The sequence below is a fragment of the Hypomesus nipponensis genome, chromosome 25, assembly GCF_054491055.1.
Source record: "Hypomesus nipponensis isolate SF chromosome 25, ASM5449105v1, whole genome shotgun sequence".
Taxonomy (NCBI): Eukaryota; Metazoa; Chordata; class Actinopteri; order Osmeriformes; family Osmeridae; genus Hypomesus; species Hypomesus nipponensis.
In genome coordinates this window covers 4559906-4628613 of record NC_140385.1, presented here as the reverse complement: position 1 = coordinate 4628613, position 68708 = coordinate 4559906, and the positions used below count along the sequence as shown (strand labels likewise).

Below are 68708 nucleotides of genomic sequence, written 5' to 3'. Positions count from 1 at the left end.
ACCTGCATGTGTGTGTGTGTGTGATTTGATCAGTCTAGACTGACTACTGTACGTCACTCTGTATCAACCCTGTCCGTATGACCTCTATGTGGTGTGTGTGAGTGTGTGTGTGTGATGGCTACAGCAGTCAGAGAACTTACAGGCAAACTGTGTGTGTGTGTGCGTGTGTGTGTGTGTGTGTGTGTGAGTGTGTGTGTGTGTGTGTGTGTGAGTGTGTGTGTGTGTGTGTGTGTGTGAGTGTGTGACCAACAGAAGTGTTTCATGGGAGAAATCTAATGAAGTTCTAATGATGTTGTGAGGCTCCACACAGCTCCCCAGGAGATCCGATAATATGGTGTGTGTGTGTGTGTGTATTGGTGTATGTGTGTGTGTGTGTGGGGGGATGCTTCAGGTTGATTATGTTTTCATCTCTCCTGACCTTTGACCCCCGTGATCGTTTAGTCCCATAGTCCCATGATGGATCCCCATGAAGTCATTATAAGAGCACCTTTGCCCCCCCCACCCCCAGCCCCACCCCCAGCCCCACCCCCAGCCCCAGCTTCTGCCATATGGTTTCTGAGAAATTGTAGTTCAAGTTCATACAAAATATACATCACAGCTGTAAAGATAAAGGGTAAACAACAATAATAATGTGTGTGTGTTGTGTTGTGTGTGTATGCTTCCCTTCTCCTGACTGTTATGAAATCTGACTGGCTCAGGGCACAGATGCCTTTGGCAGGGGGGTCAATCTCCCCCCCCCCCCCCCCCCCCTTCACAACACACACACACACTCGCGACTCGTTCAGATAACCCCTCTCACACGCCAGGCTCCAGCTGTTGCGCTTGGTTCAGCCTGGAACATTACGGACCCTGCGGCATTCAGGCCTAGGGCGACCATCGCCCCCGGCAACCGAAGCCAGGAGACAAACTGTCCCTGACATTCCGGAACAGCCTTCCGACGCTCTCTCTGTCCTTCACAGACTCCCGTTTCAAGACTATTTACGTGTAGGAGGTCATAAGGGTCTCAGTGTACACGCACACATACAGGTGTGTATGACTCACACACACACACAGAATTCAGCTGAAAGCCTATAAAGCTAAAGCCTACTAGTTACTTCAGCAGCCACATAGATGACCCTTCTGAACAAAAGCTGGAAATGAGCAGAAGAAGATGACAGCCACCATCTTGTTGCCCATCCTCTTCAAACCAGAACCCTGTTTCTCGGCAACTAACCAATCAAAAGATTTGTCTGAGGGCTGCCTCTCATTCTTGAAGAAAAAGCAATTTAGACTTCCAATCTGATGCATGGGTTAGACTCCACAGACAGCATGCAGGGTAAGATATTGAATTTGAAGAGAGATGAACCGAGCAATCCAAACGTGTGTCATTCTTAGACTCTTCAGCGTGTCACAAACCAGCAGAAGCTCGACAGTCTATTCACTTCAGTTAAAAGTAATTTTGTGGAAATTTTCCAGAAATTCTCTTTTTCTTGTTCTCCTCGTGTCTGTGCAGATTGTTGGAGTCTGACTCATTATCTTGAAAATCCAACCCCCCACTCCCCCCACCTTCCAAATCATTCTTGCGATACACGGCTTGAAATTGTTTGTCATGCTGGCTCTGTGTTTTCCTGCTCTCTTCTCCACCCACTGTGATCTTGACTGTGATTCATTTAAATAATATCATGTTAATATAGCACTAGGTTTTACATTGTCCTCTATGCCTGCCAGTCTCTCTGTCTGTTTATGCCTGCCCGCCTGCCTGCCCGCCCGCCCGCCCGCCCGCCCGTCTGTCTGTTTGCCTGTCTGCCTGTTTGCCTGTCTGTCTGTCTGCCTGTCTGCCTGTCTGCTTGACTTACAGCCAGTGAGTGGACTGGTGATCAGGGACCTGAGGGTCCATTTCTCAGGCTCATTACTAGTCTGACTGCAGCATCTCTATGAACCCTGCAATACAGCACAACTACTCCAAATGACCCTCAAGAGAGCCATTAGGCGAAGACAGTGACAGAGAGACAGAGGGAGAGAGAGACAGGGGAGAGAGAGACAAAGAGAGGGAGAGAGACAGACAGAGAGAGGGAGAGACAGAGAGAGACAGAGGGAGAGAGAGCGGTCCCCAGCAGCCCTCACCTACCTCTTTCCTCTTCCTCTCTTTATACTCTGTCTGGTTGTCCCCTCCCTCTCTCTCTCTCTCTCTCTCTCCCTCTCTCTCTCTCTCTCTCTCTCTTTCACACACACACTCTCTCTCATTTGCTCTCTCTCCTTCCCTCTCTCTCTCCTTTTGGCGTTCTCCTATTCTCTCTCGGTTATATCTTATCTAATTTTCCATCGTATTGATGTCTGTTTGTTGTAAATACAAACTATTCCTGTCAGTAACTGTTTAGTAGGCTACTATCTCGTGGCGATGGACAATGATTAATAATGTTCCAAAGCAAATACTTAAATAATGTATCTCTGGTGAGTTCGGTTGTTCTAATCTTATTGTGCACTGCCGAAATTGTTTTGGGATGTGCGCTAAACTAATAATAATAACAATGTCAAAGCACTCAAAGTTTTTGTAGGCGTTGTGTTTCGGAGAGAGAACACCCGTAGGTCTTATCTGTGGGGTTTCGCCAGAGACCCAAGTCAGCTGTTTGTTCGGTTATTTACGTAAGACACGTGCCCTCTGCCAAATTAATTGGATGCTCTGGGTCCTTCTGAAAAAAAAAACGGTCTAATCGCTCTCTCATGTCAAGCCCTTGTGCGATCTACCGCGACCAGGGAGGCCACTAACGGCAGTTTCGGACCGTTATAAAACCGCATTATCGTTCTCTCTCTAACACCGCCCCGAACACGTCCTCCCTCACAGAAAAAACAACAGCACCAATTAACTTGTGCGTGAGGCCAAGGGCCTAATTCATTTGGAACGCAGCCTATTTCGCCTGCCTGCTTTATTAAAGCAAATAGAGCACCCTATATTCTGCCGCAGTGCTGCTTGCTGATAGGGGAAAAAAAGGAAGTGCGCCAACGATGATTCTTGTTTATTATTCTAAACACGCATCTCTTACAGTATATTTTCAGGATTATCTTTCCCCCCGGAGAAACAGAACCGGCCGAGCTTAGATTTTATTTTTCAGTTAGCGTCGAGAAATCAAAAGAACCTTGCTGCAATTAGAGATGGCTGATTTAGACACACGGACATGAAAGCGGTGACACAGCAAGCCTGCGTGTGTGAGTTCGTGTGGGTTTGTGTGTCAGAGAGAGAGGTATGAAAGGAGCCTTTTATCATTGAACCATGAGAAGGTAGGCTATGTAACATCCCATTAACGTCTGTTTAACAGTGGTCTGTGGCGGCAGGTGATGTTAGAACTATACACTCCACACCTGTATAGTCAGGATGACTCGTCAAAAGCTGAGCCTTTTTAATCAGACCACGTGGTCAATGGGGAACTCTGTTTTAGTCTGTTCTACTTAAGATGATTGAAGCTAACCTCAAAACAATGTCCCAACAGTGATTATCCCAAAATTGTTTAAATGGTAGGCTACAGTATCTGTATAATGGATTCATTATAGCAGCTTTACTTTTATCCAAAGCAACAGACTACCAGAGGGGAAGGGGGTATTTGAACCTGCAACCTCTTGTTCTACAGTCAGATACTCTACCACCAAGCCATACTTGTCACAACGAAGCCATATCAGACAGTTGTTGTCCTGGTCAGACAAACAGTACAAAACCACAAAGCGCTGCGTTAGCAACTTTTTCTCCTCCTACCCAATAATACTTCAGTAAACAACAAGCTGGCATCCTCAAAGACATCCGTACGAAGCTCCTTGGACGACTGGAGATCATGTGCTATTTGAGGAAACTCCATTCTAGTCTAAACACAGCTAATTGGACAGGCTGCCTCTTAATTAGTGTCACAGAACACTGATCTCATTCGCCAAATCAATAGGCAGGCCTTGTTCATTCGTGTCACACCTGGGGGAGATGATTGGACGTTTAGAAAAGCAGATAAACGATCAGATTGGAGTCTGTGACTTATGGTGCTCACCGATGATCAGGTTCAGACCAGTAGGAAGCTGTTCAGGATCCAGCTGATGAAAGGATCCCAGTTTACATTCAGTCATTTAGCAGACGCTCTTATCCAGAGCGACTTTCAAGGACACAACATCATTTTGCAAGGCCGGGAATCAAACCGGCAACCTTCTGATTAGTAGCCCGATTCCCTAACCGCTCAGCCATCTGACCCCCCCAGGACAGGAATCGTCTCTCTAATTGAATCGCGAGGGACCCCCTGAGATAGACTCGGAGAGCCTACCTCGTCCGACCGTACGAAGACGTCCCATTCAGACGTGTTTTAAACTGACAATGGCGCACAAGATTGGATCGGGCGAGAGATCGGATTCCCGCCTCATTTCAATGTGAAAGCTCCTGTCGTTAATATCTCATTCAGAGTCTCCTTCCGCAGCCCCCTCCGCGCACCTCGCGCCCCTGTCTGGGGCCTCTCGATACAGGCCGCAGAGGTCACAGGGTGAAAGCTCAAAGGTCACACGGATGACCCCCCCCCCCCCCCCGGGCCACTATAGGCGCTGCTTGTGTGAATGTCTGGTTGCCAGGGCTACAGGATGTGTGCCGTGTTGGCACCGCCCCAGGACTTTCCAGTCTGGGAGAGACAGGCCGAGTGACAAAGCGTTGTGTAACAGTAAATGTGCTGTTCTCTCAAGATCTGCTCATTTTTAGAATGAGCATATCTTGGCAGATGGCATGGCGCCTCTGTTTTTGAAAACAGGGATGGAGGGAGGGAGGGAGGGAGGGATGGATGGAGGGAGGGAGGGAGGGAGGGAGGGATGGATGGATGGAGGGAGGGAGGGAGGGAGGGAGGGAGGGAGGGAGGGAGGGAGGGAGGGAGGGAGGGAGGGAGGGAGGGAGGGAGGGAGGGAGGGAGGGAGGGAGGGAGGGAGGGAGGGAGGGAGGGAGGGAGGGAGGGAGGGATGGAGGGAGGGAGTAAAAGAAAGGGTGGAATGGAGGGATGGACAGACGGTAAGAGAGTAGGGGAGGGTGGGACCAAGGAAAGAGAGAGAGGGGTAGAGAGGGATAGCAAAAAGGGGGAATGGGGACCAGGAAAGGGAGGGAGAGAGCGATGAACACTGAGAGAGCGGGCACTCAAAAGAAGAGGAGGAGGAGGAGGAAGAGGAGGAGGAGGGAAGGAGGCGAGGGAGGGATGAAAGAATGGAGGCTGGAGGCTGGGTTTCCCCAGCAGGGCAGGGGGCAGCAGGAATGGCGGGATCTGGTCGCCGTGGCGAGAAGCTGTGTAAGACTGTAATCAGATTTCACACGCCACTCGAGCGCAGTAGGAATGGAGGGGGGTCGGGGGGGGGGAGTAAAATGGAAAGAAGAGAGGAGCAAAGAGGGGATGCAAGGAGACAGGAGTAGAGGGAGGGAGATAGAAAATGCTGTGAGAATGTGGTCGTAACCCCCCCTCCCTCTGCTTGAGCCCTTCAGCAAGCCTGCGTGTGTGAGTTCGTGTGGGTTTGTGTGTCAGAGAGAGAGGTATGAAAGGAGCCTTTTATCATTGAACCATGAGAAGGTAGGCTATGTAACATCCCATTAACGTCTGTTTAACAGTGGTCTGTGGCGGCAGGTGATGTTAGAACTATACACTCCACACCTGTATAGTCAGGATGACTCGTCAAAAGCTGAGCCTTTTTAATCAGACCACGTGGTCAATGGGGAACTCTGTTTTAGTCTGTTCTACTTAAGATGATTGAAGCTAACCTCAAAACAATGTCCCAACAGTGATTATCCCAAAATTGTTTAAATGGTAGGCTACAGTATCTGTATAATGGATTCATTATAGCAGCTTTACTTTTATCCAAAGCAACAGACTACCAGAGGGGAAGGGGGTATTTGAACCTGCAACCTCTTGTTCTACAGTCAGATACTCTACCACCAAGCCATACTTGTCACAACGAAGCCATATCAGACAGTTGTTGTTGTCACACACACACACGTTAATGAATGTCCCAGAGCAGACAGCTCCAGGGAGGAAGAGAGTGGCCCAGCCAGCCCTACACTCCCCTGTAGGCAGAGCATCAAAACAGGGTGAGGGGGTGATGGGCTCCAGGGGTAAGCTGGGGATGGGGATGGGGGGAGGGCTGGGGATGGGGATGGGGATGGGGGGGAGGGCTGGGGATGGGGCTGGGGATGGGGGGGCGTGGGCTGGGCCTGGGGGGGAGGGATGGGGGGGGGGGGGCATTAACACCCCCCCCCCTCCCCAGCAAAGACACAATAGGACAGATAAAAACAATCTTTGAGGCTGTGAGGCTGTGTAGTGTACATTCTGGAGACTTCCATCTGTATGAAGATTGATGATGCTGTGATGCTTGATGTTGAAGTTTAGGAAATCTATTTCCATGCAAGTCAAGGGCCTGATTATGTCTGGTTTATTGGATACTTGACTTTCTTTTGAACTTCAGACTGCTCCTGCTTGAGCAGTAAAAGAAAACATTTTAGGGAAAACCTTTGGTGGGGGCCTGCCGCCTTTGTCGAAATTGAGTCATCCAACATGGTTTATTTACACAATGGATCTCCAGAAGCCCGATGTGTTCTCACTGAGCAGTGAGACTCAGCCTCGTGGTGCGATGTTTAGTTACAACACCAGGCACCGAACGGGCAGCGGACACAGCCGGCACAGAGGGGGAAGACTGACACGTCGTTGTTAGGCGATCTTTTGTGCCGGATGGTGGTTTTAGAGCCCTGGAGAGTTCATGGGAAAGCCGGCGAGCGAGGGAAAGCCACCCCCTCTTCACCTTCACCTGGGTAGAAACCACACCATCCCCCAAGTGCCAACCCAACCACACTACTCACGTCTAACACAGCTGTTCCCTTACTTTCTGAGCCAAGCTGAGAGTAAAAAACAAGGGTAAAGGAGGCTAGAAGTCATGCCAGCTTAAACACACCTGTGACCCCCTAATGGATGTCACCTCAGAGAGGCCGAGTGGTCCTGCATATGAACCTGATCTGAAGGTTTCAGATCGTGTCAACCCAAATAGACCAACCATTCTTATATCCCTGTGCAAGGTGTGTGTTCAGTCAGGGCAAGAGAAGAGTCCTACATTTGATGAAATATGGAGTTGAGATTGACAAATGTGGCGGATCTGGATTAGCTAGAAGAGTTTCTTATCCGGTTCCTTAGGGAACCCGTTGGAATGAAAGGGGTTCCTCTACAGTGACAGCCACTTGGAACTCCATGGTTCCATAGAAGGAACGTGCGTGCCTCGGGAGGAGAGGAGAGGGGGTCTAAAAGTGGCTGGTTCCCTCTGGCACTGCTGCACAGGCAGTGTTTATGTCTCATGTCTTTAGAGGGGGTCTGAAGGGATACATCTGGTGCGGTGGAACAATTAGATGTATTTACATCCGATCGAAGTCCCTCATCCGAAGTATTGTATCAGACAGGGCGGGGGTCTGATCCGTTTGTGTCTATATAATGAGATGTCCAAGGAAATGTGAGTGCCTTCTGCCTTTTGAACCTTCCGTGTATGCTGAATCTGCCTTCATAAACCACCAAGCCATCTTGACTTTTGAAAGATATTCTGTCTCAGACTCTATTTTTGATCATCCTTCTGGAAGACGTCTCGTTCTTCAACACTACCGTAATGCCCCCTCCACCCTCCCCCTCCACTTCCCTCACCCCTCCCCAACCTAACCCCGGTAGACTTAATCCAGGGCCAGTGAAATCTGGCCCTCGGACATCTACAAGTAGATGAACATGTTTGTACTGAGCGCGGCCGCTGGACCGTCGCCCGCTCACCTCTGCAGCCCCCATCTGGACATCTGTTTGACTGGCCGCGGAGAACCCTCTCCTCTCATCTAGGCAATGATCACAACTAAAACCCTCTCATCCTCATGAGGTATGGAAATACACCTGGTTTCCCCTGATCTCTCTCTCTCCCTCCCTCTCTCTCTCTCTCTCTCTCTCTCTCTCTCTCTCTCTCTCTCGACTCACTCCATTTCCTTTCAATCTCTCTCTCTTTCACATGTCCTCTTTCTGTCTCTCACTATTTTCTCTTTCTCCTCTCTACCTTCTTCTGCCTCTCCTGCTGTGTGATCCCCCCCCCCCTCCCTCTCTCTTATTCCGTCTCCATCTCGCTTTCTCCCGAGGTGTAAGCACTGTGGATTCAGTGCATCCTATTCTAAGCCTATCAGAGAGTAATAGAGCAAGTTCCCTTCATTATATTTAGCCAATCTCTATCAAGATCTTCCCCAAGTATCTGGGGAACTGGTTAGGGGCCAGGTACTGTAGGAGGTGTCTCTGTACTGGAGCTCTGTATGGGTTTAGAGACATTGCCAGAGACAGTGTGTGTATGTGTGCGAGACAGTTTGTTCGTGTGTGTGTGTGTGTGTGTGTGTGGTGGGAGGGTTGCAGGGCCAGAATTATCATGATGGGGGATCAAATGAAGGGTGTATAAAGCAAGCCAGGGTCAGACTAGGGGAGCTGTTAACATGAAGCATTAAATCTAGCTTGGGCTGACGTCCACACACACACACACACACACTCACTCACACGCACCCTCTTTCGCTCTCTCTCTCTCTCTCTCTGTGTCTCTCTGTCTCTCTGTCTCTCGCTCTAGCTGTCTCTCAAACACAACACACACAACATGATTGCTTTTCATGATTTATCTCTTTTATTCTTTTGTCTCCCCCCTCTTCCCCCCACTTCTCTTTTCTCCCCCTGTCTCCCCTACCCTCTCTGTCCACCCCTTCTGCCGGTAAACACACACACACCTCTCTGCGGCTGCCAAGATGCCCACGACTAAATATTTAATCAGAAGCGCTTTAATCAGGCTGACGTTACGTCTTTAATGTTTGGTTCAGATGTAGAAAGTGAAACTGAAATCCTCTGTGAGGGAAAGCGCACTCAAGAGAGAGAAAGTGTGTGTGTCTCGTTCGATCTTGCATTGTTACCTCTAAACAGAATGCACATTCATCGCCGTTTTTTTCCCACAAGTACTGATGTTTCAGTCTCGATAACAGTTTAGTACAGAAACAGGGCTTCTAACCCCGGTAACGGTGTGTGTGTGTGTTTGTGTGTGTGTGAGTGACGGACAGATAGATGTGAATGATATGAAGGTTTGTTTCAGCAAGAAAGAGAGAGAGGGGGAGGAGGGGATGAACGGATGGAAATGAAGAGGTCGAGAGGGAAACAGGAGGAAGACAAAGAGAGGATGAGAAAGAGATGGAAAGAGGAAGAGAGAGAAGGAAAGAGAGAGAGACAGAGAGAGAGAGAGAGAGAGAGAGAGAGAGAGAGAGAGAGAGAGAGAGAGAGGACCAAAATCAAGCAGTATGCAAGCAAAACAGAATGTCCAACTGTCATCTACATTTTACACCAACTTCTGTTGGCAGATACATCATTTGTTCTCCTCATCACTTCTGCTGGAGGGGTACAACTTTGAAAACATTCAGCTACAATCATTTAATTTTAGCTTTATTTGATTTGTGCAGGCTGTAACTCTATATAAATGTAACAAGTATTTTAGTCGTATTCACTCCTTGAATATAAAAAATAAATAATAATAATAATATTCATGTATGGCCATAAGCTTTTGAATTGCACAACTGAGTATAATATTTAAAATAATATGTATGTATATGAACACTTATTGTTTCACAAATTGTGTTGTCACAAATTAATTATTTTAATCTGAATTAATGGGAGAATCAATCATCCAGCTCTCAATTCTCGAATCCCTCAAGGAATGAATCTAGAAAGTTCTATTGGCTAATTGTCTGAAATATATTGTCAGATAAGATCTATGAGCAATGTTTACTCTCAGCCAACAATAAACGTAGATAATGCTTTGTGATGTTATCATAAAATTATAATTCTCTAAAAGGGCATATAGGCTAGTGACAGCGGTGCAATGACGGATGACAACTGCCTGTCACAACAGCCCGGAGTACGACACTGTCCGCGCATCAGTCACTGACACTGCAGCTTCTATCAACAACTATTAACCCGGGGAGAACCGGTGACGTTACAAAAAAATTGCAAAGAAAAAAATTAATAACATGAACGCCACGCAAAAAAATGCTCCCTTGTTGAACGCTTTAAAATGTGTCCTCCATCAAATATCGCTGAAGATGCAGGTCTGAAACTCAGCTGTGACAGCTGAACAAAGACAGTGATGATTTTTTTGCACCCACCTTTGTCATCTCACGACAGACGCTGCCTGGGATGGTTGCGGTGGTTCTCCGGTAGATGCTGTACCCCCTTCTCTCACACCGGCTGCTCGCTATTGGAAACAACCGGTTTTGCTTTGCCCAGTCTTATCGGTCATAGCAACAGAAAAATAAGATTCAAGCTGATCCCAAAACGTTGCAAGGTGTATTCGGTCGGTTTACATATTTCTTCATCACTGCATGCTCTGCTCTGTCGCAGTCGGCAGGTCACCAATGCTTTGAGACTCCTCGTGCACCGACGAGACGGTCATGTCTTTCGAGACCGCTTTTCCACAACAGCCAATGCGCGCGCGCCGTAGTGAGCTGACGAACGAACAAACGCACACATTGCTGAATGTATACGACACTAAAACTATAGCTAACTTTAACACAAAAATGTGTTTACCACAACAACAAAAACAACAGTTTGAACACTCCAAAACTAATATTGAAAGGTTTTAGGCCAAATTAATTCTCCAGCCAGTGGTCCATCAGCACAAAATACATGTACAGGTTATGTCCCACCCAACAGACACCTTTCTACCGCTTTTAGTCAAATCCCGTTATGTTCACAGATAGGCTACAATAGCCTACCTACGCACTACCTCAACGTCATCCCCCAAGCGAACACTCGCTTCTTATTTATGCATACCATGCTGAAGTATGCAGAATAAGAAATTGGCTAGTTTGCTTTCAGCAAGCGCAAATAACAAGTAGGCTACCATGTAACAGCAATCATTTAATATCTCCCTGGTTTTATTAAGCCCATAATAGACTCGTGAATAATGTAATCTTTGTCATGTTTAATATGTGGCATTTAGTGACAGGGTGTGCCCATATGGACCAAACTAGTTGACCGTTGGTCTGAACAATAGACGGCCCGGACGCTTCATTGAACAAAGTTGCCACGTCTCCTCGTAGAGTTATGCTTGACTTCTTTTAAACGTCTCTGTCATTGACCTTTGACATTTGTTAGACAGAATTCAGCTGAATTTTTTTAGTAATGTTGTTTTATCCATATCTCTTGAAAACTGCATGTGCTGGAACGGATGGGTTTGAATAATTTGCAATTTATCTTTATTAACCCGCGGAGGCTTTATGAAGCTATCTCGGTCGATATTCTCATTTTCATAATGGCTGCAGCAGTATCTTAAATACGATGACAATAAACCAAGTTGTGGATTCAGTTTCAGCAACGTAGTTAAACATTATCTCGCAACCATCACATTATTTGTGAAAACTCACAGGTTTCCTCCTCTTTATTTGGTCAATTCCTTCACACATTTCTGGGACGAAATACATCAACCAGAGCAACAGCAATAAAACTTGAGGTTCGAAACATGCATTCAAACAGATGCAGTTGCCCGAACATAATTGCCCTACCCAGTTGCCCGAACGGAATCAATAATAACTGGTTTGCTGAACCCAATGCTAGTTTCCTCAAGGATCACAATGACTCTTGCTTAGACTGTTGCTCTTGTTGGTTAGTGGTAGCTGATTTAAACTGTTGTATTCCATTTTAGTTAATCCTATTTTTTTATTTTATTTTACTGTTGCTTGCTTTCCTACAGGTACACTTGCACTTAGAGATTCATGTTGTTTAATTGTAACTTGCTTAACTACATGCTCTTATGGTTCTTCCCTTTGGCACTTATTTTTTGGTTGTTCACAATGTGTGCTTCTTGTTGTTATTATCAGTGCATTATCACCTATGCACTTTGTAAAGCTCTCCCTTGGAAGTTGCTTTGGATAAAAGCGTCTGTTAAATGAATAAATGTAAATGTAAATAACGGGCCTACAGGTCATAACCGACTGTTGTAAAAGAGAGAGTGCATGTGTGTCAGATGTTTACATGCGAACTCTAGCTGCAACTATAGCCTCTAACCTGGCCCACTGCAGGTGGGGAGGAGCGGTCCTCTGTGTCATTGTTCTGACCTCACAAGGGGCCCCTCTGGCTTCCAAGAGCCCCCATTTATCTGTAGTGGCGGAGGACTGAATAATTCACTTTACGGCTGTAGATACTTCACCTAGCCAGGGCTGATGAGCCCCATTTAGTGTGCAGCGGAGGCTTGTCATCGCCATCGCTCACCACAAACTCTCTCTGTCTCTCTCTCTCCCCTCCACCCAGCTCCTATGGGTTACCCACATCCCCTCGTCCCTCGCCCAATCCTACTGTCCCTCAGTTGCTCTTGTGGTTCGGTCCAGGGTGGGTGGGCTGCTTGGGTTTCAGCTTCAAAGAGAGAGAGGGAGAGAGAGAGAGAGAGAGAGAGAGAGAGAGAGAGAGAGAAAGAGAGAGAGGGAGAGAAGGAGAGAGGGAGAGAGAGGGAGAGAGACAGAGAATGAGAGAGAGAGACAGAGACATTGTGCCCCTTGAAAGAGAGGGAATCTGAACAAGCGCGTCTCTGAGAGAAAAAAGAAAGAAGTGAAGTGAAAAAGGACGACAGAGAGTGTGTGTTTGTTAGAGCAGGAGAGTAGGCGCGTGCGTGTGTGGGTGTCATTGTGTGTGTATTGTTGTGCGTGTGAGTTTGGGTCATAGTATGCAGGTGTGTGTGTGTGTTATTGTGGGCGTGTGTGTTACTGTGAGCATGAATGTGTATTATTGTGTGTGTGTGTGTTCCTCTCAGAGAAACCCCACTCCTGTAGGATCAGATGTCTGTGCAGGCTTCTATCAGAGCGCTTCTGTGCTTAGGGAGATCGACACACTGTAGGAGAACAGGCTACACAGTCAACACATTGCATTAACTGCTTAGCTGTGTGTGTGGGTGTGTGCTTGTGTGTGTGAGCACAACAATAAACCTAAGTATGCACATCACAAGTCATCATGTGAGTTGGTGTGGGTTGACCTTAGTGCGTGTGCATGCACAATAACATGCTTTTACACACCGTCGTTTACAAAACGAAGCATAATTGCATCATCCCATATTTCTCCAATGTCAGTGTGTGTGTGTCTGTGTGTGTGTGCATCTGGGACTGAGACACAATAACTGGAGCAGGTCACCACTGCTGAGGGAAGGATGCACAGATGAAAAAGAGAAAAAGGGAGCGAAAGAGGGGCAAAGCGAATGAGTGGACGGCAGGGAAAGCAAGTGAGGAAGCAGGGAGTGGAGAATGGAGAGGGAGAAAAACAGCGAGAGTAAGGGATGGAGAGAGCGGAGATGGAGTGAGAGAGAGAGGGAGGGATGAGAGGGAGAGACCAGAAAAGAGAGAGAGAGTAGCACGGCAGTCAGCTGGTGTCACAGGCTGCACCTGTCACATCACCAACAAGCCAACGTGGAATGAGGGTTTGGGTTGGCCCGTCATCAGTGACAGGCAGACAGACAGAGACAGGCAGGCAGGCAGGCAGGCAGGCAGGCAGGCAGGCAGGCAGGCAGGCAGGCAGGCAGGCAGGCAGGCAGGCAGGCAGGCAGGCAGGCAGGCAGGCAGGCAGGCAGGCAGGCAGGCAGGCAGGCAGGCAGGCAGGCAGGCAGGCAGGCAGGCAGGCAGGCAGGCAGGCAGGCAGGCAGGCAGGCAGGCAGGCAGGCAGGCAGGCAGGCAGGCAGGCAGGCAGGCAGGCAGGCAGGCAGGCAGGCAGGCAGGCAGGCAGGCAGGCAGGCAGGCAGGCAGGCAGGCAGGCAGGCAGGCAGGCAGGCAGGCAGGCAGGCAGGCAGGCAGGCAGGCAGGCAGGCAGGCAGGCAGGCAGGCAGGCAGGCAGGCAGGCAGGCAGGCAGGCAGGCAGGCATTATAGCTTTACAGCCTTGTTCTTCCACATGAGGATTGAGAAATGAAATGTGAGGGGAATGAGGACGGCAGTGTAACTAAAGGAAATGTATCATGAATAATACAAATGTATAATAAATAAAATAATCACATCATTTATTATGATTGTGATTATAAAGACGATTAGACGTCCAACCCACATCTCTGTGTCCGACACACATCAATCACAGTGAGCACATTGGAAAGTAGACACACTTGCAGGGAGATACACACATCTCTACATATAGGCACAAACACGCGTACACACACACAAACACACACACACACACACACACACACAGATACACTCTAAAAATCCAATCTCAATATTGCGGAGCACTGAAACCAGCAGTCAACAATCTATAATCATAATCTATATATACGGTACAACAGATGACCTACGGTTTTATATGGATTTGAACCTTGATTGGAAACTGCTCTGCTGTAGTCTCCGTCTGACCTACATTTGTTATTTGGACGGTACGGAGCTTGTATCACATAGAATGTTTGTATGATAGGGTACAGTTTGGTTCAATTACCAGCTCCACGGTCCATCAGACATATTAATGGAGCCTTCAAGTTTCCGAACTAAACCGCTTGCAAAGTTGCTACAAGGAGGTGATTGTTGGACACCAGGCGGCGCTGATGGTCAAAATGCAATTTTATGACCTCACAAAGATGGCGTCTACCGTCTCCCGGTTTGTTTCCGCTTCTAGAAAAGTGGGAAGTTATCTTATAAATGCTGTTATCATAGGTCAGACAGCGTCGTGTGGAATTACAATGGAGACTAAGACAACAACAAAGGTTTGAACAGTTTATTTTCAGATTTTTCGCAAGTGACTGTCTGTCTTTGCTGTCGTTTTGGCTCAATGTTTCAAGTCCTAGTACATCAATACACTTGTTTTGCTCTAAGTCAATTGATCATTGGCAGCTAGCATACTTTCTGCACAAGCGGACTATTCCAATCGACTACAAGACTATTTTAGATTTGCGTGGCTCAGTTTATAAAGTGTGCTCACGTCTTAATTCTCGAGACATAAAGTTACTTGTGGACCGATCTGTAAGACTACGAATACGTTATTATTACAGCCATTCTTTCTAACTTCACTTTTTCCACAGCTGGAATTTGCTGTACAGATGACATGTGACAGCTGTGCAACTAAAATAAGAACTGCATTGGAAGGTACACCAGGTGAGTTTAGGGTGGGTTGTATTTAGTTGCCTGGTAACAGCAGGTGCACTCTTTAATCCTTTCTCTGATACTGGCACCGTGTTCTTTACAGGTCATTTATCTTCAAAGAAATATAAAATAACGAACTGGTCAAATAAACGTTGTGCGCCAACACACTAATTGAACGCATTATCAAAATCTAATGCCTCAAAAACCCAGAAAGTGGAGTGTACAAGCTGTGTCAGTTGATATCGATTTGTCCCGCATTCCAGTCCATTTTCCTCTCATAATTATTGAACATCATGCGTGTTCACTCTCCTGCTAGCTGTGTTAGTCACGGACAGCTTAGCCAGATAGGCGCCACCATCTTCTGGTTTAATACTCTATTTTCCCAAAGACCTTTAACCCCCCCACCCCGCCCCATCCTCTTCCCTTTACTCTTTCTACGTCTCCCCTCCCCATGTCTTGCCGTGCAGGGGTGGAGAGGGTGAGCGTGGACCTGTCCAAGGAGGAGGTGCTGGTGGAGGCAGCCCTCACCGCCCATCAGGTCCAGAGGCTAATAGAGAGCACGGGGCGCAGGGCCGTGCTGAAGGGCATCGGGGGCCCTGAGCAAGGTGAGTGTCTGGGGGTGTGTGTGTGTGTGTGTGGGGGTGTGGGGGGGGGTCTGCGTGTGTCCACTGCTACTGCAAGCTCTGTGTATCCTCACGGTGTGTGTGTGTGTGCTGGTCTCGGCTTCCCCGTGTGGTGTGACAGACCTGGGGACGGCGGTGGCGATGATGAGCGGCGCGGGGCCCGTCCAGGGCGTGGTCCGCTTCCTGCAGCTGTCCGAGGAGCGCTGCCTGATCGACGGCACCATCGACGGGCTGGAGCCGGGGCCCCACGGCCTCCACGTCCATGCCCTGGGAGACCTCACCCTGGACTGTCTCAGGTGGCTCCTCACTCCCCGCTGACCCCATCCAGGCACCCGCTGAAGGGCGGCCGGCAGAGGCTTGTCTTGGCCCCTGTCTCATTTGTGTATGGAGCCACGTTTTCGTTGGAAGCGAGCGCTTTTTTTTTTTTTTTTCGTCCTTCCTTCCGTCCATTCGATTTGTTCATATTCGGTTTTAGGTTGAATGTGTGATTTTGAAGCATATGTTTGAGTTTTTATCTCTCTCTCTCTCTCTCTCTCTTATTGTGTTTGTACAGTTGTGGAGAACACTATAACCCCCATGGGAGACAACATGGCGGCCCACAGGACTCTGAGAGGGTACAGTTTCATTCTCGATCCTTTGATATCCATAGTCCTCAATGCAACTGTCCAAAGGAATTTTCTGACTCCCTAGAATTTTTTTTTTTGTAGCTTTCTGTGGTTGAATAGGGTTTGGGTTAATCTCAAAGGTGACGTGTGTGTGTGTGTGTGTGCGTGTGTGAATTTCTCCAGCATGTAGGCGATCTGGGGAATGTTTTGGCTGGGCCCGATGGCAGAGCATCATTCAGACTGGAGGACTCGCAGCTGAAGGTAACACACACACACACACAGACCCACACACACAGACACACACACACACACACACAGACCCACACACACAGACACACACACACACACACAGACCCACACACACAGACCCACACACACAGACCCACACACACAGACACACACAAACACCCGCACCCCTGCTTGAACAGACTGCTCATCTTCCCTCCTTCTGTCCAGGTCTGGGATGTGATTGGTCGGTCCCTTGTGGTGGATGCCGGGGAGGACGACCTGGGCAGGGGAGGCCACACCCTCTCCAGCCTGACGGGGAACTCGGGCGAGAGGTGAGGCCAGGGGGTGGGGGTCGAGACGGAGTCAGCGGGGAGAAGTCTACTTTGATCGTTTGGTACTTTTGACTTCTGATTTGCAAGTTTTCTCTCTCTCTCTTGAAGAAGAATCCAGGCTTCAAAAGGATTTCCTCAAAAAGTAGTCAGACAGAATATCTCTCAAAATCAAGGGAGCTGGATGGGTTTATTCTGTCATGTGCCAACAGTACAACAAGACAGAACAAACATTCACATATCTTGGACATCCTCCAATATAGTTTAATTTGAGGAAAATCCCCCACCCTGCATGCTGTGATTTCATAACCTTCTAGAAGGTTTCTTCCCGTGTTTTGGTTCAAGCCATCCTGTCCTAGGTAATTCCAACATGCCTCCCTACTAACTATCTCTAATGTTCCCTTAAAACTTCCTCTCCTATGGTTCCACTTTCCCTACATTTACTTTACATTTAGTCATTTAGCAGACACTCTTATCCAGAGTGACTTACAGTAAGTACAGGGACATTCCCCCCGAGGCAAGTAGGTTGAGGTGCCTTGCCCATGGACACAACGTCATTATGCACGGTCAGGAATCTAACCGTCAACCTTCTGATATGTTACCCGATTCCCTCACCGCTCAGCCATCTGACCCCCATCCTTCTTTCATGGCCAGGTCGGCTTGACCTGTCACTCTCGCCTCCTGTTCCTCCTCATGAGCTTCATTGATCCCAGACTTAAAAGGCTAACCCTTCATTTTCCCTTCAAACTAAAGTCTCTCTCCCTCTGTCTCTCCCTCTCTCTCTGTCTCTGTCTCTCCCTCTCCCTCTCTCTCTCTCCCTCTCTCTCTGTCTCTGTCTCTGTCTCTCTCCCTCTCTCTCTGTCTCTGTCTCTCTCTCCCCTCTCTCCCTTCTGTGTCTCTGTGCTCCTTTGGTTCAGGCTGGCCTGCGGCATCATCGCTCGCTCTGCCGGCCTGTTCCAGAACTCGAAGCAGATCTGTGCGTGTGACGGCGTGACCCTGTGGGAGGAGAGGGACCGGCCCATCGCAGGGACGGGGAGGAGCAAGACGTCAGAGACCCCTCCTGCTGCCCACCTGTAGCCCCCACTGGAGAGAGGGAGAGAGGGAGGGGGGCGGGGAACAAGAGAGGTGTAGACAAAGAGAGAGAGAGAGAGAGAGAGAGAGGTGGAGAGAAGAGAGGTGGAGACAAAGAGAGAGAGAGAGAGAGAGGTGTAGAGGTAGAGAGGTGTAGAGAGAGAGAGAGGGAGGGGGAGGGGGAGAGGTGTAGATAAGAGAGAAGTGGAGAGAGAGAGGTAGAGAGGGAGAGAGAGAGAGGTCTGCTGTGTCCTTCCTGCTGCTAATGTCAGTGAAGCTAATTGTGTGTGAAGTGTAGGAGTGGTGGGGAGTCTCCAGGCTGATTACCTACACCGGGCTGGTTTAGGTACCACTCCTCTGCTTGTTCTGTCCATGAGGGGAGAGAAGAGCCTGGACCAGAGGACTCCCAACCCCGAGGAGAGAGTCCACTAGGGGGAAGGTGTGTGTGTGTGTGTGTGTGTGTGTGTGTGTGTGTGTGTGTGTGTGTGTGTGTGTGTGTGTGTGTGTGTGTGTGTGTGTGTGTGTGTGTGTGTGTGTGTGTGTGTGTGTGTGTGTGTGTGTGTGTGTGTACCGGACAGAGAGAGAGCAGGGGAGAGAGACCACCAGTGTATGTTTCTGTTCAGCTGTCATTTACAACCGTCCACATGGAAGTCCAGTTGCTATGTTGAGGTACCATATGACATCCCGGTGTACATTCTGAAAGTACAGCTGATTATTTCAGAACAGTCATTTCCACAATTTGAATAATTTAACCTCTTATTGTTCAAGAAAATATGCCTTATTGTTATATTTTATTATGTAAAGAGATTGATATGGCTAAAAACATTTGATGTGGTGAGATGACCAAATAAAATGTTTCTTCAGCTTTTAGAAAATACAACCATTCCTCTGTGATAGTGTCTTGTGGTTATTTGCCTCAAATATTTGACTTTTTATAGTCCATTGTAGTTGTAAAACATGTTGTTCACGTTGAAAACTGTTCTTCGTTAAACTGTCGTATTCCATTATAAACGGATCACATATTCTATAGTGAAGAATCAGCATTCTCTGCGTGTGGTAGTCCAAACTCTTACGGCTTCTCATTGGTGTTGAATGCCCGTCATTCTTCAGAACGGAAGCAGGCGCTACCATTTTGAAGCACAGCAACGCCTAGGTAAGATGGGAGATATTTGTCCCTTTCTTCTATTCTATCTCTATTTAAACAATGAAAACTATTGTGAGCAAATTTGTGTTTTGGTAGATGTGTTCGCTGTTAATCAAATGTTTAACAATTCAGACGTTTTGTCGTAGCGACGTACGACATGGGAAACTCGTCGCGGCTCCATTAAAATGAGTCGCGATGTTGCAATGTATCCATTGTGCGGAATAAATATATTGACTGTAGTCTTAACACTGTAATCGGAGTTTTCAATCGAACTATTTGCCACAAATTGATGCCGTGCTCTACATTGAATGGTATAATTGTTTATTTGTCTCTTGAAGAAACAATGAACGCTTTTTGTATATTTTTTGCTTTTGGTAGAACAGTGGATCACATTTCGGTCGCAAAGCAGACAAAAAAACAATCGTTATGTCTATCGAGGTGTTGAGTAAACAGCACGTATAGGTCGATTATTCCGCATATATGTAGACCAATCGTTCAAAGTTTTGGTTGGATATATTTTTTTTAAATTGCTGCATCTTTTGTGACGCCCCGGAGAGTTTAACCAAACGTGTTTACGAAGCCTCGTGCTGCGTCATCAGAAAACGCTGCTTTTCCTGGTGCCTTGGTTTGAACCCCGTTTTCAAAAGCAACAGGACCCATCATTGAAGCCTGACAGATGGACACCACATATTCTATCTATAGCATTTACAGGATTCTACGCATGTTGAGCCATCTATTATAGCTCTACACGGAAAATAGACCCTCATTCTTGGGTGTCGTGTTCCTGTTCGCCCTTTGATTTAGTGCTCAGGTCAGCAACGAGATGAGAAAGTGCCGCCGAACATGTAGAGAATTGTTGCCTTTGGCCGAGGCAAACTAGTTATAGCTTTATTGCAAAACCTTTCTTAAGTGAAACCATAGCAGGTTACGACTTGCTGATTGCTGTCAGTAAGCAACGTCGTGTATGCTTTGTTCCAACCTTTCATCAAGACCATTAGACGTTTGTTGAAATACATAAAACATGGACAGGTGTGAGGAACATGACGACAGTAACTGTAACCTGTCCTGAATGTTGTTACATCTTCACCAGAGTTTGGATTGGGCATGCGTAATAGTCCCAGATTAAGCCTCAAAACCTTACAGGATCTAGTTAGATACTACTTTTGAGATGTAACATCTCTCCCATATCTTCCTCTCTCCTTACCTTCTCTTTTTTCTTCTCTCTCCACCCCTCCCTCCCGTAGCCCCAGCGCCATGGACAAGAGCAACACGGTAAAGCTCTTTGTGGGGAACCTGGCGTTGGATACCACCCAGGAAGAGCTGTCGGCCATCTTTGAGGCGTACGGCCAGGTGGTGAGCTGCAGCGTGCTGCGGCAGTTCGCCTTCGTCCACCTTCAGGGCGAGGGCGCCGCCGAGCGCGCCATCCGCGAACTCAACGGACGCGAGTTCCGCGGGCGCAACCTGGTGGTGGAGGAGTCCCGGGGACGGCCTCTCCACTCCACCAAGGTGTTTGTGGGAAACCTCAGCGGCATGTGCACAACCGAGGACCTCCAGGAACTGTTTCAGACCTTCGGGAAAGTTCTGGAGTGTGACAAGGTCAAAGGTGAGCCACAAAACTTTCAAAACCAGTTTTGGGGGGTGTTTGTTTGTCGTAAAGAGCAGAGCTGTATGTTGTGGAGGAGAGTATATCATTAACTCCCCCTTAGACTTAGAGAATGTGTTTACCGAGCTAAATGGAAGGAACTTTGAACCTAAATGCATGTTGACACAGCTGGAAACACACTTGTGTGTCTAGCTGTGTAAACTCTGTGTTTGTGAGGGGGGGGGGGGAAGCGAGAGCGTGAGTTTGTAGTCTTCAGAGTATCTCTCTATACACAGCGCGTCAGCGTAGATGTGCTCGACTGTTGACATAGAACAGTAGCGTGTGTGCGCGGCATGCCTCGTGGTTCTAACTGCTGTCCCTGCGCTCAATGACAGCCAGGCTCTCGTCTTCCGCAGGCTACGCCTTCGTGCACATGGAGAACAAGGAAGAGGCCCTCCAGGCCATCGAGGCCCTGCACGGCACCTCCTTCAAGGGACGCCCGCTCTCCGTGGAGCTCTCCAAGGTCCAGCCCTCCAAGCAGACGCCCACGGGCAAGATCCCCTGCGTGAGCTGCGGCAAGCAGGGCCACTACGCCGGCGAGTGCCCCGCGGGCAAGCCCTCCCTGGAGCAGTACCAGAGCCAGGCGGCCGTGCTGGCAGCGGCGGCGGCGGCGGCGGCAGGCCTGCCCCTCCAGGTGCAGCAGAGCGTCCACAACTCTGTGTACAACACGTCCACCTTCGACCCCACCTACGCCGCGCTGACGGGCCTGGGCGGCGGCGGCGGCGGGTCGCGCGGCGACGGCGCCTCCGTCAACCAGGCCGTGTACGGCGCCCTGGCCACGCAGGTGTACGGCCAGTCGGTGGCCAGTCAGCTGTACGGGACGGTGGCCGCGGCCAATCAGGCGGCGGCGTTGAGCCAGGGCGCCTCCCAGGTGTACGGCTCCATGACCCCGGGCATCTACGGCCAGATGACCTCGCCCGCCGCCGCCGCCGCCTACTCCACGCCGGTGTACGCCCCCGCCATGGCCAACCACCCGGTGTACCTGACCGCCTCTGGCATGGAGATGCAGGCCGCCGTCAACCCCGCCTACACCATGGCGCCCGCCCTCTACGGAGCCGCCGCGCCTGCCTACGGACACATGGGGGCCATGGGGGCCATGGGCGCCAGCGCAGACCCCGCGGCGCTGTTCGAGGCGGCCCGGGCGCACTACTTCGCTCAGGGCCAGCAGGTCCTGGCCGAGCAGCAGACGGTCGCGGCGGCCAAGTCCGGGGAGCGCGACCGCAGCCCCCTGCGGAGGTCGGCGCCGCTCCTGCCCGACCCCGTCATGAAGCCCTTCATGTACCAGAGGGCCAAGAGGAGGCCCCTGCTGCCCACGCCCGCCGGGAGGGCCGCCGAGGAGGCTGCCGAGGCTGCAGAGGACCCCATGGCCAGGTACCACTGCTGCCCCCCACAGGGACACCGCTCTCTCTCTCTCTCTCTCTCTCTCTCTCTCTCTGTGTCCTCTAGACTCTCTGACTCACTCTCTCTCTGACTCTCTCTCTCTGACTCTCTCTCTCCTCTCCGACCCATTCTCTGTCTCTCCCTCTCTCTTTCGGACTCTCTGATTCACTCTTTGTCTCTCCCTTTTGGATTCTCTCTGATTCACTCTCTGGCTCTCCCTCTCTCTTTTGGACTCTCACTGATTCACTCTCTGGCTCTCCCTCTCTCTTTCGGACTCTCTGATTCACTCTCTGGCTCTCTCTATCCTTTTCCAATTCACTCTTTTGCCTTCTCTCTTTCGGACTCTCTCTGATTCACTCTCTGACTTTCTGACTCTCTCTGATTCACTCTCTGACTCTCTCTGATCTCTCTTGACTCTTACACACCAATTGTCTTGTTCTCTGTCTTTCTGATTGCTACTTTGCAGTTTGCTGTAATGAACATCCCTGGGTGCAGTAGAACTGAAGCTCATGGTGACCTCCCACACCTCTCCCCCTCTCCTCCCCCATCTCTCTCTCCTCCCCATGCCTCTGGCCCCTTCATCCCTCTCTCTCCATCTCCTCCTCTTTCCCCCCTCTCCCACCTCTCCCCCTCTCTCCATCTCCTCCTGCTTCCCCTCTCTCCCACCTCTCCCTCCCTCTCTCCTCCCAGGTACTACGCGGAGTACTACCAGCAGTACCAGCAATACCAGCAGTACCAGCAGTACCAGCAGCTCCAGCAGCTGCAGCAGCTGCAGCAGTACCCCCAGTTCCAGTACGCCTACCCGCCCCCCAGCTCGGTGGCCGCCCTCTCCGGCATGCAGGGCCAGCAGGTGGCCACGCTGGACGCCCTCAGGCCAGTGGTGCCGGCCGCGGCCGTAGCCGCCGCCATGGCGACCCCCCGAGTGTATGAGCCGCCGTTGCCGCCGCCGCGCAAGGAGGCCATCCTCCGCCGCCCCGAACTCTCCCTTCACACACCCGAGCCCCCCTTCCGATAGTCACCTCCTCTTGTCTGACCCTCTCCCCCCCCCCGCCCCCCCCCCCGTGACCCGCCACCCTCCTCCTCCTCCTCCCACCCCTCTTTGGCGGCTGTGTGTGTGTGTGGTTTTGACCGTGTGTGTGTGTGTGTTTGGGTTGGGGTGGGTTTTGATACCAAGGCTTGGTTAACATACAGCAAGGACATGAGCCCCTCAACCATGGTCCTACTGACACCCACTGTCTAGGGAGGGGAGGCTGGGGAGGGAAGGCTAGGAAGGCGAGGCCGGGGAGGCGAGGCTGGGGAGGCCGGGGAGGGGAGGCTGGGGAGAGAAGGCTAGGAAGGCGATGCCGGGGAGGCGAGGCTGGGGAGGCGAGGCTGGGGAGGGGAGGCCGGGGAGGCGAGGCTGGGGAGGCGAGGTTGGGGAGGGGAGGGCGCTTCTTGTCTTGACGATGGGCATTTCTTTACACCTGGTGCTTTTTGCTTTGTATGGTGGCAGTCCGGTCAGTCACGCTAGTGCCAGTACAAGTCTAACCCAGGTTCTGACTGTCTCAATGCCTTTTTATCTCGACAGACCAGCTATGGTTTAAGGCCAAAAAATAGCAGGTTGACTGACGGACTTAAGCCTCGTTTTCATAAACAAAATAAAAAACAATGTTCCCGTCTTAAGTGACCCAAGGCAGCTTGGATATTTTAGTTTGCCTTATTTTTTTTATATGACTTGATTTAGACGTTGATCATGGAAACGGATAACAGGAAAAGACGAGGATGTATTTCCTACACAGAGGTGTCTCCATAGCTCCAGGGTTGATGGCTCTGGACGTCTTGTATGCGTAAGGGTGTGTGTGTGTGTGTGTAAGGACGAGAGAATGATATTGGCTTTGAAGTTGTGACTGTCATGCCCGCACACACACACACATACACACACGGGCTGGCTACAGCTCACAACCTTGGGAGGTTTGAAAGCACACAAGCACATGACAATGTATCATTGTATGGTATTTTCTATCCTGCCCTCCTCCTCCTCCATCCCTCCCTCTCTGTCTGTCTCCGCACTATAACTTGACCACTGAAAGGCACTGCTGTATTTCTCTCTCTCTCTCTATTCCACACCTAGCTACCTCTGACGTTGAGATAGACAATTGGAGACAAAGAGGCGGCCATTTTGTCTGCATTGTGAACCGTCGAGGTACCAGTGTTGGTAGCCTAGGAAAGGGAATGCCACATTTTAGTGACAGTTGATTGATATCTACCTACCTTATAGTCTTACTATTGTACAGAGAGGCCTTTATACAACTTGTTTGCTGTTTTGGTTTTTACTTTTAGTTTTTTTTTGTCTGTAGGACCATGACCAGCACCATAAACCCTGCCCCCCCCCTCTGTTTACTAGCGGGATGAGTCTTTTGAAGTGGTCCACTTCTTACTATCACTTGTTTTAATTGTAACTTTAATTTTTTTCTGGGAATTGTGACAGTTCGATGAGCTTATCGTTGTGCCTAAGCTTTGCGTGAAGTGCATTAACTGGAGGGACCTCCATTTTTGTCAAGTGCTTTTTTATTTTTTATTATACTGTGATTCAGTATTTGAATGAGATGTTTTACTGGGAGAGGAAAGCTAACTAATGACGTTAGCCTCGACTCTGGAGAGGTGAAGCGGTGTCTTTCAGTCCCTCTGCCCTGACTGTCCTCGCACTCTCTCCCCCCCCACACCTCCCTCGCCCCCTTCTTCCTCTCCTCCTATTCTCCTTCTGTGGTTTTAGTGATGTAGTGAGTTTTGCATCCCATATTATACTCTCTGTGTCTTATACACACACACACACACACACAGTTGCATCAATTGTAGAGCGGTTTGCGAAATGTCCTGTTTGTTTGCCATGTCTTGACACCGTGTTTTTTAGATTCTGATTTCTTTGCCTTTTTTAAAGAAAAGAAAAAAAAAACATACCGGCATGCTTTAAAAAAAATATGTACGTATATAAATATATATACCCACCATGAAAATAAAGAATGTTTATGACTACTGTGGTGTAGACAAACTTGAGGGCCTTTTGAAGCTCCCCCCCCCCCCCATTTCTTCCTGTTTTGACCTCACTTCCTGTTTCTCCCTGTCACATGATCACCAGAGCCATTTGATTGACAGCCGGGGGGAAGAAAGGTGTAAAGCCCCACCCCCTCCCTCTGCCCCCCCCCCCCCCCCCGCCTCGGTGGACGGGGTAAGTCAGGTGATCTGCCGGCGCTCCCTCTCTCTCTCCAGCCTCTCAGAAGCAGCTTCACACATACACACACACACACGTGCTTACAGTAGTTGGGAACGACGCACATTCGGCTGATTCTATCCTGATGTTGGCGCCACATATCAGGCTGCAGGGTGCTATTGTGAGGGATTCCACACGCACACATTCATGCACACCTGCGGAGGGAGAGCTGGGGATGCACACAGATGGAATGGCTGCTGTGTTGTGATCTGTGTGGCAGCTTCAGGTCGGGGGGTGGGGGGGGTCGTGTGTGTGTGTGTGGTCCGGTTCTTCCCCAAACACCAGCACCACCCTGTGTGTCCACTCTCCCTTTAGACCTGCATGTGTCTGTTCTTCGCCCCCGCCTCACGGCCAGTCCCCCTGGGCTGCCTGACTAACTGTCTGAACTGAATTAGGTTCCCGGCCCCGTCTGGACGCCACGCCCCAGTGAGAGGGGGGGGGAAGACATAAAGCGTCGCGCAGCGGAACTCTCTCTCGTTTTCGGGGTGTCTCTCCACCAAGGTAATGAACAAGCCCCCTCGACCCCCCTCCGCCCCTCCCCCCCGTCCCAACACTGTGACTGTGCCTTGACCGAACACACCCCCTCTCCTCCCCCTCCCTCGTCGCCCTCCTCCTTCCTCTTCCTCCTCTGCCACCCCCCCTCACCGCCCAGCTGCGTGGCCCCCCCTGGCCTGGCTGCTGGAGCACCGGGCTCCGCCCCCTCTCTGCAGACCGCCCGCCACTTCCTGTCCCGCCTCCTCGCCAGCACGACAGACTCTGCGTCGGCCACCCTGTTCCCTCCCCCATCCCCCTCTCCCCGCCCAGCCCTTAGCTTCATGCTGTTGTGAGAGAGTGAGTGTGTGACCAACCCCCCCTCCCCCCCGCTAGACAACTCCGCCGTTCTCGCCGCCCACGCCCCTCCCCACGCCCCGCCCACCCCTACCCACGCCCCGCCCCCTTGCGCCTTTCTCCGCCGTACACAACGCTTGCCGCCGCCATCGCCGCCGCCATCTTGGATTCTGGTGCTGGCACCCGGCTGCGACCTCTGCCCGCCCCTCCCCCTCCTCCTCACATCCCCTGTGACCATAGTAACCTACAGTAGAGTGATGGCGGATGGACTACTATGTGTGGTGCCGTGGTGGGTCACTGAACAAGGAACCCCTCCCCCACCCCACCTTAGGAACATGCTGCAGGTCTTTGGGTTGCTATGACTGTGGAGGGGGGTGGGTGGGTGGGAGAGGGGGGGGGGGCACCCTTTTCTACCACCCTCCCCTCTCGTGCCCTCCCTGGGCTCCATGTAGTCTAGTGAGGCCGCTGACCTCGTTCTGGAGGGTAACAATGGTGTGGGTGTGTGTGCTTAACCGAGCTGGGTCTGTGGCTCCTTCTGTGGCCGGTCAAAAACGTCCTATAAGACAAAGGGGGCTGGACGTTATCTACCTGGATACTGCCCCAGCGGCCTTCCAGGGTAGGACTCCTATAGGACGCTTTTGATGTGACCCCCCCCCCCCCCCCCTATTGGACGCTTTTGATGTGACCCCCCCCACCCCTCCCGGCACCGACGACCAATCCCATCTTCAGTCAACGTCGACGCTCCCCTTTTGACCCCGCCCCCCACCCCCCCGGCTTGACTTGTGGGATTGTGTGTGCACATCTGTGACGTCCTGCTGCTGTAAAGATAGCTTAACTCGCACACGCACACACTTGTGACTTGAGTTGTCCGACATGTGTCCTGAACAGCTGAGAGGAGGAGCCTCTGTAAAGGGGGCGGAGTCTCGACAGGCGGGCGCAGTATGTCCTTCCGCTTCAGTCTGCCTCTCCACTGAAGCACAAGGAGGGATGGATGGATGGAAGGTGAGTTGCTATCGTAAGGGCTCCATCCCTGTGTCCAGAGCCCAGTCATCCTGATCCAGGGAGGATTCGAGCTAGCAGGCTAGTGACCCCCGGTGGTGGTGGTGGTGGTGACGGCCTAGGCCAGGGGTGCCTGGAGACCTCAGAGAGGGGTAAGGGCTGGGTTGGGGGGTGTTTGCACTGGGCTGTGTGCACCCTTTGGCATGCTCCACCACACGTCAATTGGTTCTCAGTTGATATTACCTGGATAAATAAAGGTCAAATACAAATTTAAAATAAACCTGCATTTGTGCCGGGTGATTAGCAGCTGGTTTGACACCAAATATCCCAATTTAATGTCCATCAAATCTTAATTTCAAGACTGAACATTGTTTACACTTTAAATGTGGAAATGTGTGGGTTTACATTGTGGAATCTCCCTGGTCAGGATTGGGTTAGTGGGTTCCACCCAACCCGGGCTGCAGCAGTCTGTACCCCTCTACTGCCTGACGGCGTGGGCGTGGGCTGGGGGTAAACGCCAGCCTCGCATTCCCACACATCGCTGCTCGCTTTCTCAACCGACCATGCTGCTGCAGCCCCACACTAGCCCCACCCCTTCCCCACCAACCCCTGTCTGTTTCCTGGCTGCACAGGACAACCAAAGCTGCTACATTCCTTATCCAACCATCTGGGTTTCCAAGGATCTTTCCAAAAAGATCCATGCCTGGTACAGGAAGTAGGTAGTGTTTTTCAGTGAGGAATTTCTGGAAACCTTTTTTGGGGGGGATGTGTTTAGCAGATCTGTGATGATTGGATGGGTCCAAGTGTCACGGTGGCTCCCATTTGCACTGTGTTACCTGTCCCCCATCCAGGTAAACCAGATCTGATAACTGGAGCAGTAGAGGGCTTTGGAAGTTGTTTTGGTGCCTCGCTTCTCTTACTTGCCCCCTCCAAACCCTTTCTGCCCCCTAGGGTCGGTTGAGGGTAGTTTCCCAGAAACCACCACCGTGTATTTTTGTCAGTTACTTTAAATATGAATCAATGTTGCCCACGTCACCAAATTAACTTGAGATATTCATGTCAGAAGTTTTTTTTTTTCTTTTCTAAAAATGTTTAATTAAACAGTGAATTCGTTTTCCTTAATTAGGTAAGTGGAACACGTCATGTGTGGTTACATGATGAGAAGCCAGGTCACTTAATTAGACACTACATCTTAAAGCTGCTAAGGAGAACCCCCCCCCCCCCCCGCCCCTCCCTCTCCCTCATACAAGGGCTACTAAATGTCAAAGGTTAAGCTTTGTATACCATTCATCTTCTACGTGCTTGACAATCCTCGGTGAAAGGATTCTCCTTGTGGAGGAACCACGCAGAGAGATCAGTTGGACGAACCATCCCAAGAACCTTCATTTCACCCGACTTCTAGGGTCTTTTAGCGATAATCTTTTTTTTTTATTGAAGTATAAAGTCGTTTGGGTGCATACATCCCTTTTTTGTTGAGAAGAGCCTGAAATGAGCATGCTGTGTGTCAATTAAATGAGTTTAAGTTAATAGATTTCACTGTACAATCAGCATGGTAGTCAAATTTAATAAATTGGATTTTGAACATTTCAACGTCTTTCTCCTTATTCTTATATAACATGTATACTTTCATCTTCAAAACATTCATGCTAAAATCTGTCTTGACTGGGAAAATAGATGTCTTGCAATTACCTTCAGTCATCTGTTTTCATGAGAAACATCAGTGCAGGTTAGGATCATTTAAGATATGACTAATTCAGGGGAACAAGTGTCCCCGTGCTTGTGGTTCACCACGCAGACAGTCACTAACAGCAACAGGTGCGCTCCAGAAACCATAAAACTCTCGTGCCTCTGAGATAGGCGTGATTGACATGCCCTCTCTCCACTTACAAATCGTCATACCCACTGTGGCCCTGCCTTGGGCCGAGTGCCCTGCCCCCCTCGCGCCTTTATAGGGTTAGAACCTGATACCCACGCGCCCAGGTCCCCATACTTATTGGCGCGCGGTCACGTGTGTCACTTTTGACCACGAAAGGAGCACCGGCTAACAGGGTCTTCTGGTAGTGGGAGCAGCACCTCCGCACAGGCACCTCGCATCCGTGGAGTTTCTCCCCTCTCTCATTTCTCCTGATACCCTCGGACCGCGAGTCCTGTATTCCCTAGGAGGGTTTCCGTACGCACGGCCCAATCCCATTATCTACCGCAGACTAAAGTGCTGAAAGGCCCCCCCGTTTCTTTCTATAATCCGAGGGGACGCAGAGAAACCCTGACAGAGGAGTCATGATGCAAGTCGAGACCCAAGTTCAATACAACAGCTCCTACATGGAAGAGGACCATGTTTACATGACGCAAGAGGATGACTGGGACAGAGACCTGCTTCTGGACCCCGCGTGGGAGAAGCAGCAGAGGAAGGTAGGTTCAACTCGGTGAACCGTGAGGCTCCTGGGGCCGCTCGTGCGCTGCATTCGGGTGCACAACTTGGAACGAGTTGCAGGCTAGAGTTGTTGTTTTTTTCTGTGGTTGTGGCTTGCGTATCGGTATGACGTGCTAACGGTCAGAATGAGATGGATGTCACTTGTCCCATTGTTTTTGTTTTAAGTAGGATACTAAGGCCTATGTCAAGTGTTGATGCGCAAATATGGTGGAAGATGAGTTTTTTTGGCCAATAAAGAGGTTTAAAAGGAGATGGCACCGGCGCACGTGGCCTTTCGAGTCAGGGAGCTGTGTGAGCAGTTAGATATTTCGGTCGTGGAACTTTCTCAGTGTTGTCTTTCAGTTACCCCCGACAGCCTCACGAAGACTGTGTCTATATATACCTACAGCTTCATCCCCGAATCACATTGAAAGGGAGCCATAAAAAAACGATGGACTTGTGCGCTTTTACGCACGCTCTCCTCGCACTCTTATCATTACAAACATCCCAACCACCCCATATTTAACTCCCACATCAAAATACACGTGGTAGTAGCTCCGAAACTGTTTATTTTTCGCTGCGGGAGTTCCCAGTGGACTTAGTCGGTGGTATTAAAGTCCCGCCCGTTGTCTTGGTGATCAGCTGGCCTGGCCACGGGGACGAGTGTGACAGGTGCGTTTTAATGAGCTGTCAAGCCTAAAAGTCAATGGGCCGAGGTGACGGTTGAGGTTGACGTCTGCGCGACCTAAACTTGGACAACCACAATGCCACAATAGTGAAGCAAAGCATATGACCACATGCCCAGGCAACGGAAGCACGTGTGTCACTTCTCAGGGTTCACTTTATGACTTTTTGCTGTTATTGGTCACTGTGATAAAGTACATATTGATTTGAACACCAACTGCACCTGACAACACTGAACATCCATGTAGTACATGCTATCCATGAAACTGAAATATGTGACTGCAATCCTTATAATCTAGAACTTCCTCTGTTTATTTGAGAATAGATGATAAGAGCCTGATATTGCAGTCTTGACTTATGGTGACATCCACATGCAGTACATCTAAACATTTCCCTTCACTAATGCTCTTCTGCTGGAGTTTAGAACAGCATGTAGCGGCCAACAGGGATTGATTGCGTTGAATCTGCATAGATCTGCATAAAAGAGTCCCTCAAGCAGTGACACTAAGGCTCTCTGTCTGACAAGCATGAGAGAACTCAACAGATGTCCAGAATGAGAGGGAGAGGGAGATGGCAGGGCTTGTAGATGTACACCCCGGGGTTAGTTTCACGGACCCGCAAATAAACACGCACCTAAAAATACTCCTGAACTCTTTCTGTTCCTTCTCCAATCCCTTCCCCCTCCCTCCCATCTTCCCTAATGATCAAACCTCCTCTTGGCCTCTCTCTCTCTCTCTCTCTCCTCTCAGACATCCCTCATCACACCTTCTCTATTTCTCGACAAGTTGTCGAGATAGCACAATGTAACTTTTCCTCCTGTCCACCAGAGTCTAAATGCAGTTGTGTAACGCGGGATAAGTGTGTGTGTGTGTGAGGGGTGGGGGTGGGGTGGGGTGAGTGGGTCGACAGAGGGCTGTGTCGTTCCAACCTTCCCGACCTCCCCAGGGAGGTAGGTCACTTCTCCTGGCGCTCGTCGTGGCCCGACGGGAAAACAGCCCAAGAAGCTGATATCACCTCATATATATATATAGACGTAGCATCATTTTGCAGTGAAACAAATCTGAAAGAAGACCCCCTGAAAGTAACCCCCTCCACCACCACCTGTTCTCTCCTCATCCTTGAAATTTCAATGGAAAAATAAAGAGCTAGCAACCACTGACGAATGCAAAGAAGTGTTTGTCAACATGGCGCTAGATCGGTCACAGATATAGAAAGGGTAGACACACAGGCTTCTTTTGGACGGCGCGTTTCTCAAGCAATGGCTGCTCTTTGGGGGCTTTAGGCCTGATGGGGTGTGGGGGGTGGGTGGGAGGAAGTGGTTGGGTGGGGGGGGGAGTGATGGGGAGAGATTTCCTGCTGTGACACCATGCTGTCTCTGTCCTCTGAGGGGGGCTTGTCTGTCTTCTCTCCAGGTGAAGAAGGTTTTTTTGGGGTTCAGTCTGACGGTTTAGCTATTGTATGTTTTATTGAATGTGTAGCCTAGTATATAATGTGAGTAAAAGTGTCATGTTGCTGTGCAAGTTTCTTTTTTTAAGCTGCTGGAGATGGGAACATAAAGTTTTCCATAGAGAGCAAGGAGAAATTTGAGAATAATCAAGGTGCTGTGTAGTATTTTTTCTACATGCAAAAATGGAGGATCCTAGTCAAATGAATCCATAGTTTCTGAAAGTTATACTGTGTAAAATACAATAATCCACACATTCTCCTAGAGCATCTTTACTTAGAGTAGGCCTTACATATGTTCAATTAAGGTGCAATGAAACTTACAAAAACCAGTCACTTCATACGCTATACAGGCCAATTTGTACAGCTTACAGGCATTTTACAGTTGATAATTTATATTCTGATATTTCTAGATCATAACGTCCCCCAAAGCAAGTATGTAGGCCAGTGAGGGCATCGTAACTATTTGTGGCTGGCCAGGTAAGGGCACACACAGAGTGAATCACACATTTCATTTTCCGATGGTAAGTAGCTAAACTGAACTACAGTCTGGAAATGGTGGGCCTAAACTGGTGCTTGAGACTATAAATACCCATTACAGACACGAACAGGCTGACGTCTGTTAGCTAGCGTTAGCCTTCAGCTAGCGTTAGCCTTCAGATAGCGTTAGCCTTCAGCTAGCGTTAGCCTTCAGTAAGCGTTAGCCTTCAGCTAGCGTTAGCCTTCTAGCTCTCGCTAGGGAAAGTGAATTGGAATGTGCTGTATGGAGCCCATACACAGGGGAACGGTCAACCCCCGATCAGATTAGGGCAACGTATGCAAGTTTTAGCATCACCACTTTCTCCCTCACCACTGTACATCATACACAGTGGTGTACATATTTATGTTACGTGAAATGTCTTAACTGTAAAAGTATTTTTTAGCACAGGCCAAGGTAATCATTTCTATTTCGTTTTAGACCATTTTTTGGACGTCAGCAAAATACCTCTTGATTGTTATGGGGCTGTTGTTTGGATTTCCTTAGGCTTGCTTGAATGTCAATAAAATCTGTTCGGATTTTGGGTCAAAATCTGGTTAAAGAATTTGGGCTACGATTTCATACGGTTGTGTTGTAATCTGATGAGTGCCAGTCTACATGGTTGGAGGATGAACTCCTTAGATAACGGGGATGTCATGTTTTATGAAGCTCCATCACTGTATCTAATCTGCTATAATCTTCATCATGACCCCTACTGAGGAACTTCACGACTCAAAGCTTTGTTTCCTGGAGAAAAAAAAAGAAATCCAGGAAGTGCTGTCTCAGATACAGGGAATGGGATTAGGAATGACTACTCCCATAATCTCAAAAATCCCTCCTCTTACTTTCCAATAATTAATCTCATGTTTCTATTACTCTTGATTTATGGGAGATTACATTTTTAGGAGACTATGTGTATGATTTGTGTCAATTGCTTTAGGATTTTGGAAATAAAGAAATAATAGACAAAGGGTTTTCACTCGTGAGTAATCCACCGTAAATGTAATCTAGGATGGGATTTGTCAACCAAAAATGTCTCCATTCACCTTATTATCAACCCTGTGTTAAGTCAGTGACCGAACTATGCCAGGTGACACAGAGTTTCATCACTTTCTGTTGGGCTAAACTTGGTATCTCCATCCCTTATTTGAGCCTGGAAAAAAATGTTTGCCCTAGGAACTCCGCTCTCAATAATGTGGATTTACTAATGACATTGATAATGTAGATTCTGCCATATTGCTTTGACCCGTCCTCACCCTTTCAAATCAGTGAAGGAGAGGTAAGGAGAGGAGTGGAGATAAAAGGGGGTGCACCGTTGACCTAGCTAATCCCTAGACGTAACTGGTGGACATCTTAGATTTGCACCCGCTCAGTCTAGGTCATGTGACGCCCGTGGCAGGAACACAGTCACTCTACATGCACCTGATCTCTGACCCCAGCAGAGATTCTAGAACCTTCCCGCAACTCTCACTGACCACTGTACTCTCTTAGATGTAGTCAAGTGTTTGTCCTTTGTCTTTATCCTGATGAATGTGTTATGAAACGATGTTACGTTTTCATCAAGGACGACGATAGATGATGGGGTCACTGTCAAACGTTGGAATTGATCCGAACTGGCAAACAGCCATTACCCTGACAGTTGCCCATTGAAAGAGAAAGATTGTTTTGAGATTCGATGATGATAAGGTACATGCAGTGTAAATAGTCCAAAATAATTTGATTCGCGAGTACACAATATACTGTATGTCATAAATATGGAAAGAGAGAGCGAGGAGAGAACGGAGAAGCAGTAAGGAGAGAGGTGAGAGAGCCAGTAGATCAGATGGCAGTTTCTATTCCAGAAGCTGTGTCCATGTAGGGTTGGCTTCTATAAACTGCTTTACTGAAGCCAGGGGAGACCTGGGGGGCCAGAGGAAATGCTAGGTGTGTGTGTGTGTGTGTGTGTGTGTGGGAGTGAGAATACAAGTGTGTACATTTATGTGTGAGAATGTTTGTGTGTGCGATTGAACGATTGTGTGTACACGCCCCCCCGTGCATTGTAATTTTATTTCATGTGTGACGGGATTAATGTATTACATAGGCCATCCAGAAGATTTGTTGTTGGTTAATCTTGTGGGATGAGGGGTTATGAGGAGAGATTAGCCAGGTGTTTGAAGGTGTCTCGTAATGGGAAAAACATACACCTGACACTCTAAGTGTTAGAATCCAGAGGGCATAAAACCTAAACCATGATTGATGGGTTGAGGAGATGGTCGGCCATCTTGGATTCAGGTCCCGGGGTTGTAGCCTAAACTATCTTCCCTACGAAGCAAAAAAATAAACAAACATAATAATTATTTCCGAGGTGCAATTGAATCTGCCAGCATGACGAAGATAGATTACAAATTTGAGTCCCATCTCCCTAAAGATGAAATAGATCCTGCAATGGTACTGTACCCAGCTAGCTACACAGCTAGCTAGCTAGCTAGCTGCTGGTGGAATGGAGTAACAGTTTTATGAGGCTGGCAGAAGGAATGGTTTTCGGTGTCTTATTCAGTCCTTGGAACAGCTCGACATGGTGGGGGGCATTTAAACACCAATGTCAAGGTCAATGCTATATGTTTCAATATTTGGGGAACTTAAGAAGTTAGGACAGGATATTTTAATCCGATAAATGTATAACTTATTTACGATTTCTTGTATGGCGAAACCGCTGTCATTCCTTCAATTCAGATTTGTTTGTCATCTTCGGTTTTTCTCGATTTGTTCTTGGCTTATTGACTGGTGGTTTGTCGGAAGATTTCATTTCATGAAGTATTCATTTATTTTGTAATTTTCTTTTTGGGGGGGGGTCTTTTTGAAACTTTATTTATTTGGAGAGAGACAGAGAGAGACAGAGAGAGACAGAGAGAGACAGAGAGAGACAGAGAGAGACAGAGAGAGACAGAGAGAGACAGAGAGAGAGAGAGAGAGAGAAAGAAAGCAGGAGAAAGGGAGGGAAGGACATGCAGGACCGATGGATGTCAAAGTCCAATCCGAGTCTTACTTATTGATGCCATAATGAATGCCACCACTATCTAGGTCCACTAAAACTATATACAGGAAGGTAACAGGTATATACCTTAGCCTTCTGTGGCACGCGCTCTATCCAGGTAGCTAAAGTGGTGCCTCCAACGATCAGGAATTTTGATTGGCATAGTTTTAACGGACCTAGGGAGTGGCGACATTCACGACGACGTGTCAATAAGAAGAGCTCTGATTGGACGTTGACGGCCCATGAGCGTGCCTCGGGAGCTACAGTGTTTAATGTAGCCATTACCCAGCTGACCTGGGATCAGTTTGAAATATACCTCCTTAACGCCTCGATAATCATTGACCTGGAGCACACAGGTCTTGGACCAGCCTGAAGCCGTTTTACCTGCCTCTCAACGAAGGACACTCCTGGTGAAACCAGACCCCCCACCCTCACCCCCCACCCTCACTCCCCACCCTCACCCCCCACCCTCTACCCCCGCCTCCTGGACCAGGCGGACAGTCGTAAATCCTTCCAGCCTCTTTAACCAATTTATCCCCCCCCATCATCAATCACCAGGACTCGGTGGAGGAAAGGAGGGGGGTGGGTTCTGGGGGCCGAGGACCACTTTAATGAGTCCGAGGGAGCATGCCATTGCCACTGACCCTCACACACACACACAGACACACACGCACACACTCACCCCACACTGTTAACTGCATTCCTTGTCCATCCAAACTTTCCTATCCATGCGCACACACACACAAACACACACATCAATAAAATCAGACATTTGAAGGCTGTACCCGTATCTCACTGTCATGTGGATCAGAGAGCACACACCGATCATGAACACCCACTGCTCAGCTGGTCAGGGCGGGGGGAGGAGGGCGGGGGGGGGGTGCTTGGGGGGGGGAGGGCGGGGGGTGGGGAGGAGCCGCATGGAACAGAACATTGGGAACAAGAACATAATAACCCACGATGGAACAGAACGCGATCCGGTTATTACCCGTCACTAATCAGTCGTCGATGACTCATGGCTATGGCCCATCGTTCAAATGACAATGTTCTATCGTGTTAGTCAACAACATCCCAGGTTCAGGACACAGGTCGTGAGTTTGTCGTCATGCCTACACCTTTACGTGCGCCTCGTCCAAGCATCACGCATGTGGCAGAGTGAGAGGATCAAAACACTTCTATGTGATCTGCATCCACAGTAGCAGTGCTGTGCCAAGGGAGAGCATGTTCTGGCAGATGAGAGGAAGGTTTGTTCTGGATGATGAGCTCCCTCCAGATGTTCCACCTGCAGATGTTCCAACACAGGCCTCATGCCCACGGCATGCTTGGCAGGGAGTTGGTTAGAAAACAGGTGTGTTCCTGGTCTCCTATTTATAGATGCAGCCTGGATGCTGGGCCCTATAACACAGAGTTAACGGCACGCTCTTTACTGTGGCCTCTCCACTCTGAGGGAAGATTCCAGAATGATCAATAGACTCGCTCCAAATGAAAGATTCAAGTTCAGCATTGAACAGGAAAATAAGAGGTTTGAGCGTTTTAGAGATTGGAATTCTGAATTGAGTTTTAGCCTGGCCTGTCCTCTTTTTTAGATTGGCCAGAACAGACAGGAAATTCAGTTCTCTTGCTCACTGGTTTTGCAAGTTATTGTAGAAACAAATCCACTTCAGACACAGTACACTGGTCTTACTGCACTCTGCCCATCTACATTTTTACGGTTAATGTTTTTATGTTATTCTCTATAGTACAGTAAGGCAACAGCAAGCATATCTTAAACAGATGAGAAATCTATTTCAGAAGGCTATTTAGATAGATACGATCTTACGTAATAGCGGTTATAAGGAAGTGGAACTGCAGGAAATCTGAGGTAGGAGTCGCAGTAGGGTGGGGCCGTAGCTCTTATGTCATCTTCTAAATGTGTGTGTCTCTCTCCCTCTCACCCTCTCTCCCTCCATCTCTCTTTCTTTCTCTCTCTCTCATGCTCTCTCTCTCTCTCTCTCTCTCTCTCTCTCTCTCTCTCTCTCTCTCTCTCTCTCTCTCTCTCTCTCTCTCTCTCTCTCTCTCTCTCTCTCTCTCTCTCTCTCTCTCTCTCTCTCTCTCTCTCTCTCTCTCTCTCTCTCTCTCTCTCTCTCTCTCTCTCTCTCTCTCTCTCTCTCTCTCTCTCTCTCTCTCTCTCTCTCTCTCTCTCTCTCTCTCTCTCTCTCTCTCTCTCTCTCTCTCTCTCTCTCTCTCTCTCTCTCTCTCTCTCTTTCCCAGTACTGTGGCACCCAAGTTCATGGCTTTAGATCTGTGTGAGGGACATTCAACACCCCCCCCCTCCTGGGGGGAAAGGAGGAGGAGGGAAGCAGCTCTTGCGACTGTCACACCTGTTGTGTGTTGTATCCCTCTTCGTCCCAGACTACCCCAGCACACTCCCCCCACCCCCCCCTTCCACCCCCCCTCTCTCTATGCGTTCAATACTCCGTTGTTGACCGTTGTTTAGCACAAGACACAGATCTCAATTAGCTTGATCGCAACACTGTAATTACATCACGGGTGAGTTGTTCCCGCGGTCATGCTCTGTGTCCGAAAGTAGAATGCCCTCCTTTGTCCAACCGCTCATTCGATAGGGTTGAAATCTCCAACCGACTGTAGTTAAAAGGAAACAACCGCGTTTCGGTTGTGCTTTGTCGTTTCCCGTTCTTGAACAAACGTGCGTTTGTTTACAGCCGTTTCCAACATCTCCACCAAGACAGAAAACACTATTAGGTTTCTTTCCCCCCCCCCCCCCACACAAAAAAAATCCCCATCAACCACATAAACCTGTAACTGTGTGACCGTGAAGTAAACAGCACACAGATGACTGACCTGATGATGATGATGTTGTTGTTGTTGTTGACGTGTGAGATAGAGATGTGGGGCCGGCTGGCTCACTACTGGTGTGAAGAACTTTGTTGTCAGTTGTCAATCTGTCAGTGATGGACAAGATCTATGTCACAACAGTGTGATAGCAGTTGTTCACATATTCAACTGTTTATGTTGTTCCGCTACAGTTGGTGAGTACATATGGTATGGGAGTAAGGTGGAAGACGGGTATATCGAATGTAGTAGCACTGTGTGTGTGTGTTTGTGTGTGTGTTAGTGTCAAGCAGCTCTGGATCGTGTGACTGGGGGAACTGTTGCCTTTTCACCGTGTGAACAGTGTGTGTGTGTGTGGATGTGTGTGTGTGTGTGTGTGGAGGATGAGGGCTTGGCGTTCCTCTTCCCCTCCAACAATTATAACCAGACAGGTGGGCTGCTGTGTCAGACAGGACTATTAATATACACCGTCTGTTTCTATGTACTGGATTCATTAAGAGTGTGTGTGTGTGTGTGTGTTACAAGGCCAGTCACACTAGTGTGTAAGCTAGACTTTACCTACCTTGAGCCAATCCCCTTCCCAAAACCTTCATTTGAAGTGTGTGTGTATCCAGTGTAAGTGCTGTGACTTTCTAAACACATGGGAGGTGTGTGTGTGTGTGTGTGTGTGTCTAGTGCGTGACTAAAGACAGCAGGTGTTACAGCTAGCTAGAGAGCATGTGCATGTATAATGAGCTCCTCACGACACACGTATTGTTACCTGTTGTGACCACACACCTGTGTACTCACATTAACTCAAGCAGACATAAACAGGATGTTGGACTATTCAAGATGACAAGATAGCCAGCCACCTGGTTACCTCCAACACAGAGAGTGATGGGATAGAATGCACCACAACACAATACTTAACTACTGCTGAGTAATAACATAGAACAGAGTAGAAATAAACTGAATAGACTATAAAGTGAGGGAATGAAATCACAGTTACCTGCCCAATGGTTCTGAGTAGTCTAAAATTAGAATAGAAAACAAAGATTGTCCTTGCCTTGGGCTTATCTGTTGGAAAATCGGAAACCCAGATATGAAAGCCGATGTATTCATCTGTGTAACAAAGAAGCGTGTCCTAATGTTCCAGAATGTATGGATCAATCCTCATGGCACATTGTTTTATCCCACTAAACCAACACCAAACTGGCCCAAACCCAGAACAAGAGTTGTTGAAAGCAGCTCTAAGAAGCTGTAGCTGTCCTTCCCACTGGATCCCACGTGGTTTGAACTCTTTACCTTCTTCTCCGTGTGGAAGTCAAAGCTGGCACTGCTAACTGGACTCTCGACTGAGAGAATGAAGTGATATCGACTTGAGGTATCAGCGCCGCATTGACCATGTTGCTCGCGGGCCAAATCCAATCCTCTCATGCCCTCCCAAGCCTCTCAGGTTCTGTCTCCTCGGGGGACGGTCAGAGGGACACCTGGAACAGGTTGGTGTTTAGAGGGCGACAGGACGGTGTGTCAGGGAGGACAGGGAGGAACTGATGTGGCCTCAGACCCATCATAAGATGGGGGCTGGAATCCGGGACAAACATCCAGGTCATAGTTGAAACCTATAGACTAGATCAAGCCTATTTAACTGGACTGGGCTGGGCTAGGACAAAGAGATTTACCAGGCTGGTCTAAGTTACGATTATTTGGGCTCGTCTTTCTCCGGGCCGCAGACTAGTGCAATCTCACTTAGGATAGGCTTGGGTCGATTAGAGGGAGCTTCATGGCATCTTAAAGTAAGATTCTCTGAGCTAGGCTCGTTTGCAGTGGGTAACGTGCTACTTCAATCCAGCCTGAACTGGGCTAGGCTAGGCTAAAGACCTCCTGCAGCACAGTGTTGGAGTAACACTCATGCTAGGCTAATTGTCAGGTCAGACTGTTGACGTGTCGGCACACGGCGTGATGAATTGGACATCGCCACAGCAGCATGCCTGGGTCCAGACACGCAGGCAGGCTGGAAGGACAACAGGCAGTCCGGAACACAGTTAACCAAGCCGACAGGCTGGCAGAGCAGATTGTGTGTGTGTGTGTGTGTGTGTGAGAGAGAGCAAACCCCTTGTGTCAGCACAGCTAACCTTGTCGTATCATTGTCAACATGGTAGGGTGAAGTCAGCGAGGGCTGAGGTGGGAGCTCAATGCTGCCACCCGGAGGCTGATGCACTGAACTGCAGTGACTGTCCTGGTTGCTTCAGCTCTTGACTGATAAATACACGGGCTCAGGAGTTTTGCTGTGTGTGTGTATATGTGTGTGTGTGTATATGTGTGTGTATGTATATGTGTGTGTGTATCAGCTGCGGCGAGGGTCAGCAGCACTGTGTTCCTCAGGGGAAGAGAGTTATGACAGACATATAGCAGGACCACCATGACCTCACTTAACGGAACATCCAGCCTCAACCTTGGCCTCAGCCAGCTAACAATATCCCAGCCTCAGCCCCAGCCTCAGCCCCAACCTCAACCCCAGCCTCCAGCCCCAACCTCAACCCCAGCCTCCAGCCCCAACCTCAACCCCAGCCTCAAGCCCCAACCTCAACCCCAGCCTCAAGCCATGACCCAAGTCCCCAGCGTCAGTCTCAGTCCGGGCCTCCCCCTCTTACCCCCAGCCCATACCCCAGCCCTGTCTCAACAGGTGCGGGGGGGAGGGGGGGAGGGGGGGAGGGGGGGGTTGGCATACCAGCTGAATAGTATCAGGGTGACTTCATACTAGTGGTAGTCCCCAGACTAAACACTCACCCACTAACTGTTAGTTTGAACAGGATGAACAGGACATAGAAGAAACGGTAAGAATGGCATTAAAAGGTTCACTACAAATCAAGGCCAAGATTCACGGGATAGGGTATTTTATATTTATATTAAAAACCCTGCCCTCATGCGTTGAATCAGGATGTCGTAAGGCATGAGAGCTGTACAGTAGAGGATAGTGGAACCGGGTTGTACAGTGAGAGCTGGGAGAAATGTAAACATGCTAGCTTTGAGGGACAGCAGGAAGCTACAGGAGCTACCTCTGGACGGACGAACGGTCGCCGTCATCGCTGCCCCGGCTCCCTTATTCCTCCATTCAATCCATTCCTTCCCTCTCCTCCGTCTCCTCGCTCCCCTCCCTCTCCTCCGTCTCCGCGCTCCCCTCCCTCTCCTCCGTCTCCTCGCTCCCCTCCCTCTCCTCCGTCTCCTCGCTCCCCTCCCTCTCCTCCGTCTCCTCGCTCCCCTCCCTCTCCTCCGTCTCCTCGCTCCCCTCCCTCTCCTCCGTCTCCTCGCTCCCCTCCCTCTCCTCCGTCTCCTTGCTCCCCTCCGTCTCCTCGCTCCCCTCCCTCTCCTCCGTCTCCTCGCTCCCCTCCCTCTCCTCCCTCTCCTCCGTCTCCTCGCTCCCCTCCCTCTCCTCCGTCTCCGGCTCCCCTCCCTCTCCTCCGTCTCCTCGCTCCCCTCCCTCTCCTCCGTCTCCTCGCTCCCCTCCCTCTCCTCCGTCTCCTCGCTCCCCTCCCTCTCCTCCGTCTCCTCGCTCCCCTCCCTCTCCTCCGTCTCCTCGCTCCCCTCCCTCTCCTCCGTCTCCTCGCTCCCCTCCCTCTCCTCCGTCTCCTCGCTCCCCTCCCTCTCCTCCGTCTCCGGCTCCCCTCCCTCTCCTCCGTCTCCTCGCTCCCCTCCCTCTCCTCCGTCTCCTCGCTCCCCTCCCTCTCCTCCGTCTCCTCGCTCCCCTCCCTCTCCTCCTCCTCTTCGTCTTGGACCCTGACAGTCATCCTCAGGAATGCTGCCTTCTCAGCTGTCCCTCGGTGTCCCATGGCCGTCCCAATTTAGCCTCCCTACCTCCATCTCCCCTCCCCTCCTCAGCCTCCTCCTTCCTCCTCCTCTCGTTCCTAGCCAGCGGGCCTGGTTAGCGGTGTGGATCTCAGTCTGTGTTGGACGCCTGTCTAAATTTGGTCATGCGTGGCCTTTGGGGTCTGTCCCCCCTCTGAAGGGGGGGGGGGAGGGAGAGGGGAGGGGAGGAAGGGGGGAGGGGAGAGGGAGGGGAGGGGAGGAAGGGGGGAGGGAAGCCACACCTGCTGGCCTGAGGGCTAGGACTCTGACGCTCTCTCCTTCTCTCCTTCCAGACCTCCACATCAAATTACACCCCGGACTGGGCATTCCTCCCACTCCTCGCACTCTTCCTCGGAAGACTCTCCCTATCTCTCTCTCTCTCTCTCTCTCTCTCTCTCTCTCTCTCTCTCTCTCTCTCTCTCTCTCTCTCTCTCTCTCTCTCTCTCTCTCTCTCTCTCTCTCTCTCTCTCTCTCTCTCTCTCTCTCTCGGTCTCTCTCTCTCTCCCACCCCTCTCCCACCCACATAGACAGAAGATCACACACATGCACAGTTTTAAAGCTCTCACTTCTGTTTCGCTCTCTGCTCTCACGGAAACAGAAACCTTCATTATTGATTCATACAATCTCTCCGTGTGTCCATCTCCTCTCTTGATCTCCCTGTCTCCCACACACTATCCTCATGCAGTCACTCTTTTCCTCTGCCCTCCACCGCCCACTCCAGACTAATACACATGTTTATCACAACCCCTCATCATCTCTCTCTTTCATCTCTCCATCTTCCATCCATCCTCCCTCCTTCCATCCACCCTACAGCTCTGCTACACCAACCACTCATATAGACTCATCACACCAAGGCCTGCAGTCTAGCTAGGGGTCTGATAGTGTTTACACACTGTTCTGTGTGTGTGTTTGTGTGTGTGCAGCTTGTCAGTCACCTCCTCCAAGCCAGGTCTCAGCACTGGTAGGAGGGCACTGATTGGATGAGACACTTGATGCTTCTCCAAGCACTCTTGAATCCTGGTGAGGGAAACAAACCAATTACAGTTGTCCCTTTTGACAGTGTGTGTGTGTGTGTGTGTGTGTGTGACGGGCCCCAACACACAACGGTTTCCCGGAGGGTTTGTTGAGGAGGTTGGGTGTACGTTGGGTTCTGAAGGGTCTGATGTCTCTGTCTTCCTGTTCCCCTTCAGACCTTCACAGCCTGGTGTAACTCCCACCTGAGGAAGGCAGGAACACAGATCGAGAACATTGAGGAGGACTTCAGGAATGGCCTCAAACTCATGCTGCTGCTGGAGGTCATCTCAGGTAGGTCACACACACACAGCGTCATTTTTGGCACGGCCGGGAATCGAACCAAGAACCTTCTGATTAATAGCCTGACTCCCTAACCGCTCAGCCATCTGACCCCCCCAACACACACACACTCAAAATACACACAATCACACACACACTCAAAATACACACGCACACGCAGCGTCTAACACGTCTCTGCGCCCCCCACCTCCCCACCACAGGTGAGAGACTGCCCAAACCAGACAAAGGCAAGATGCGCTTCCACAAGATCGCCAACGTCAACAAAGCTCTGGACTTCATCTGCAGTAAAGGAGTCAAGCTGGTGTCCATCGGAGCTGAGGGTAACATCTCGCTCTCAGGAGCGTCTTGTCTTGAATCTGGTGTAGAACATGACACCCGTGCTAAAGCTATCCTGGTGACGTTGTGCTCGGAGTGACGTGGTGGTTTTTCAGTCGTACGTGTGGGTTCGGGGCTCTGTGTTGCCGTGGTTTCTGATTGTCAGGTTTTGTAAACTGGTCACAGAAATCGTCGACGGCAACGTGAAGATGACCCTGGGAATGATCTGGACCATCATCCTGCGTTTCGCCATCCAGGACATCTCCGTGGAAGGTGTGTGTGTGTGCGTGTGCGTGTGTCAACCTTTCAGAGTATACACACGTCATAAACACGGCACATAAACACACTCCCTGTTCACATGATGTTGTAAACACAGTGATGGAACATTCACGTCACATGAGAAGAGTACCAACATTTCCCCATAAACACAAAGGACACACACACACACACACAAAGCCCACCCATTAGTTCCATGCAAGTACACAGTCCTAGTAAACATGGTAATGTTAGGCTATCACGTCTCACACACACGCGCGCACACGCACACACACCTCAGTAAACATGTGTCACACATTCACTTGTAGGCGTGATAGCGTGATAATGTTGCATAGATGGGTTATTGGAGCATCTAGAATTGTGGGATCACATATAGTTTATGTCATCTCACACCTTCCACTCCATCAATCTCTCCCTCCCTCCCTCCCTCCCTCCCTCCCTCCCTCCCTCCCTCCCCTCCCTCCCTCCCTCCCTCCCTCCCTCCCTCCCTCCCTCCCTCCCTCCCTCCCTCCCTCCCTCCCTCCCTCCCTCCATCGCTCCATCCCTCCCTCTCTCTTTCTCTCTCTGACCTCCCTCTGCCTCTTACCCCTCCACTTACCTCTCCCTTCCCATCCTCCTTCCATTCCCACATCACCCTCCCCCCTCTTTCTCTCCTCCCTCTCTTCCCCCTCTTCCTCTCCTTCTCTCCCATCCTCTACTCGTCTGCTACCTCCTTCTCTTCCTTCCTTTGCTTCCTCACTCCTCTCTATTCCCACACCTCCCTCCCTCCCCTCCCTCCTCCTCTCCCCCCTCTTCTCCTCCCTCTCCTCTCTATTCCCTCCCTCCCTCTCCTCTCTATTCCCACACCTCCCTCTCCTCCCTCCTTCTCTTTCTCTCCTCTTCTCCTCCCTCCCTCCCTCCCCTCCTCCAGAGACCTCTGCTAAAGAGGGTCTGCTGCTGTGGTGTCAGAGGAAGACTGCCCCGTACAGGAACGTCAACGTGCAGAACTTCCACATCAGGTGAGCGCACAGCACCACCCTGTGGCTGGGATGGGGAACGACACCCTTCACATCTGACACAAACAATATCCATCATGTAGGAGATGGATGGCTCTCTCTCAAACAGGGGGCTTTTGCTGTCACTTGTTACTGTCTTCTTGAATAGCACAACTTTATCTTACTTGTTTTCCTCTGAAATTGTATTTAAAACTTTTCCTTTCTGTCATTCTGCTCTTCTTGTCCTCTTTCTCCTTGTCTCTGCCAAATGCTCCTCCTCTCCTTTCCTGCTTCTCCTCCTCATCTTCTTCCTCCTCGCTCTCCCTCTCTCTCTTTCCTCCAACTCATCCCCCTTCCCTCCTCCTCTCTCCTCCTCTCCTTCCCTCCTCCTCTCCTCCTCTCCTCCTCTCCTGGGTGACTCAGTTGGAAGGACGGCCTGGCTCTCTGTGCCCTCATCCACAGACACAGACCAGACCTCATTGATTACTCCAAACTGAGAAAGGTGCTTCACCCTTCTCTCCTCACCCTTCTCCCCTCCACCCTCACCCCTCCACCCTTCTCCCCTCCACCCTCACCCCCTGTAGGATCTCTGGCCTTGTTCCTTTCCATTTATACTTGGGCTCAACTTAATTCCATTCATCAGGCGTAATTTCACCTCGCTCCCAAAAAATCTTCATATTTTTCTTTTGACATTTTTATGACACAAAGATGAACCCTGTCTGGCGTTGTGTCTGTGTTAAAGGATGACCCCATCGGTAACCTGAACACCGCCTTCGAGGTGGCTGAGAAGTACCTGGACATCCCCAAGATGCTCGACGCTGAAGGTGAGACGACCCGCCCCCACCGCCTCTCTCTGACCAATCACCGTCCACAAGAAGACGATCTGACCAATCACCACCCTCACTCCTTCAAAATACTGCACGGATGGCTCGGATGGCTTCCTTGTTTACCTTAGTGGTGCTGACTCACTGTGTGTGTGTGTCTGTGTGTGTGCGTGCCGCAGACATTGTGAACACCCCCAAGCCCGACGAGAAGGCCATCATGACCTATGTGTCATGCTTCTACCACGCCTTCGCCGGCGCCGAGCAGGTAACCGTGACAACCCCCCTCCCCCCCCCAAGGGAGACCGTTCCAGAGAGGGAGTCTGCTTTCATCCTAATCTCTCGTCCCTCTATTCTCTCTTCCCAGGCGGAGACGGCGGCCAACCGCATCTGCAAGGTTCTGGCTGTCAACCAGGAGAACGAGAAGCTGATGGAGGAGTACGAGAAGCTGGCCAGCGAGGTGAGTCCAAGAACCAGGAGGCCGGTGAAACTCCCAAAAGAAGAACACAGAACTTGGACGGAACCAGGATCTGGAAGGCATTCCGGATCGTCCCGCACGGCATCAAGAACAATAGTCGGCCATAGCTAAGAGCTCTCAGTGTCGTATATTCACGGTCGAAATCTTCCCTTTTTTTCCCCCAATACCCTTGACCCCTTCACCCCTAGCTGTTGGAGTGGATCCGCCGCACCATCCCCTGGCTGGAGAACCGCGTGGCGGAGCAGACCATGCGCTCCATGCAGCAGAAGCTGGAGGACTTCCGGGACTACCGCCGCGTCCACAAGCCGCCCCGCGTGCAGGAGAAGTGCCAGCTGGAGATCAACTTCAACACCCTGCAGACCAAGCTGAGGCTGAGCAACAGGCCCGCCTTCATGCCCTCCGAGGGCAAGATGGTGTCGGTGCGTAGCCGGGGCGGGGGGGCAGGGCGGGGCGGGGCGGGGGGACCCATCGGGGTGGGGGGGAGGGGGGTTGTTTTGTCTGTTCTCTGAGACAGCTGGTTGTTCATGGTGTTTGGTCCAGACGGTGCTGGTCTACAGCGTGTCATGGGTCCTGGTCTGACCTCGGGGCGTCTCCCCCCCCCCCCCCTGCAGGACATTGCCAACGCGTGGAAGGGTCTGGAGGGGGTGGAGAAGGGCTACGAGGAGTGGCTCCTCACTGAGATCAGGCGTCTGGAGAGACTGGACCATCTGGCCGAGAAGTTCAAGCAGAAGTGCTCCCTGCACGAGTCCTGGACCTCAGGTAGAGAGAGAGAGACATAGAGAGAGAGAGAGAGAGACATAGAGACATAGAGAGACATAGAGACATAGAGAGAGAGACATAGAGACATAGAGAGAGAGACATAGAGAGAGAGACATAGCGACATAGAGACATAGAGAGAGAGACATAGCGACATAGAGACATAGAGAGAGAGACATAGAGAGACAGAGAGAGAGAGACATAGAGAGAGAGACATAGAGAGAGAGAGAGAGACCTTGAGAGAGAGAGACCTTGAGAGAGAGAGAGAGAGAGAGAGACATAGAGAGAGAGAGAGAGACATAGAGAGAGAGAGAGAGAGAGAGAGAGAGAGAGAGAGAGAGAGGGGGGGGTGAGGGAGAAGGAGAACCATGGGAGAGGTTGTCTGAGGTGATGAAAGTTGAGTGAAGGTGTTGGTGAAGATCACAAGATGTCATATGGAAGAGGATGGATTATCAGAGTATGGAAGATGCCGTTGTGAATCATGGACCTGTGTGTGTGTGTGTGTGTGTGTGTGTGTGTGTGTGTGTGTCCCAGGTAAGGAGGACCTGCTGTCTCAGAAGGACTATGAATCTGCCTCTCTGATGGAGATCAGAGCCCTGATGAGGAAACACGAGGCGTTCGAGAGCGACCTGGCCGCCCACCAGGACCGCGTGGAGCAGATCGCCGCCATCGCCCAGGAGCTCAAGTAAGAACCTTCCAGGTTCTCACCAGAACCAGCGCTTCCACCCGGAACCCAAATCCTCACAGGCCATCTCACTGGGTTCTAAAATAGGTGGTTGTACGCAGCCTAAATGTCTCTACGCGCGTGTGTGTGTGTGTGTGTGTGTGTGTGTGCCGCAGTGAGCTGGACTACCATGATGCCTCCTCCGTCAATGCCCGCTGCCAGGGTATCTGTGACCAGTGGGACAACCTGGGAACCCTAACCCAGAAGAGGAGGGACTCTCTGGAGGTACACACACACACACACACACACACACACACACACACAGGTGGGAGTAGGTTCTTGTTACGGGTGTTCTACAGCGTCTGTGTTCTGTGTCCAGCGCGTGGAGAAACTGTGGGAGACCATCGACCAGCTGTACCTGGAGTTCGCCAAGAGGGCGGCGCCCTTCAACAACTGGATGGACGGAGCCATGGAGGACCTGCAGGACATGTTCATTGTCCACAGCATCGAGGAGATCCAGGTGTGGACACACACACACACAGAATCTCACACACACACATACAGTAATGGGTAGTAATAGTATAACCAACCATCTTTCATTCTGCCTCATGTCTATTTAATCCCCTCATCTGTTCTCACACCTTTCCTGTTCTCTTCCCCCTCCTCCCTCCCCCTGTCCTCCCTCCCCCCTCCCCCCTCCTCCCCCCTCCCCCTGTCCTCCCTCCCCCCTCCCCCTGTCCTCCCCCTCCTCCCCCTGTCCTTCTCCCTCCTCCCCCCTCCCCCTGTCCTCCCCCTGTCCTCCCCCTGTCCTCCTCCTGTCCTCCCCCTGTCCTCCCTCCCCCCTCCTCCCCCTGTCCTCCTCCCCCCTCCTCCTCCTCCCCCTGTCCTCCTCCCCCTGTCCTCCTCCTCCCTCCCCCTGCTCCCCCTGTCCTCCTCCTCCCTCCCCCTGCTCCCCCTGTCCTCCTCCTCCCTCCCCCTGCTCCCCCTGTCCTCCTCCTCCCTCCCCCCTCCTCCCCCTGTCCTCCCCCCTCTCCAGAGTCTGATCACAGCTCATGACCAGTTCAAGGCCACCCTGCCGGAGGCGGACAAGGAGCGCATGGCCACCATGGGCATCCAGAACGAGATCCTGAAGATCGCCCAGACCTACGGCATCAAGCTGTCAGGGGTCAACCCCTACACCAACCTCTCCCCACAGGACATCAGCAACAAGTGGGACGCTGTGAGTCCACATATAACCCATACACAGCTATGGGAGTTGTAGTTTTTCTCTTTTTGTAGTTTGGATATGCCTATACACAGCTATGGGAGTTGTAGTTTTTCTCTATTTGTAGTTTGGAAACGCATTTACACAGCTATAGGAGTTGTAGTTTTTCTCTATTTGTAGTTTGGAAACGCATTTACACAGCTATAGGAGTTGTAGTTTTTCTGTTTTTGTAGTTTACATACGCCTATACACAGCTCAGGGAGTTGTAGTTTGGATTTGTAGTTTTTTCAAAGGGTTTACCCCCAAATGTAATGCTTGTTCACATCCGTCTCATTTGAAGCCTGTTGAAACCCCTCTGCTCTCTACCGCCCCCCGCAGGTGAAGCACCTCGTCCCCCTCAGAGACCAAATGCTGCAGGAGGAGGTGGCCAGACAGCAGGCCAACGAGAGGCTGAGGCGCCAGTTTGCCGCCCAGGCCAACATCATCGGACCCTGGATCCAAACCAAGATGGAGGTACGTGTTAGGGCCGTACAGTGCAGCACGGTCATCATCATCATCATATCGCACCACAGTATGGTGTAGAGAAGTTTACATGTAGTCATTTAGCAGACTCTTATCCAGAGCGACTTACAGTAAGTACAGGGACATTCTCCCCGAGGCAAGTAGGGTGAAGTGCGTTGCCCAAGGACACAACGTCATTTGGCACAAACCGGCAACCTTCTGATTAACAGCCCGACTCCCTAACCGCTCAGCCATCTGACCCCCAAGTTTGTTACCGTACAGTACAGTACAGGACAGTGTAGAACTGTTTATTTCTGCTCAATTTCCCTCATAATTCTCACGTCTCCCTCCCTCCCCCCTCCTCCCTCTCCCTCCCCCCTCCCCCCTGCAGGAGATTGGCCACGTGTCCGTGGACATCGCTGGCTCCCTGGAGGAACAGATGAACAACCTGAAGCAGTACGAGCAGAACATCATCAACTACAAGTCCAACATCGACAAGCTGGAGGGAGACCACCAGCTCAGCCAGGAGTCCCTGATCTTCGACAACAAGCACACCAACTATACCATGGAGGTTAGACACACACACACATATGCACACACACTCACACACATATGCACACACACATATACACACATGCATGTTTTGGCAACTGTATTGTACGATGTACATGCATGCAAGTATGTGTGTTCTCTTTGTAGTTTCCTGTTTCTATATCTCCCTCCCTCCCTCGTTCCTCCGTGTAGCACATCCGTGTGGGCTGGGAGCAGCTGCTGACCACCATCGCCCGCACCATCAACGAGGTGGAGAACCAGATCCTGACCCGCGACGCCAAGGGCATCAGCCAGGAGCAGCTCAACGAGTTCAGGGCCTCCTTCAACCACTTCGACAGGGTGAGGCCACACGCACACACACACACACACTCCCTTTGTTCATCCGATAACGGACAGTAAAGAGAACGCACACCAACCTTTAAATTCTCTTCTACCATGTTGAGAGGGTGACACACACACACACACACTTACTTCATCCCGGCCTCTCTCTCCTGCAGAAGAGAAACGGCATGATGGATCCGGACGATTTCCGTGCCTGCCTCATCTCCATGGGTTACGATCTGGTCAGTACCAAGCAGGAGGCGCCCCTCCGGCGTCCTAAGATCGCCCGTCCAATCGCAGGACCTCCTATCTCTCCAAGCCCCTCCAATCTTCTTCCTGTGTGTGGTCCAATAGGGCGAGGTTGAGTTTGCTCGCATCATGACCCTGGTGGACTCCAACAACACAGGCGTGGTCACCTTCCAGGCCTTCATCGACTTCATGACCCGCGAGACCGCTGAGACGGACACAGCAGAGCAGGTCATGGCCTCCTTCAAGATCCTCGCCTCCGACAAGGTGAGGACACGGCCCAGTTTGAAAAACTGAAAAAGTCTGAAACACGTTTCAAAACCGCTGAAATGTAGTTGCTTTTTTAAAACCGTTGATCGCCCGCCGCACTTACTGCGTGGACTGTTTCTGGGTCGCTGGGGAGAAACCGCCAATTAAGGCTTGACGTGTGAACGTGTAAATGTTAGACGAGATTGGTTGCCGACGGCGACTGCTGGCACAAAGCACTCATCTGTTGCTGGATGATTTGTGTGACACACAGTAACATTCTCTCTCTCTCTTCCCCAACCTCCCTCCCCCACACATCTCCCCCCCCTCCCCCACTCATCTCTCCCCCCTCCCTCCCCCACTCATCTCTCCCCCCCCCCTCCCCCACACATCTCCCCCCTCCCTCCCCCACTCATCTCTCCCCCCCCCCTCCCCCACACATCTCCCCCCCTCCCCCACTCATCTCTCCCCCCTCCCTCCCCCACTCATCTCTCCCCCCTCCCCCACACATCTCCCCCCCCTCCCCCACTCATCTCTCCCCCCCCCCTCCCCCACACATCTCCCCCCCCTCCCCCACTCATCTCTCCCCCCCTCTCACCCACACATCTCCCCCCCCTCCCCCACTCATCTCTCCCCCCCCTCTCCCCACTCATCTCTCCCCCCTCCCTCTCCCCACTCATCTCTCCCCCCTCCCTCACCCACACATCTCCCCCCCCTCCCCCACTCATCTCTCCCCCCCCTCTCCCCACTCATCTCTCCCCCCCCCTCTCCCCACTCATCTCTCCCCCTCCCTCTCCCCACTCATCTCTCCCCCCTCCCTCACCCACACATCTCCCCTCCCTCCCCCACTCATCTCCCCCCCCCTCTCCACCTTTCTCCCCCCTCTCCCCCACTCATCTCCCCCCCCTCCCCCACACATCTCCCCCCCCCCTCTCCACCTCTCTCCCCCCCCTCCCCCACTCATCTCTCCCCCCTCCCTCCCCCACTCATCTCTCCCCCCTCCCTCCCCCACACATCTCCCCCACTCATCTCCCCCCCCCTCCCCCACACATCTCCCCCCCCCCCTCTCCACCTCTCTCCCCCCCTCCCCAGTCCTACATCACGGTGGATGAGCTCCGCAGGGAGCTGCCGGTGGAGCAGGCAGAGTACTGCATCAGCCGCATGACTCGCTACATCGGCAGCGACGGCCCCGCTGGTGCCCTCGACTACATCTCCTTCTCCAGCGCCCTCTACGGGGAGAGCGACTTATAAACACCTGCCCCCCCCCCGTCCTCCTCCTCCCTCCTCCTCCTCCTCTTCTTCATTCTCTCCTCCCTCCTTTGCGACGCTCCCCCTGTTTCTCCTGAACGACGGAGAAGTACTTCCCTCTCCCCTCATCCACCTGCTCTTCTTGCTTTTGAGAGAGGGAGTTAACGCTCTCCCTCTCTCTCTCTCTCTCTCTCTCTCTCTTCTTCTCCTCCTTCCTTGTCCCCCTCCCTCCAATTCTCAGATGACATATTTTTTTTGTAGAAGGGTGAAGAAGTTATGAGATAAAAAAAGATTGGTTGTTCGGTCGGTTGTGTATTCGTGCAGATTCATGCTGTGTGTAATGTAGAAATGTCTGTGTCCTAGTTGCAGACCCTAGTCTCCTAGTTCCTAGTCTCCTAGTCCCTAGCCCTAGAACCCTAGCCCCTTAGCCTTCAATCCTAGCCCCTGATCCCAGAACCCTAGCTCAAACAAGATAGGCAATCCCTCCCTATTCTAGAACCTTAAAACCCTAGAACCATGCGCCACTTTCCAGTCCTAGCTGGGGGTCTCCAGTATTGAAGTGGAGAAACACTATAACAGAAAGCCAGTCTTACGGCGAAAAAACGTCAAAGTTCTGAAGGCACACGGTGCCTGTGAACCAAACAGGTAATGTTATGTTAACATTAGTCGTGTGTGAGGGCCTCGTCGGGCTCTCCTCGGAGTCCTTGACGTCGGAAGTCAAACGCAACCGGGAGTTTGGAACCCCAGGCTCAGCCGTAGTGAGGGAGAGAGAGAGAGCAGCGAGGTGAGGTACCCCTGTGACAGGAGATTCACGAAGATGCATGAAGGATGTCAAGGTTGGTTCATACGACTCGAGAGAAAGAAAGATAGAGAGATAAGAGAGCTACAGATCGGATTGGTACCGTTGTTAACTGATACTCTAGTCCCGCCCTGTTATCCATATAGGAGGGGTTTCGGTGTAGGAAATGACCTGATTGGTCGATATACATTTATGGCACAAAGAAGGACAATTGTTATTGGCTCGACTGCGACGACTCACACGCCTCTCTCTCGTCTCTCTCTCCTCTGTTTCTCCACTATGATAAAATCACACGGGACGATATTTCGGGAGTGTGTGTGTGTGTGTGTGTGTGTGGGGAGAGAGAGAGAGATGTGATATGAGAAGTGTGTGAGTCAGAAAGGCAAGGCACCAGGAAGGTTCAGGTGGTTTTATGGAATACTGGATAACGATCATTCGTAGCATGGTTTACCACACACACACACACACACACCAGCTGTGATCTGGCAAATGTATGACAGTGATAAACCCTGTGTATGAATTCTTTCCCTCCCCTTATCTCCCTTCTCGTTCTCTCTCTCTAAACATCCTCTTTCTTTCCTCCTCCCTCCCTTGCTCCCGTCACTGGTCACTAACCTGCACACGATTCATTTCAAAGCTGAAGCCAAACCTTGGAATAAAAAAGGACAATTATATTATTATAAGGTGCTTTTTGTGTTTGGTGTCCTTTATTTATTTTATAACACACAAACAACGTTCACACGACCCTTACACAACATACTCGTGGCATTCAGAGGAGTCACAATGGACAAACGCACAAGTCAGTGTACAAAAGAACTACAGGAACCAGACTCCCCCCCCCCCCCTGACCTCTGACCCCAGGGTTAAGGTTCCATGGCGGCGGGGTGGTGGGCGGGGTCCCAGAGGAGGTGGGAGGGGAAGTCCAGCCCCTTCTCCAGGGCGTGGCGTCGCCAGCGCTCCTCGTCGCCCTCGTGGGTGAGGTAGCGACAGCCCATCCTGTGTTCAAACTCCCTCAGGTCACACCACAGCTGGAGGTCCTGGGGGAGGGGGGAGAAGGACCGTGTTGACGTGAGCATGCATGTGTGTGTGTGTGTGTGTACCTGTGTGTGTGTGTACCAGTGTGTGTGTGTGTGTGTATACCTGTGTGTGTGTGTGTGTGTGTATACCTGTGTGTGTGTGTATACCTGTGTGTGTGTGTATACCTGTGTGTGTGTACCTGTGTGTGTGTGTGTGTGTATACCTGTGTGTGTGTACCTGTGTGTGTGTGTGTATACCTGTGTGTGTGTACCTCTGTGTGTCTGTGTGTGTGTGTGTACCTGTGTGTGTGCGTGTGTACCTGTGTGTGTGTGTGTGTATACCTGTGTGTGTGTACCTCTGTGTGTGTGTGTGTGTACCTGTGTGTGTGCGTGTATACCTGTGTGTGTGCGTGTGTACCTGTGTGTGTTTGTGTGTGTTTGTGTCACCTGCAGCCAGGGGTGTCCCAGGGCCTTGCCCACACTGAACCTGCGCCTCACGGCCACCTTCAACAAGTTACTGATCAGATTCACCGCTGAGGGAGAGAGAGAGAGAGAATGAGGATGAGAGAGAGGATGAGAAGATGAGAGAGAGAATGAGGGAGAGAGAGAGAGAGAATGAGGGACAGAGAGAGAGAGGAATGGGGTTAGAAAAAGGATAAACGAGAGCGCGTAACCGGTGAGCCTCACCCTCCAGGGAGACGGAGGCCCAGGTCTGCCGGGGGTACATGAAGGCAGCGTTGGTGATCTGCTGGCTCACGTCCTCGTCCTCGTTGAAGGGGAAGGTTCCGCTGAGGCTGACGTACAGGATGACGCCCACAGACCACATGTCCAGCGAGCGGTTGTAGCCGTGGCTGCCGATCACCTCGGGCGCCAGGTACGCCGGCGTGCCCACCACCGAGCGCCGGAAGGACTTCTCACCGATGATGCGGGCGAAGCCGAAGTCACACAGCTTCACCTGGAGGAGAGGGGGAGGGAGGAGAGGGGTGGGGGGGGGTGAGTCCAGTGCTGCTACCAGAGCATGTAGGTGCATGTAGGGAGACAGAGAGAGAAACAGAGAGGAGAGACAAGGAGGAGTGGAGGAGCGTGCACACACACACACACACACACCTGGGGGAAAGGGTCCGAGGAGGCCAGTAGGACGTTCTCAGGCTTCAGGTCACAGTGAGCGACGTGCTTGAAGTGGAGATACCTCAGAGCCTCCAGGATCTACACACACACACACACACACATACAGATACAGAAACACACACACACAACAAGCACACACACACACACACACACACATGCACCCACAACAGGCGCACACAGATAACACGTGACACCACACAGGAAGTATCTCAGTAAAAGTCATCTGATCTTATCACCCAATTGCTCTTTTGTCAAAACAATATCAAATCAAACTTCGTTGACAGTCTCTTAGTCGCTCTGTGACCAGGAAGAAGTGAACACTTTATCGCCAGTCTCTTGAGTACCTGTGTGACCAGGAAGCGGGTGGTGCGTTCTGGCAACCGGCCCTTCTCATTGGACAGAATCATCTCCAGCATGTCTCCATGGAGCTTCTCCATGACGACAAAGACGTGTTGCAGGGTCTCGAACATGCCCTCCAACACAACCACGCCCAGATGGGATAGGTTCTGGACACACACACACATTGTGCAGTCCATATCACACACATTTCAGACATGCGGATGTGGGCGGAGCGGCGTGTTTCCACGGTTACCTGTAAGATGGCCACCTCGTTCCGGAGCTGTCTCTCCTGCTTGGTGGGGAAGCGGGTCTTGTCGATCACCTTGATGGCCACCGGCCGGCCTGTCTGTCTGTGGGTACCTGGACACACACACACACACACACACACACAACCTGACCTCACTGCAGAGTGGGACTGTGATGTCGCGTGTCGAGTATGGTGAAGTGTGTGTGTGTGTGTGTGTACCTCCATACACCACTCCAAACTGTCCTGACCCCAGCACCTCGTCCGTGCAGATCTGATAGACGGTGCTGACATCCTGAAAACACACACATGTCCCCCACAACGTCGATATTTTCTTAGTCTACCATCCCCAACAGCGGTCCTAAACGCACAATACTGTCTACACACAATACAGTCTACACTCAATACTGTCTACACACAATACAGTCTACACTCAATACTGTCTACACACAATACTGTCTACACTCAATACTGTCTACACTCAATACAGCCTACACACAATACAGTCTACACTCAATACTGTCTGCACTCACACAAACATCCACCCCCTCCTCCACCTACCGCGGTGTCCTCAGGCTGCGCTGTGTTCGCCCCCGGTCGGCCGCCGTCCGCGTGCCCCGCGCCGCTCTGCACGGGCATCAGGGCCTGCCGCACCGCCGCCTCCCAGGCCCCGCCCTCTCTGCCCGCCCACACGCAGTACGCCAGCGACGCCGTCACCAGCTCGAAGGAGTGGACGCCCACGCCCGGCAACGAGGGAAGGGAGAGCTGGGCGGGGCCACGGACCTGGAGGATCTCAGAGAGGGGGAGCTCCTGGGGGGAGGGGGGGGGGGGGGATGGAGGGAGGGAGGGAGGGAGGGAGGGGGGTAGGGGGGGAGGGGGGTAGGGGGGGGGGAGGGAGGGAGGGAGGGAGGGAGGGAGGGAGGGGGGTAGGGGGGAGGGGGGTAGGGGGGGGGGAGGGAGGGAGGGAGGGAGGGAGGGAGGGAGGGAGGGAGGGAGGGAGGGAGGGAGGGAGGGAGGGAGGGAGGGAGGGAGGGAGGGAGGGAGGGAGGGAGGGAGGGAGGGAGGGAGGGAGGGAGGGAGGATACTGTTGTTGTCCTGTTGTGTTGACCGCTAGATGTCCAGTACTGATGCCTCCATGGTGACTTCATTGAGCTGGGTTATGTCATGAGCTCCACAGGTGTATATGTCTTGGGAGCAGATTAAACAGAGACTGGGGGAAATACCTTGTAGTACTTAGTACTGCAGACTGTGGGAAATACCTTGTAGTACTTAGTACTGCAGACTGTGGGAAATACCTTGTAGTACTTAGTACTGCAGACTGGGGGAAATACCTTGTAGTACTTAGTACTGCAGACTGTGGGAAATACCTTGTAGTACTTAGTACTGCAGACTGTGGGAAATACCTTGTAGTACTTAGTACTGCAGACTGGGGGAAATACCTTGTAGTACTTAGTACTGCAGACTGGGGGAAATACCTTGTAGTACTTAGTACTGCAGTCACTTTGATAGAGCGTTAAACTCCTCCAGCCCAGAGTCCAGTAATGACGTTTCCTCTGGGACAAACACTAGCGTTAGTGTGTGTGTGTGCAGTATGCATTTATCTGTGTGTGTGTGACCTGTGTGTGTGTGTGTTCTCACCAGCGTGTCAGTGTTGGTGTGGTGCAGGAGCCAGCCCTTCATCAGCACCATGCTGCCTCTCCTCTTGCTGTGGCGGACTGACTGCACCACACGCATCAGAGGGATGTAGGTGTTGTTGCTGAAACAGGGACTGAAACCCTGGCTGAGAGAGAGAGAGAGAGGGAGGGAGAGAGAGAGAGAGAGAGGTAGAGAGAGAGAGGTAGAGAGAGAGGGAGGTAGAGAGAGAGAGATAGAGAGAGGTAGAGAGAGGTAGAGAGAGAGAGAGAGAGGTAGAGAGAGAGAGAGATGGAGAGAGGGGCAAAGAAGGGAGAGAGAGACACACAGAAAGAGTCTGATACCTTGTTGTATCCATGACAACCACTTGGTCGTATTCACGTATCCAGCTGAAAAATCTAAAGTCGGTCGCAAAAGGTATCCCGAGTTGTTGCTGAGGTTTGTCCTCACCTGAGGGGTGGCTGGAGGCCCACTTCCTTGTTCTCAACCAATGAGCTCTCAGAGGATGTGACGTCGTCATCGAGTGACATGGAAATCAAGTCTGTCTCCTCGTCATCTGTGTCATCTTGACAGTTGAATTTGGACGAAGCTGGATGGACACAAACTTGAAAGATGAACATGACCCCAACTAAACTGACCCAACAATAGCATTATTCTCAAATTCACAGTCTGTGTATCCTTAGTCGAAAATTCCTGAACATTTTTTGCAGTGAGGCAACATAACAAGGCCTGATAGCAGCCTCCATGCTGATTGGATCGGTAATATTCCCTCACCCTCCCCATTGGCTCCAGCCGTCCTCTCCCCAGGGCAGTCTCTGGGCACCAGAGCTTCACAGCGACGGTGACAGTTTAGCTTACAGTCTAGAGAGGGAGCAGGGAGAAGAGAGAGAGAGAGAGAGAGAGAGAGAGAGAGAGAGAGAGAGAGAGAGAGAGAGAGAGAGAGAGAGAGAGAGAGAGAAAAGGGTCATATTTCAGGTGGGGTCATAATTATTTCAAATATCCCACATACACAGACACACACACACAGACACACACTCACCGGAGCACTGCAGGCCCTGGCGGAAGAGGCCTTTGAGCAGGCCGTGACAGTACTGGCACACGGTGGGTCTGGAGTAGCTGTGGATGTGGAAGGTGTGGGGCACCCGGGGCCCCACCTCCGGCCCCAGACCCAGCCACACTGGGGGCTCAGACAACCAGGACGGGGGCCTGGACCTGGGCTTGGACATACTGATCTGGAGGGAGAGACAGAGAGACAGAGAGATAGAGATAGAGATAGAGAGAGAGAGAGATAGAGAGAGAGAGAGAGAGAGAGAGAGAGAGAGAGAGAGAGAGAGAGAGAGAGAGAGAGAGAGAGATAAGAGAGAGAGAGAGAGAGAGAGAGAGAGAGAGAGAGAGAGAGAGACAGAGAGACAGAGAGAGAGAGAGAGACAGAGAGAGAGAGAGAGAGAGAGAGAGAGAGAGAGACAGAGAGACAGAGAGACAGAGAGAGAGAGAGAGAGAGAGAGACATCTAAAATCTAAACCCTAGCAGGTGTAAACCTCCTAACCCTAACAGTCTGAGCAGCAGGAACGATGCCGCCGGAAACGCCATGTTCTCTCTCTGCCTCGTGAGCGGGGCTCACCTCCTCTAGACTGCCCCCTGCCTGTGTGGAGAGGGAGTGGGGGGCTCACCTCCTCTAGACTGCCCCCTGCCTGTGTGGAGAGGGAGTGGGGGGCTCACCTCCTCTAGACTGCCCCCTGCCTGTGTGGAGAGGGAGTGGGGGGCTCACCTCCTCTAGACTGCCCCCTGCCTGTGTGGAGAGGGAGTGGCCCCGAGGCCTCCAGGGGGGGAACAGAGACAGGCTGGCGCCCACCTGACGACGCACTGATCGGCTGCAGTTGCTAGGCAGCTGTCGCACACAGCGCTTGTGGAAGTCCAGTCCACAGCCTGGGATGAAGGCGGGTGGGGGGGGGAGCGAGGGAGAGGGAGAGGGGGAGAGAGGGAGAGGGAGAGGAGGAGAGAAAGAGGGAGAGAGAGAGGGAGAGAAAGAGGGAGAGAGAGAGAGAGAGAGAGAGAGAGAGAGAGAGAGAGAGAGAGAGAGAGAGAGAGAGAGAGAGAGAGAGAGAGAGAGAGAGAGGGAGAGGGAGAGAGGGGGAGAGAGAGAGGGAGAGACAAACAGAGAGAGAGAGAAATAGAGACAGGAGGGAAACTGAGAAGGGCAGACAGAACTATTGATCTGCGAGGCAAAAAATATACAAATGAAACATCCACCTCAGAAAACACGACACGAGCCGGGCAAGTTCCGGAGGGGTTCTAGAACAGGGTGACGGAACCCCTCAGCCGTTCCTCCTGACTCCCTCACCTTCACATTTTAACCCTTGGCGCACCAGACCCCACAGCATCTCTCCACAGTGGTGACAGAATGTGGGTGTGCGGTACGACTGGACTACCAGGGAGTGCGGTCGGACCCTCATCTCGGTGATGCTTGCCGAGCCTGGTTCGGGGTCAGGAAGAGAGGGAACTCACAGTTAACCGTGATGAGTGCCGAAACATCCTAATTGAGAACTACAGCTTGTATTTTAGAAAACTACAACTGTGATGAGTTCTGTTCAACCCTAGTCTAGAACTAACAGTTATGGCGATCGAGTTCCAGGTCGGGGCTTACCTGAGATGATGATCTCGATGAGGTCGCCGTCCTGCAATGCATCCTGGTCCGTCAGTCTGTGGAGGAGCTGCTCTGAGCCGGCCTGGTGTCTGAACAGGAGAATCTTCTCCCCCGACCCGACCACACAGCAGTCTGGGGCCTGCACACACACACACACACACACACACACACACACACAAGCATGTACACAGACGTATGCACACAGAGATGCACGCACGCACGCACCCACAAACACACACAGACATGGATGCACAGATGCATGCACACACACACACACACAGCATGATACATTTATAGAGCTGTGAATTCGCCACTAGTTGAAGAACTGTGGGCGAACACGTCAGACGAGGTGGAACCCTCATTATATCTGCAGACTCTTTGGAAACAGTGTGTGTGTGTGGCGCAGGAGACTGCTGTGGCGTGCTGTAGCTCACTATGGTCGATCGCTGGGGCAATACGGGAGGAAATGCAGTTCATGCAATGCCTCTGAATGGAACAGACAGTCACACACACACAGACACACACAGATTGAGAGCAATGAAGATGAACTGCTGCCCAGAAACACCAAAGATCAAAAGAAACATGACTGGTGTAAGCTAGGCAGGCAGGGTGTGTCTGTCTGTGTGTATGTGTCTGTGTGCGTGTGTTGCTGGGGGGGATAAGCTGTGGTTGGAAATGTGTCTGTCGATGCTGCTAGACCACAAGAGCAGCGTTTCTGTAACAGGGTCAACTCTCACTCGATGGCAGGGCGCGGGGGGAAGGGAAAACCCACACACACACAGGGTTAACACCCTAACATACCTCAGGTATGTCACAACCGTGTTACCAAAGTAGACTGGCACAGTAGCACACAGACAGACCTCAGGTCTGTAGTGTTGAGGGCATGAAGGTAGAATATGTCAGCTATTGATCAGCTCACTCAAGACACAAGTGCTTCAGTGTCTAAACAAAGACTCAGGAAATGGGTTATATACACGTATGCTTCTTTTTAAATGGGACTAAACTGTGTTTCGTTTTATCAGGACGTTCAATGCTAGACACACCTGGGAGATCCACCTCAATGGATTGTGTCACTGTGCGGGTTTAAGACGTTGTGCTACAAGTTTAAGTCCTGATGAACCAACTCAAGTTCTCGTCGGGCAAGTCCCCATCCGAACGTTAGACCCACTGGGTCCAGGAGGGGATCCTACCTTGCGTTCAATGATCTCCACAGCCAGTCTTTTGGCCTGCTGGTAGCTGGCGTGTTCCGGAGAGACTCGAACCACCTCCCTAAAGAGGCCCAGCTGGAACTGGAGCAGGGCGCTGCGCCCAGAACAGGAGGAGGAGGAGGAGGAAGAGGAGGCCACAGACATCAAGCAGGCCGAGCCTGCATAGACACAGGTACATGGTTCACAACGGTTAAGACACCTCACCTGTAATATCATTCATATATAATTGATACACGTGCAGACATAGGAACATTTCAGTCGAGCGAACGATACCGTTGAGCGTTCAAACACGACGTACAGAGCACTTCACCAGAGAGTTCCCAGTAGTTTGAGCCGAGATAAGAGCCAGGACAAATCAAGTTGGGCGGACGAGTAAAAAAAAAAAAACCCCATCTTACTTGAAATGTCAGAGTGTGTGTGGTCCATGTTCCCCCTGGCTGGCTGAGGGTGGCCTCCACTGGACCTGACTGGCACCCTGTCCTGTCTTCAGTCTGGTGTCCTGCACCCTGTCCTGTCTTCAGGCTGGTGTCCTGCACCCTGTCCTGTCTTCAGGCTGGTGTCCTGCACCCTGTCCTGTCTTCAGGCTGGTGTCCCGCACGCTGACTTGTCTTCAGTCTGGTGTCCCGCACGCTGACTTGTCTTCAGACTGGTGTCCCGCACACTAACTTGTCTTCCCAGACCAGAAGACCCGACACCGGTGGTGCGACTTCTCCCCAGCAGTCCGGTTTAGCCGTCGTCAGGAACTGCAGAAACAGGTGGAGCTGCTTCCCTCGAGTGGTTTTGTTGTTTCTCCAGACAACCTTTTCCCCTTCGACGTACTTTCACCGCGGGGGACGGGCGGACATGTTTGCGTTCTTCTTCTGCACGCAGACGGGCGATGCTCGCTGCTGCTGGTGGGTTTCTCTGCTTCCTCCGCCGTGTCGAGGCTGCTCACATGACGAGCGCTGGGCGAGCGAGCGCACACAGGAAGTCGTGGAGGAACTTCTCTCTCACGGCTCACACCTTTCAACACCATGCAAGAACACACACACAATGAAGACGGTGCACGCACACACACTGACAAGACTAGAATAACACGCACACACTCACTCACTCACCAGTCAACCAAAATATGACACGGCAACACACAGGATCTGTTTGAAAAGTGTGTTTCTTTATTGAAGCTTTCAATAAAATATCCACCCCTGCCCCCGCCCCCTAGGTACCTGTGAAGCCCTGACCCACAGTCCATTCTACACTTCACACTGACTGACTGGCTGACTGATATAGCGAGAGACGTGGATTGAACACACTCGGCTCCACTACGCGAGGTGATGTACAGTGTGTGTGTGGGTGTGTGTGTGTGTGTGTGTGTGGGTGTGTGTGGGTGTGTGTGTGTGTGTGTGTGCAGAACATTCGTTGGTGCATGATTGTGTCGACACAGCATGTTTTGAGATCTAAAAACTACAACTATAGCGTTCTAGTGACTTCTCTTCACACACATAGAAAGCTTAAGACTGTGTGTTTAAGTGTTTGGGCTGTGATAAGGAGGTCATACAATAGGTCACTGGTTCTGTACATTATTTGCTGCGACAGCATCGTAGAGCGTTTTCCCCCCGCACTTGCTTCTCACTTCTCAACATGTATCATCCTTCATTTATTTTCAATCACATTATTCCCGTCCTTAAAAAAAACAAACTCTTCGAACCAACTCTTTTCTGCACGTCACACACAATTTCCCATCCAGCGTTTCATTTCTTTGTAACGGTTAAATCGTCCCTCCCGCCCGCAAGCACTGTAGAAACTGATTTAAGGACTAAAGACTCACACACAAAAAACGACATGGGCCACACTCCATCTGTCCGGGCCCTAAGAACTACCCAATAGATGCTCTGAGTCAGTGTCAGGAAACTTCCAACTGCCAATCTGTTGATTTTGCTCCACTGGTTGATGGATTGTTGATTAAATGTTTACAAGACAGTTACCAGAGCGTCTAATGATATACTTATCAAGCGCGTTATCCCCTCCCAAAATGTTTACATTCTGTGGACAGTTCTCTTGGTTAAAGTCTTGGTCACGGAGTTCAAATCTCCTGAGAAACCAAATCCAGAAGACAGTGAACAGACACAGGACTGCTGCTACTCCACCCCCCCCAACCCCCCCACCCCCCCCAGCATCGACATCAACATTCAAATCATCGTTCATTCCATATGCAAAGCTCCGCCCATCTTCACTTTAAAGGCTGGAGCTAATCGCAAAACAAGAGTAAACATAAGGTTTGGTGAGGACTGTCATTGGTTACATGTTCAAGAGAAGCAACAATCAGGTCCTTTCTGATCAACAGAAGTGATTACCGGGGAGAAAGCTGTTTACGGTGGCCTCCTCTGACAGGGAAGATTAGCAAGACCCAGGTAGCTTTTTTTGTTTTGTACTTGCAGTATTTCTCCCCTGCGGACTTGAGATGAACTAAGTGTGTCTTTCTTTCTTTCTTTCTTTCTTCCTTCCCCTCTCTTCCTGTCCTCACTGTGTTTTTCACTGATTCAGTCACTATCCCATTACGTCTCCCTTGGCTGTACCGCGTAAACAAAATCTAAAGCAAAACCTCTGTGCACTATATACAAAGAAAGAAACGTCAAATAATTTAAACCTATATATACATACAAAAACAATCTGAAGGCAAAAAAGGAAGGTTGAACTGGTTTCTGTAGTGCGTGTGTGTTTTCCAGTTTAAAGTTGTGACAAACGCACAAATTAACATTTATTTTCCAAAAAGATGGTCTGACTTCTATTCTACAGACTACTATTATTATTATTTTTTCTTATTTCGTATTGTTCACTTGATTTCAAATCAAAATGCCTCGCACTGTTCTAGCATTCCTAATATTAGTTAAATGGATGTGTTAACGTCAGCACGTGTTCATGCTACTAAAGCTGTAGAAGTGTGGAAACCAGTGTAGACCTCAGCTAGCCTACCTGGAGGTCAGCTGTCTGCACTAAGGTGTAGATAGGCGCAGGAAATAGATCCGACATCATGCGCTAGCTAGATACGATGCGCTAGTGTATCACGATGCCACATGCATTCCACAGTCTACGTAAGCAGCATGCTGTGACTTTAAATATTCAGGTTTTTGTTTTCTATGTACCGGTTCGATCAATGCCAGCAAACATTTACAGCAAAGCAGACAGATAATATCTCGGAATTTCTGTGCCAAAAAGCTATTTTGTGTTAGTTATTTTTTTTTCATAGAATTTTTTACCCCACAGTGCCTTTTTGTGTTTCTTAAAAAAAAAAAAAAAAAAAAAAAAAAAAAAGATTGAATGTTTGATCTTAAGTGTGACTTTGATTGGATCCTAGTCCCAGTGTTTAACCAATCAGAGAGCTGCGTCTTGTCAAGTCCACGTTGCTGGCGCTGAGGCCTCTGCAGTCTGACAGGGCAGAGTTGGCCTCCTGGAGGAAGGAGGGAGACAGAGAGAGAAAGAAAAATGAACGACTAGAAAAAGCAGAGTGTCTAAAGAGAAGCTTCCGGGCCGGGCCGTGTCACTAACCTGTGTCGTCTCCTCTGCACTCTTGTTGAGGAAGTTGAGAGAGCTGGCTCTCTTCATCCTGAAGGACACACACACACACAACATGTTTAGTGATTAAAAGCAACGGCGACAAGTCATGAGTTAGCCTTGTCTCTACACACTCACCCCCCCCACCGCCCAACACTTTCACACACATACATAGTCACACACACACACACACACACACACACCCCAACCCCCACACACACCCTCTCTCTCTCTCTCTCTCTCTCACACACAGCCCCCTCTCTCTCCTCACCCTGGGTTGCGGGGCTCCTGAGGTCCGCTGCCCTGCAGTTTCTTCACCAGCATCTCGCTGCTCCGCCTCAGAGCGTCACGGATCTTCCCGAACGAGCCGCTCCGACGTAGGGAGCCGTTCCCGTCCTGCCGGCCGCACACACACACACACACAGAGACACACACACACACACACACAGAGACACACACACACACACACACACACACACACAGAGACACACACAGAGACACACACACACACGTGTTATCACAGCATTTACGAGGGCATTTTTGCTGCTACAACACCTCAGTAAGCTATAGCGCTAACCAGCGCCGCCCCCCTTACCCCGTTCCACTCGGCCCCCTCCTCGCCCTCGCAGTCCCCCCTCGGCCCCCCCGGCCCGTTCATCCCCTCCCGGCTCTGCCGTCGCTCGCCCCCACCGGCACCCCCGTCCTTCAGCAGCTCCACCACTTTGCTCTGGTTGATGGCATCAATACCCTGGAGCAGAGGAGAGGGGGGAGAGAGACATAGACAGACAAGAGGCAAAGGGAACAACAACAACAACAAACAGGATGATGAAACAGAGAAACAGTTTGGGGTCGTGACCCCCGAGTTACGACACAGTCGAAATCTTTTGACCGACCCTTAACTGCACATTAACTGTAAGACCTGACAGTTTGGGAGGTGGGGGGGAGGTCGGGGTAGAGGCGGGGCAGGGGGGGCGGGGCAGGGGGCGGGGCTATCTACCTGCTTGCGTGTCTTGGTGGCGCACTCCTCCAGAGTCTCTGCTGCCTCCAGTTTGCCCTGGCGTCTGTACAGCGCCCCCAGGCTCTTCAGAGTGGTGTTGACTGTGGGGCTGAGGGGGGGTCAGAGTTCACACCACCGACGCTCTGCGTTCACGTGACGAATCAATGAGAGACGGGACAAGAACAAAACCACTGACACACTCACCTGTCCACCTTGCAGGCCTTGTACCAGCTCCCATAGGACACGGCATCCTTACGCTTCCCCTGTGTGTGTGTGTGTGTGTGTGTGCATGTGTGTGTGTGCGCGCGCGTGTGTGTGCGCATGTGCATGTGTGTGTGCGTGTGTGTGTGTGAGATAGAGGGAGAGAGAGAAAAATAGTCATGAATGATGAGCCCATTAAAAGAGCTCATTCCGACATCCTGTTTCCTATCGATCCTGGCGAGAGCTGAACACAGGGCCCCAGGCTGGGGGGGAAGGGACGGGGGTCGATACCAAACGCACCTTGCTCTCCTCCCTCTCCTCTGCGTGCATCCAGATGGGCTTGTTGTCGTCTGGAAGACAAAAACACGAGGAGCACCAATGAAAAGGTGTGCACGCGCTACGTGAAGTAAGAGGCGGGTTCAGCGTTCAGGGGAGATAACGAGGGGATTTGGAGAGCGCTGATGTCAGGTCAATTTGATCTCACAGAAAGAAACAGTGTGTGTGTGTGTGTGTGTGTGAGTAAAGTGTCGTGTCACATAATGTCCCCTTGTCACCCTGGCTCCGTGACAGTCACTTCTCGTGTCGGGATTCGGAGCACGTAAGCGTTTGATTGGCTTACGGACAGCGAGCTAAGCCCAGGGAGAGGTTAAGCCGATCTCCTCACATGAGCCTGCTGACCTTAAGGACCTTAAGGACCCGTCCTGCCTGTCATGGACAACACCCTGAGTCAACGAGAGAACGGGACTGAACGGAAGAGAGGCTGACTGACTGAGAAAGTGTGTGTGTGTGTGTGTGTGTCCTCGGCCACTCACTGTTGACAGATCCAAACTCCTTCTCGTGGGCTCTGGTCAGGATCTCCTTGTACAGGGCCTCGGCATCCTTGAACTTGCCCTGCTTCAGGTAGCAAGTAGCCTGGGGAGGAGGTCAGAGGTCAGGGGTCAGACAGGGGGTCAGGATGACACTGTGGACCTCCAGCCTGGACGACCTGTCCCCATGGTCACCCTGGAGCGACATCCTCTCATCCTATCCCAGGAGAACAGCTGTACGTGCTGACTCTGGAGTGTGACCATGGCTTGCTGTCTTCCTTCCTGCCTCCCTCTCTTCTTTCACTTCACCTTTGTCCTTCTTGTTCTTACTTACACCCCGTCCCCCCCGTCCCCCCCCCCTTCCCCCCCCCCATCCCCCCTGCCCTCACCAGGTTGTTCTTGGTCTTGGCCACGTTGGGGTCATCTGGGCCCAGCTTGGACTCGTAGATCTCCAGGGCGCGGCGGTAGTAGTACTCCACCTCCTCGTACTTGCCCTGGTTCTGACACAGCAGGGCCAGGTTGTTCAGCTGCTTGGCCACGTCCGGGTGGTACTTACCCAGAACCTGAGAGAGACAGAGAGAGAGAGAGAGAGACAGAGAGAGACAGAGAGAGAGAGACAGAGAGAGAGAGAGAGAGAGAGAGAGAGAGAGAGAGAGAGAGAGAGAGAGAGAGAGAGAGAGAGAGAGAGAGAGAGAGAGAGAGAGAGAGAGAGAGAGAGAGAGAGAGATAGAAAGAAAGAGAAAAAGAACAGAGGATATTTTACAATCCCAACCACAATCTTTACATTATCTCTAACAGAGAATGTATGGGCTTCTCTTTTTGTCTCAAATCACAACAACCCCCCCCCCCCCATCACACACACAAACCTAACCCCCCCGGCCCCGGCCCCGGCCCCACCTTCTCCCTGATCTCCAGGGCTCTCTTGCACAGAGGCTCCGCCTCCTTGTACTTGGACCTCTTGCCGTACAGCACGGCCAGGTTGTTGAGGGTAGCGGCCACGGCCGGGTGGTCCCTGCCCAGGGTCTTCTCCCTGATGGCCAGCGCGTCGTTCAGCAGGTGGGCCGCCTCCTTGTACTTGTTCTGGTCCCTGGGGATCAACACACACACACACACACAGTGTTCCAGTTCTGATCCCGTATAAAGGGTGTGAAGGATACTGTATGAACATGTAAATACAACTCTGTTTACTCTTTACGGATGATCACCTGCTCCTCTAATGCACCCCTTCTTATCTGGAGACATGTTCATTACATTTAGTCATTTAGCAGACGCTCTTATCCAGAGTGACTTACAGTAAGTACAGGGACATTCCCCCCGAGGCAAGTAGGGTAAAGTGCCTTGCCCAAGGACAAAACGTCATTTGGCTTCGAACTGGCAACCTTCAGATTTCCAGCCCGAATCCCTAACTGCTCAGCCACCTGACACCTAACTGGAGCCCAGTGCTAGTTTGACACACACACACACACACACACACACACACCTCCCCCCCTCTCCTCTCACCGGTAGACCAGGGCCAGGATGTTGAGCATGGTGGCCACGTCGGGGTGGTCGTGTCCGGAGGTCTTCTCCAGGTCCTCCAGGGCCTGCTTGCACAGGGGCACGGCCACCTCGTACCTGCCCTGGGAGGCGTACTGGATCACCAGGTTGTGGAGGGTCCTGAGGCGGGCCGGGATCTCATAGCCCCCCTGCTGGGCCGCCACCTCGCCGCTGGGCTGGGCTGGAGGCCGGGGGGGAGGATGGGGGGGGGGGGAGGGAGAGAGGGGAGGAGCAGGCGATTAGTGCTCTCGTCAGCTGCAGCACCTTTACAAGGCGGCGTTCTATTCTGACAGGAAGCAGGTTGTGGGTTCAGTCATCAATTATTCACCGGCGCTGAACCCATTTACCCCACTACTTAGAAGCTGGAATGCTTCGAAAGGCTAAATGCTATGGCCTGTCATTAGGGTTAGGGTTAGCTTTACAGACACAGAACAGTGTATACACTGACACCAAGCCCCAACCCTAGCCCCAGGTCTAACCCTAGCCCCAGGTCTAACCCTAGCCCCAGGTCTAACCCTAGCCCCCAGCCCCAGGTCTAACCCTAGCCCCAGGTCTAACCCTAGCCCCCAGCCCCAGGTCTAACCCTAGCCCCAGGTCTAACCCTAGCCCCAGGTCTAACCCTAGCCCCCAGTCCCAGGTCTAACCCTAGCCCCAGGTCTAACCCTAGCCCCTAGCCCCAGGTCTAACCCTAGCCCCAGGTCTAACCCTAGCCCCCAGCCCCAGGTCTAACCCTAGCCCCAGGTCTAACCCTAGCCCCCAGCCCCAGGTCTAACCCTAGCCCCCAGTCCCAGGTCTAACCCTAGCC

The 68708-nt window shown here is 51.2% G+C and overlaps 5 protein-coding genes and 1 long non-coding RNA gene across 8 annotated transcripts in view; 4 read left to right on the top strand and 2 right to left on the bottom strand.

Moving 5' to 3' along the window:
* The first annotated feature begins 14584 nt into the window (after positions 1–14584).
* ccs (copper chaperone for superoxide dismutase) lies at positions 14585–18827 on the top strand. Its single transcript, XM_084691127.1, has 8 exons — positions 14585–14710; positions 15026–15098; positions 15554–15691; positions 15831–16005; positions 16263–16323; positions 16498–16575; positions 16771–16874; positions 17789–18827. Exons 1-8 carry the CDS (start codon positions 14585–14587, stop codon positions 17946–17948), a joined length of 915 nt encoding a protein of 304 aa, XP_084547253.1. The 3' UTR covers positions 17949–18827.
* A 157-nt stretch (positions 18828–18984) lies between these two features.
* Positions 18985–25120, top strand: rbm14b (RNA binding motif protein 14b). Of its 3 annotated transcripts, none has more exons than XM_084691126.1 (4): positions 18985–19095; positions 20331–20689; positions 21085–22099; positions 22799–25120. In XM_084691126.1, exons 2-4 carry the CDS (start codon positions 20341–20343, stop codon positions 23121–23123), a joined length of 1689 nt encoding a protein of 562 aa, XP_084547252.1. In that variant the 5' UTR covers positions 18985–19095; positions 20331–20340; the 3' UTR covers positions 23124–25120. The 3 variants fall into 3 exon arrangements, with proteins under 3 accessions (XP_084547252.1, XP_084547250.1, XP_084547251.1); XM_084691124.1 differs by having other exon boundaries at positions 21064–22099; XM_084691125.1 differs by lacking the exon at positions 18985–19095 and adding an exon at positions 19145–19397 and having other exon boundaries at positions 21064–22099.
* A 180-nt stretch (positions 25121–25300) lies between these two features.
* LOC146221916 (uncharacterized) lies at positions 25301–28772 on the top strand. The gene is made up of 2 exons (XR_014746706.1): positions 25301–25856; positions 27072–28772. It is a non-coding gene; the product is annotated as an uncharacterized LOC146221916 (long non-coding RNA).
* Positions 28773–29173: 401 nt separating this feature from the next.
* actn3b (actinin alpha 3b) lies at positions 29174–53308 on the top strand. Its single transcript, XM_084691123.1, has 21 exons — positions 29174–29591; positions 43097–43211; positions 43421–43540; positions 43722–43808; positions 44722–44809; positions 45209–45287; positions 45528–45609; positions 45789–45874; positions 45974–46066; positions 46273–46503; positions 46696–46843; positions 47375–47525; positions 47681–47789; positions 47884–48024; positions 48541–48723; positions 49087–49221; positions 49601–49780; positions 49954–50100; positions 50259–50324; positions 50437–50595; positions 51667–53308. Exons 1-21 carry the CDS (start codon positions 29460–29462, stop codon positions 51823–51825), a joined length of 2691 nt encoding a protein of 896 aa, XP_084547249.1. The 5' UTR covers positions 29174–29459; the 3' UTR covers positions 51826–53308.
* On the bottom strand, positions 53068–61847 carry prkd4 (protein kinase D4). Its single transcript, XM_084692107.1, has 18 exons — positions 61652–61847; positions 60815–60990; positions 59625–59763; positions 59322–59453; positions 58749–58906; positions 58020–58212; positions 57755–57841; positions 57431–57569; positions 56987–57128; positions 56824–56901; positions 55910–56158; positions 55571–55643; positions 55358–55464; positions 55110–55271; positions 54745–54843; positions 54325–54592; positions 54085–54170; positions 53068–53658 (listed from the first exon to the last, which is right to left on the bottom strand). The coding sequence occupies exons 1-18, from the start codon at positions 61845–61847 to the stop codon at positions 53485–53487; spliced, it is 2658 nt and encodes an 885-aa protein (XP_084548233.1). The 3' UTR covers positions 53068–53484.
* A 1580-nt stretch (positions 61848–63427) lies between these two features.
* The window catches only part of klc2 (kinesin light chain 2), an 8523-nt gene continuing 3242 nt past the window's right edge, over positions 63428–68708 (bottom strand). Inside the window, exons 4-14 of the mRNA XM_084691720.1 lie at positions 67868–68084; positions 67265–67454; positions 66757–66930; positions 66374–66473; positions 65862–65911; positions 65565–65623; positions 65361–65469; positions 64959–65111; positions 64635–64759; positions 64358–64415; positions 63428–64259 (exon numbers count right to left, since the gene is read on the bottom strand). Coding sequence (XP_084547846.1) covers positions 64176–64259; positions 64358–64415; positions 64635–64759; positions 64959–65111; positions 65361–65469; positions 65565–65623; positions 65862–65911; positions 66374–66473; positions 66757–66930; positions 67265–67454; positions 67868–68084 — 1319 coding nt within the window. The 3' untranslated portion in view covers positions 63428–64175. The remainder of the gene's footprint in view (positions 64260–64357; positions 64416–64634; positions 64760–64958; positions 65112–65360; positions 65470–65564; positions 65624–65861; positions 65912–66373; positions 66474–66756; positions 66931–67264; positions 67455–67867; positions 68085–68708) is intronic.

Coding starts and splice junctions, on each gene's coding strand:
- ccs (XM_084691127.1), top strand. CDS start 14,585: ATGGCGTCTACCGTCTCCCGGTTTGTTTCCGCTTCTAGAAAAGTGGGA. Junction 16,324..16,497: donor GCCCACAGGACTCTGAGAGG/GTACAGTTTCAT, acceptor GAATTTCTCCAG/CATGTAGGCGATCTGGGGAA. Junction 16,875..17,788: donor ACGGGGAACTCGGGCGAGAG/GTGAGGCCAGGG, acceptor CCTTTGGTTCAG/GCTGGCCTGCGGCATCATCG.
- rbm14b (XM_084691124.1), top strand. CDS start 20,341: ATGGACAAGAGCAACACGGTAAAGCTCTTTGTGGGGAACCTGGCGTTG. Junction 20,690..21,063: donor GGAGTGTGACAAGGTCAAAG/GTGAGCCACAAA, acceptor GCTCAATGACAG/CCAGGCTCTCGTCTTCCGCA. Junction 22,100..22,798: donor GCAGAGGACCCCATGGCCAG/GTACCACTGCTG, acceptor CTCTCCTCCCAG/GTACTACGCGGAGTACTACC.
- actn3b (XM_084691123.1), top strand. CDS start 29,460: ATGATGCAAGTCGAGACCCAAGTTCAATACAACAGCTCCTACATGGAA. Junction 45,288..45,527: donor ATTACTCCAAACTGAGAAAG/GTGCTTCACCCT, acceptor TCTGTGTTAAAG/GATGACCCCATCGGTAACCT. Junction 50,596..51,666: donor AGATCCTCGCCTCCGACAAG/GTGAGGACACGG, acceptor CCCCCTCCCCAG/TCCTACATCACGGTGGATGA.
- prkd4 (XM_084692107.1), bottom strand. CDS start 61,847: ATGGTGTTGAAAGGTGTGAGCCGTGAGAGAGAAGTTCCTCCACGACTT. Junction 55,272..55,357: donor ACGAGGTGGCCATCTTACAG/GTAACCGTGGAA, acceptor GTGTGTGTCCAG/AACCTATCCCATCTGGGCGT. Junction 54,171..54,324: donor GGCCTCCGTCTCCCTGGAGG/GTGAGGCTCACC, acceptor TCTCTCCCTCAG/CGGTGAATCTGATCAGTAAC.